The sequence below is a fragment of the Triticum urartu genome, chromosome 2A, assembly GCF_056163025.1.
Source record: "Triticum urartu cultivar PI428250 chromosome 2A, HENAU_Tu73, whole genome shotgun sequence".
Lineage (NCBI taxonomy): Eukaryota > Viridiplantae > Streptophyta > Magnoliopsida > Poales > Poaceae > Triticum > Triticum urartu.
The window spans coordinates 80,544,839-80,616,418 of record NC_141874.1 but is presented as its reverse complement, the minus strand read 5'-3'; the positions used below and the strand labels follow the sequence as shown (position 1 = coordinate 80,616,418).

Genomic DNA, 71,580 nt, shown 5'->3' with positions numbered 1-71,580 from the left:
GGAGAGTGCATGATCTTGCAAGGGTCTGAGGCTAGACGTGAGGTTGAAGAAATCTGCTAGAACATGCCTGATCATCCAATGTTCTGGGCGTTCAAGTAAATTATTGGCTTCAACAGCCTCAACCAATGTCCTGCAAGGAAACCAAGCTCCAAATCAATGTTGTATGAATATTGAATGAGTAGTAAGGGACGGGAACATTTGGTTCCTGTGTATATACACCCTATATTTAAAAAATAGTAATTACAAAAAAGTCAAGAAAAATAAACTTGACATTCTATTGTATTCATATAATTTTTTTGGGCAAGTAAAAAAATTCAGGGTATTGTTGGTGGAAAAGGCCGAAATCAACACTATACAGAGGTTACTGTTTACACTTTCTGTCCTTGAAATTTTGTTTTTTGACCTGAAGTTGATAAAAACTTGTTTCTTCAGGAAAACTTTTAATACGAGCACAACAGAAAGTCAAGTTTATTTCAAAAAGGTTTTCAGATTTTTTGACTTTTTTTTATTACTAGAAATAATTGTAGTTGGCGATCATCATGAACCAAGGCGTACTTCCCAACTAGTAAGATCATTTTCATTATAATACTCCGTAAGAAGCTTTGTCTGCGGAATCTGAGTTGAATAATACCTCACGCAGCCTCCGCCTCCCGTCCCAGAAAATGCTCACTGTTGCTTGCCGACCGTCAGCGTCGCTGCCAGCACGCCTCGTCGTCTCCGATGGCTTAGGGCCATGGGGCGCACTGGATTCCGGCCCTTGCGGGCCGAAGGGATTCGTTTTTAGATGTTTTTTTAAATTTTAGTAAGATTTTTGTCCTGCTTAGAAGGATGAGTCGACGGCGGCTCCTGAAGATGGAACAAGGTTCTTCCCGCTTATCCCTCGTTCCAATGATGTGTTTAGCATCGTCGGTGGGTGTGTAGAGGTATATCTCCGGTGGATGTATCTCTGGTGGATCTACTCTTCGATCGTCTATGTTTGTGTGTCTTTCGGTTGGATCTTTCCGATCTAATCTACTCTTCATCGGCGGCGATTGTCGTTCTGGTGCGCTGCTCTCATGAGGCCTTAGCACTATTACAATAAGGTTTGCCTGGCTCCGACGAGGGAGGGGCGATGACGACGGCGTGCCTTCAGTCCGCTTTAATGCTTGTAGTCGTCATCTGGATGTAATTTATATTATTTTTTGTGTTCAATGTACTATCATGATTAAAGATGAATACTACTTCTCCCGTTTCTAAATATAAGTCTTTGAAGAGATTCACAATGGACTACATACGAAGCAAAATGAGTGAATCATACTCTAAAATGCATCTATTTACATTCGTATGTGGTTCATAGTGAAATCTCTATAAAGACTTATAATTAGGAACGGAGGGAGTAGATTGTATGTTTCACGCAAAAAAAAATCCGCAGTATGCATTGCTTTCGTGGCATGGATTAGCAAAAAAAATCCGTTTTCTCTTTCTGCAAAAGAGATCATTTCCACGTCCAAATCACGCACGGCACGGCACGGCACGGGCACGACGGCAGTTGCAAACGGGGAGCGACGACGGAGCATGAGCATGCTCCCGTCATCCACACGTCTCGTGCGTCGATCCCCTTTGACTTAAGCCCACTCCACGATGATGGCGACGTGTAGGTCGATTTGTCCGATCGAGCTCGCCTCACTGACCAGTGATAAGCCCGCGATTTACTCCATTCTTCATTGACGACGATTGTTGTTCTGGTGTACTACTTTTATGGGGTCATAGCACGACGACTTTTTAATTGTCTACTACAATAAGGTTTGCCAGCTCCGGTAAGGATGGGAGGATGATGGTGACATGTCTTTGGCTCGCTTCAATGTTTATAGTCGTCGCTACGTAATTTTTATTATTTCTGTTTTTTGTTGTACCGACGTGATTGAAAATGAATAGATTAGAAGTTTTTTTTGAAAAAAAAACATTATCTGATGCGATGCTAGGGTTGAATGCCGCATCGAGATAGGCTCAAAAACCTGCAGACTGTATAGTCAAATTCGTAGTTGGGAAAGAATTTGAATAAGTACCGGCACGGAGCTTGCTGTCTTGTGCATTTTTTCCCCGTTATAAACCTGCATGAAGCATCGCCTTCGTGGCATGGATTACCCGCATTGGATTTGGACTCCAATTCTTCTTTCTGAAATAAGGAGATCATTTCCACGTCCAAATCACGCACGGCACGGCACGGTCGCTACGGCGGTCTCAAATGGCGAGCGGCCGAGCATGAGCACGCACCCGTCAGCCACACGTCCCGTGCGATGATGCCCTTTGACTTGAGTCCACTCCACGACGACGGCGACGTGTAGGTCGATTTGTCCGATCGATCGAGCTCGCCTCGCTGGCACGCCTCGTCGGGATCCTCCTCCCGTCGTGAGAGGCAGCGAGAGATCCATGGCTAGTTGGCCACCGATGCCGATGCCGATGCCGATGCCGTATACGGCACGTGCATGCACTGCACGGGGAAACAACCAACAGAGCCGACCAGGTCATGCATGTTCGTCGGGCTGGGACGGCGCGGAGGACCATGCGATGCGTGCCTAGTGTGGTGCCGGCGTCCGGCGAGGTGTGTGTGATAACTAAGCCGAGCTGGGCACACGACGCCGTGCACTGATCATCCAGCGATAAGCCAACGGCCGTGAACCATCCACCCTCTACTTTTTGCTTGAACGTTTCTCCAATAATCGGGGCATTATTTCCCATCTTTTCTACTACTGAACGAACGCAGGGTGACCAAAAAAAAAACGCAACAGCTGCCGACTAGAGCATTTTTGTCGCCTGTGTTGCCGAGTGTGAAACGTCGCCGAGGACCACACCGGTCCCAGGCCGTTCGATGGAGAAGCGTCAACGCCGGCCAAAACGTACGTCGTCCGATGGCTCCTTTCCCTGCGGCTACTGTATCTTCCTGTCGTCGACGACACACGCTCGAACAACAACACAGGCCGGGCCGGCGTCTCGTGCCATCGTCTCAGGTCCTGATGACTGCTGCTGGCACCGGCACCGGCACTGCACCCCGCCGAACGAATCGCCGATGCACGCGGCACACGCTGCTTTCTCCTCACTCACTCACTCACGCACGCACGCGCGCCAATGTGTACGCAGCCACAGTGGCACGCACCCGTGGTCGGTCTCGATCGATCATGGGTTGAACTGTCACCATAATGCATTGTATTATTATCTTGTGTAACCACGTAGTCCTAGTCTTCAAGGGGCGATCCTTGCCCATCGCCCCACAACGGTACGTGTCCTGCATGTAGGGATTACCCCTTGTATATATACTGGACTGTTTCTGAATCAATATACACACTTCTTAGTATTCATCTTGGTAATCAGAGCTTGGTTTCTCCCACCCTCCTCTCCCATGGCGTCCTCCGGCGCTGCTGCTGTCTCCTCTCCCACTCCATCCCTCACCAGCGAAGACCTGGCCGCCGACCGAGCTGCTGAGCAAGACAACTCCGGGGGGGTTGCACCGGTGGCCTCTCCCCCCCCCCCCCCGCCCTCGCGCCCACGTCACGGAGGATGCTCCCCGTGGCGACTCTCTGCCCCTCGCTGCCCACCCCGCCGCAGGTTCTCTGCCCCTTACGACCCTCCCTGCGGCCGGTGCTTATTCTTCTTCTGTTCCTTCCATCCACAACGTCAACATCGACAGCTACATCCAAACCAAAGTCGACCTCGGCGCCGTCAACTTCACCCGCTGGCGCAAGGTGATCAACTTCCTCCTCGCCCGTCACCATGCCCAGGACCACGTCCAGCGGGGGGGGGGGGGGGGGGGGGCGACCGTCTCGACGATCCTGACTGGCGCGATGTGGACAACACTATCGTGCTGTGGTTCCTCGCCACGATCGAGGGCGACCTCTCGACGTCGTCGCCCCGCCAGACTCCTCGGCGTACCTGATCTGGTCGCGCCTCCACGCCTACTTCTTCGACAACCAGGCCGGGCGTCGTCTCCATCTCGGGCAGGAGTTCCGCGCGTGCGTGCGCGGCGACCTCTCCATCCACGACTACTGCCATCAGCTCCAGCAACTCGCATCTGCCCTCGCCGACGTCGGTGGCCTCGTCGACGACAGCACCCTGACGCTCCAGATGATCGACGGGCTCGGTGACAAGTTCGCCATGCAGGCAGCCATCCTGCAGGCTACTGTGCCGCTGGCTTCGTTCGTCCAGGCGCGCTCTCGCCTGGTCCTTGCCGAGATCGCGCTCGACAAGCGCGCCCGCACGGCAGGCTCTCAGGTGCTCGCTGTCAACGTCACCGGCGGCGGCGGCGGCGCTGGTGGCGGTGACGACCGCGGTGGTGACCGCGGCGGCGATCGTGGAGACCGCCAGGACCGCGACGGCGACCGTGGTGGCCGTGGTGGCGGCCAACTCAACGCCGCCCGCGGCCGTGGAGGTCGTGGACGTGGCGGCCGTGGCCGCAACGGTGGGGGACGCGGCGACTCGTCCGGCGGTCGTGGCCAGCAGCCTTGGCTCGGCTATTTCGCTCCCCTAGGGGCGCCATTCCCGCCGCCTCGCGCCCCGTGGGTCCCTCCCAACTCTGCCGGCATCTTGGGGCCGCGGCCGGGTGTGCCGACGCAGGTCTACCCCGTGATGTACTCCTCCGCCCCTGCTGCACCTCCTGCTCCGTACGCCGTGCCGCCCTACGCGTGGGACGCCAACGCCATGTTTCACGCCGCACCCAGCTATGGCGTTGCGTTCACGTCGGCACCGGAGTGGATAATGGACTCTGGCGCCGCCTCCCACGTCACCGGGGATCCAGGTAACCTTACCATGTCTCATTCTTCATTAGCGCCTAATTCTCGCCACATAATAGTCGGCAACGGGGCTCGCCTTCCTGTTATTGTCACCGGTAGCACTCTTCTTCCCCCACGTCCGTTCCATCTTACCAAAATTCTGCTTTCTCCCAATGTTGTTAAAAATCTTATTTCTGTCCGACAATTTACTCGTGATAATCTTGTATCTGTGGAATTTGACCCTGCTGGTTTCTCCGTGAAGGATCTGGCCAGCCAAGTTCTTCTTTTGAGGTGCAATAGTGGAGGCGATCTCTACTCGTTTTCAAGCAATAATGGTGGCTCCTCCGCGCTGATCCTCGCCGTCCAGCCCTCCGAGTTGTGGCATCGCCGCCTTGGCCACCCCAGTTCCTCCACTTTAGCGCGTTTTTCTCTTGATTTCTTAGACTCATTAATAAGAATGCTCATGATCCCATGCTTTGTACTGCCTGCCAGCTTGGCAAACACACACGTCTACCCTTCCCCACCTCTACCTCCTATACCACCGCCCCTTTTCAGTTAGTGCATTGCGATCTATGGACATCACCGGTTGTTAGCTTCTCTGGTTATAATTATTACCTTGTCATTTTGGATGATTATTCTCACTATTACCTTTGCGAGCTAAATCTGATACATGTGTCACTCTCCAACGGTTCTTTTCCTTTATCCTAACTCAATTTGGTGTGATGATTCGTTGTTTGCAGTGCGATAATGGAGGTGAATTCCTCACCGCCTCTCTTCGCGAATTCTTTTCCTTGCGTGGTGTCTCGTTCCGTCTTTCGTGTCCCTATACCTCTCCACAAAATGGAAAAGCGGAGCGCTTCCTCCGTACCACTAACGATGTCGTCTGCACGCTGCTCCTCCAAGCACACTTGCCACACCCCTTCTGGGTTGAAGCCCTGCACACCGCCACCACTCTCCTTAACATCCGCCCATCCCGTGCCATCCACCATTTACTCCTCACTTTCTCCTCTACGGCTCCCATCCTACATACGACCATCTTCGCACGTTTGGGTGTCTATGTTTCCCCAACCTCGCTGCCACGGTTCCCCACAAGCTTTCGCCGCGCTCGACCCGCTGCATCTTCCTCGGATATCCCCGTGAACAGAAAGGCTACAGGTGTTTCGATCTGTCTACTCGCAAGGTCATTATCTCTCGACATGTTGTTTTTGACGAAACAACCTTTCCATACACACCGTCCACGGATCGCCCGGCCACACCAGATCCCCACCTTCCACCCGCACCACCTGACCCAATCTTTCCCGGGTCTCGCGCCCATACCTCGTCCACCACCCGCACACCGCCAGCTCAGCCGACCCACGCGCCGCACCCGCCCCTCGCGCCGCACCCGCCTACTAGCCCCACCCACCCATCCACTCCTAACTCTCCTCGGGATCGCAACCACCCATGCACGTCCCCCCCGCCCGAATCTCGCTCGGGATTGCACCCCGCTGACTCCGCCCGCTACGCCCCGTTCGCCCTCGATCCCCTCGCCTGATCCCGCTTCGGCCACACGTTCCTCGACCCGTCCTGCGTTGCCCCCACCAAACCACCCTTGCCACAGAAGTCTATCCCGGTTCCACCCCCCGTTAACCCACATAAAATGTTAACTCGTGCCAAAACCAGATTTTTCATGCCAAAACAACACTATAAATTAACTGTTTCTACCGATATTTCCCCCCTCCCTTCCTCTTACCGTGCGGCCCTTAAGGATCCCCATTGGCGTGCTGCTATGCTTGACGAGTTTAATGCGCTAATGCAGAATGACACTTGGTCTTTGGTGCCTTGTCCTGCAGGTGTCAACGTGGTGACCAGCAAGTGGATCTATCGCCACAAACTCCATCCCGACGGCACGCTTGCCCGGTACAAAGCTCGCTGGGTTGTGCGTGGCTTCACTCAACAACCCGGCGTCGACTACGGCGAGACCTTCAGCCCCGTCGTGAAGCCAGCTACCATCCGTGTGGTCCTCAACATCGCTACCGCCAACTCTTGGCCCATTCGCCAGTTGGACGTCAAGAATGCGTTCCTTCATGGTGATCTCGCCGAGACGGTCTATTGTCAACAACCCTCCGGTTTTGTCGACCCCTCTTATCCCACTCACGTGTGTCGCCTTCGCAAATCCCTTTATGGTTTGAAACAAGCCCCTCGCACATGGTTTCTCCGGTTCACTGGGTTTCTCCGCACCATTGGCTTTTCCCCTTCTAAGTGTGATAGCTTTCTGTTCATTCTTCACCGTGGGACCACAATGCCTATCTCTTGTTGTATGTCGATGACATCATCTTGACTGCTAGCACCACATCCCTACTCAACACCCTCGTTACATCCCTTGCCCGAGAGTTTTCCATGAGCGATCTCGGTGACATCCACCACTTCCTCGGCGTGAACGTTCACCGCAACGCCCATGGGCTTTTTCTCTCTCAGGAACAATATTTACTTGAGATCTTGGATCGGGCCCATATGCTACACTGCAACCCCATCTCCACCCCTGCCGACGCTCGTTCCAAGGCGTCGGGCTCTGGCGGCTCGCCCTATCCCGACCCCTCTCACTACAGATCGATTGTTGGCGCCCTCCAGTACCTCTGTCTCACCCGCCCTGACATCACCTATGTTGTGCAGCAGATCTGCCTCTTCATGCACGCTCCCATGGATCACCACTTCCAGCTCGTGAAGCGCGTCTTGCGCTATCTCCGCGGCACATCTCACCATGGCCTGCAGCTCTATCGATCCTCCTCTCACGATCTGATCGCCTACAGTGATGCTGATTGGGCTGGGTGCCCGGATACACGGCGGTCCACATCTGGCTTCTGCGTGTTCTTGGGCGCAAACTTGGTGTCCTGGTCTTCCAAACGCCAGCACACCGTTTCGCGGTCCAGTGCAGAAGCTGAGTACCGTGCGGTCGCAAACTGCATCGCCGAGTCGTGCTGGCTTCGTCAACTCCTCGCCGAGCTTCGTTGTCCGCCCCACCGGGCGACCGTCATTTACTGTGACAATGTCAGTGCTATGTATCTCTCTACTAATCCCGTCCAACATCAGCGGACGAAGCACGTCGAGATTGATCTTCACTTCGTGCGTGATCGCGTCGCTCTCGGTGAAGCCAAGGTGCTCCATGTTCCCACATCATCGCAGTACGCCGACATTTTCACCAAGGGGTTGCCGTCCTCGCTCTTCTGTGAGTTTCGGTCCAGTTTGAACGTCTTGTCAGGAGCCGTTCCAACTGCGGGGGGGGGGGGGGTGTTGAACTGTCACGATAATGCATTGTATCGTTATCTTGTGTAACCACGTAGTCCTAGTCTTCAGGGGGGCGATCCTTGCCCATCGCCCCACAACGGTACGTGCCCTGCATGTAGGGACTACCCCTTGTATATATACTGGACTGTTTCTGAATCAATATACACACTTCTCAGTATTCATCTCATGGGGCGGCGGGCGCGAGACATGAGCCGCGCCCGATGACATGATGCGGCCCGGTAGCTATCTGCCGGCCGGTTTGCCCCTGTGCGGCCCTGCTTTGAGGCTTTGAGCGTTTCCCTCCCTCTGTCCGGTGCAGGAGTTGATACCATTGGCCGAGCGCTTGTAGTCGAGATTGCCCCGGCCTGCACGCAGCATGCAAGCTAGCGCCTGCCTTGCCCTTCATGGGAACACCATGCTCTGCTCTGCTCGCCACACCACAACGGGCCGAATGGAGTTGAGACATATTTTGAGACACAAGTGGTGGCCTGGTTAGTTACAATCTCTTTCTCTTCCCTGGCCGGCCATCATCATATGCTCGCGGGCCATTCCGGGGGACGAACGAGAGGCGGCGGCCGCCGGCCGGGAGAAAAGAGAGTCATCGGCCATGGAAAGCGAAGTCATGCACCGATTCTCCGATGGCGACGGATGGAGGCGATAATGATAAGATCGGGCACGTATCACGCCATCGCAGCAGCCAGCCAGCTAGCGAGAGCAACATCATTGACTGACACGTAGTACGCCGGGTCAATTCTCGGACCGGGAAACAGCTAAGCCGACACTCATGATGCTTGCTTCTCATGATCAACCAGCCTTCTGATCAGAGTTCCTAGGAGTACAGTGTGTTTGAGACTTAACAGATTTGAGTTAGGCCAACTCCACCGCGCGACCCTATCCTGTCCGGCCCCGTCCGTTTGGGGTAAAACGGACAAAGGAGGCGGCCCAGCACGCGACGACCCGGACCCATCTTGTCCGTTTTGTGTCCGGGCCAACCCATTTCGAGCGCAAACTTGCGCCGGGTTTGGGTCGCGGCGGACACCAAACGGACGCGCGTTCGTCCTCGTTGGGGCCGCGTGGCAGGCGGCCGCCCACCTCCCACCCACCCACATCAATGCGCACGAGCGGGAGGCCCCACCTGTCATCCGCACGTCGAGCGGTCGCCGTCCTTCTTTAAGTGGGAAGCGTGGACGGGTCGTCGTCCACACTGCCCCACGCCACCCAGCGGCCTCCTCGAACCCCGACAGCGTAGAAACCCTAGCCCGACTCCTCCTCGAGCTCGCCGGCCGCCCACCTCGCCATGGGCTTCTGGAACGGCAAGGGGAAGCACGACCGCGAGGCCGGCTCCTCCTCGGGGCGCCGCCGTGGCTCCGTGAAGAAGGAGCCCGCGTCTCCGCTGCGCTCCTCCCGTCGGGCCCCCGCGTCTCCGCCGCGCTCCTCCCGTCGGGCCCCCGCGCCACCGCCGCACTCCTCCCGTCGAGCCCCCGCGCCGGCCCTCTTCACCATTGCCCCTAGGCCCTCCGGCGAGCGTGACCGGCAGTACATCTGCGCGGATGTGTGCCGGAGGTACTGGGAGACGAGGACACCGGTCCCGTGGAGCGACGCCCACCTCCCCAACGGGTGGCATCTCTCCGCGGACCGGGTGCCCATCCCGCCAGTGCCGGCGACCGGCCGTGCACGGCGCGATGAGATCAACCGTCGCCGCCGCCTCCTCCCCGACGACATGTACTACGACCACAGGTATGCCCCGACTCGCCGCTCTGGGACACATGGCTCCAGGACGAGCACGACGTGCGGCGCGCGTCCTACTTCGCCGGCACCGTGTCGGGGCCGCGGAGGCCACGTGCAGAGCCGCGCGGGCGTACGCGGGTGCGTGGCCTGACGCCCACGCCGTCGCCATCCCCGTCTCCGTCGCCCCCTCCCCTTCCTCGCATGACAGCGGAGGAGGAGGCCCGTCTCCTGCAGCGTGTCATGGACGACTCCATGAACACACACGACGAGCGGCAGTGGGACGGCCTGGAGGAGGCCATGGCCCTCTCTGCCGCCGGGGACGTGGCCTTCCCGGAGCTGCAGCTGGCGGCCGTCACGGCGGCGGCCAAGGAGGAGCCAATGGAGGAGGACTCGCCCGCGTTCGAGAAGCTCCTGGGCCAGGGGTGGGGCTGGTCGTGCACTGCGCCGGAGATGGCCGCCGACCTGGGCGTGAACTGGTGCCCCACTCCGGAGCGGGAGGCGTCGCCGCGGGAGGAGGTGGTGCAGGCACCTCCGGCCGTCCAGCCCGCCCCCGTCCACCACGCACCGCCGGCCCACCTCTGGACGCTGCCGGAGTACGTCGACCTCGTCAGCGATGACGACGACACCGGCGGCCAGTGAAGACGGCGACGGCCAGGGAACCGACGGGCGCGGCAGGAGCGCGCGGGAGTTTTTTTTTTATTTTCTTATTATGTTAATTATGAATCTGGGCCTTTTAAGTGGCCGTTGAAACTAGGCCGTTTTGTGGCCAACCCATATATATGTTTTATATTTTTTTTTAATGCGTTTATTTGCCTTTTTAGTTATTTAATTATTATTTTTAATCCCGTTCGCCCCGGACATGATTTGGGGTGCGGCCGCGCGGTGGGCGCACGCACGACCCAATGGACACAGCCGGACACGGGCGTATCCATCGGCGCTCCAAAGGGACAGATTCGGGCCAATCCGGACGTCCGTTTGGGATCGCGCGGTGGAGTTGGCCTTACTTGCATACGGATGCACGTTATCTCGGCCTAGCCATAGCATGTGGCTGATCTGCATCGTTGCATGTGTTGCTGTCATATCTGGCCGTACGTATTAGCCAGCTAGGCCTGGCCCCACCGTGATAAGGCGGCCTGATTATTGAGCAGAGGAGGTCGACCGGCCGATCTGGCAAATGAGAGGCAAGGTATGTGGCAATCTCCTTCCATGTCATTCTAGAACCAGCTGGTATGCGTTCTCGCTCCTACGATTGCCTAATTCGCCACGTAATCATGCACACGTGCCGCCTGCTCCATGGCTGTAGTGTAGACGCTGGTTACCACTACAAATTTTCTGGCCCGGGATGATGCATGCACCATGCACGACTGGCTCACTTCACCTTAAACAACAAGCCACGAACAATAATTTAATCAGGATTACGTCCGTATGCATGCACCGTAATTTATTTGGTGCCATTAGCTATGTGGACTAGTGGAGGAGCTCCGTGCTCAACTACTACGTGAAACTAGATGATCGTCAGGGGAGCTTTCTCGTGATCTCTGATCTGCAGCCGGGCATGATATATGCATCAATGATGCATCACTGCGTCACTTTGGCTTGAGCAACAAAGCGACAAGCAGCAATTGCACGTCGTCGACATAGTCTTTAATTCAGATTAAGTTCGAACCCAGCATTCAATAACGCCATGTAGCTACGTGGACGGATCCTGATCTTCAAGGCGCCCGGTGCGCAACCACTACATGATCTTCGAGGAAAAGATCATGCATCATGACAGGCACCCAGGATAAAAGAGAAATGGTAAGGGAGAACACAACAGGCCAGTAGTTTTTGTTGCCTGAAAGAAACTCCATCCATCAACTTTCTTGTGATTTGCAGCTGGCTAGCGCTGTCGTCATCACAGTTCACGCACACCACTGACTGATTATTAATTATTTTGGTCGTCGATAGGTCGAACACGAGCTAGCAGCTATCGAGTGGTAGCACGAAAGGTTTCGCAGCGCTTGAGAGTTCTTATTTGCGGCGCGGAGGTACATGTGGAACCATCGAGGGTTTTTTTTTTTTTTTTTTTTGCGAGGGTGGAACCATCGAGTTTCGAGTGCTTCCTCTGTTTTCCTTTTTACCAGCACTGCACATATAGTACATGTGGAGCCATCAAGTTTCCAGTACTGACTCAGTTTCCTTTTACTAATATACACATATAGTAAAAAAATGTCAAAAGTAAAACTTTATACTGTTTGACCAAATTTATATTAAAAATATCAATACACATATATATATATATAATATTTAAACAAATATTTATTTTATGATAAATCCTTTTACTTGCGAGAAAAAACTTCCAATTTATTCATTAACTTTCAAGGCATTACAAGGAACACTAGAAACCATTTAATAAAATATAGATTTAGGTCCGTAGACCACATAGCGACGACTATAAGCACGAGAACAAGTGGAAGGTGTGTTGCTGTCGTTACCTCATCCTCATCGGAGTCGGGCAAAACTCATTGTAATAGACTGTCAGAAAATCATCATGCTAAGGCCTCACAGAATCAACGCAACATAATAACAACAACAACCGACGTCGATGAAGAAAAGCGTAGATTAAAAGAATTCAATATATGAACACACGAACGTATACTGAATTCATGGAGATCCATCGGAGAATAACACCGACCGAATCCTACACAGACCTCATACACCCTCTAACGATGCCAGATGCACCGTACGGCACGGCCGCGGCGGCGGTCTCGAACGGGGGGCGGCCGAGCATGAGCATGCACCCGTCAGCCACACGTCCCGTGCGTTCATCTCCTCTATCGAAGCCCGCTCGCCGCCGACGGTGGCGCGTAGGTCGGCTTGTCCGATCGATCGAGCGCGCATCGCTGGCGGATCAGTCCGCGCACCCCCGCCTCGCTGGCACGCCTCGTCGGTATCCTCGTCTCACGTCGTGAGAGGTGGACGCACCGGCAACGAGAGATGAGATCCATGGCTACCGATCGACGGTGGCGTAGGTGACTAGGGCGGCACATGCCGATGCCGTACGTATACGGCACATGCATGCACTGCACGGGAAAACAACCAACAGAGTCGATCAGGATCAGGTCATGCATGTTCGTCGGACCTGGTCCGATACTACTCCGTGTTGTTAAGAATAGAATAGTTGCTTATTGATTAAGCTAATTAGGATTAAGTTAATTGTTAGATAGGTTGCTTGGTTCTCAAGCAACCATGTACTTTCTTGGCTCTCAAGGCAACTATGTAATTCCTTAGCTCTCAAGTAACTATGTGTTTACTTGACCGCCAAGCACCATGTGTACTTTCGCCTGGGTATAAATACCCCACTTCTATCATCAATAAAAACCGATGGATCATCTTTCATTCGAACTCTCTCGTTCTTTACTTTTCATTTAAAACACGTTATCATACACTTTGCTCTCCTATCGAGCGATTTGGCCAGACATAAGAAATGTAGAACAACGTTACAGAGGATGAAGAACAGATCTTGTCGATCCTCAACGATCCAAGGATTAAATGCCTTGATCAGGAAAACTACTACCTCTCTTTCAGTTTACAAGGCGTGCGCGTATTCTTAGGTTGTCAATTTGACCAAGCTAATACAAGTCATATATTATAAAAAATATACCAACATAAACTTCGGTGTTTCTACTTTCAAAAGGTATAGTTTTTGTGTTATATAGTTTATATTAGGGTGCTAAAATTGGCAACCTAGGTATACGCGCAGGACTTGTAAACTGAAACGGAGGTAGTAATAGTGTTTCCCTATTTTATTATTTGATCATGTTTTCTTGTGGTCAACCAGTAATCTAACAATGGATTGTTTATCCTGTATGCATACACTCACGAGAAACACATGAAGAGGAAGAAAAAGCAATCAGCCGAAGAAACAGATTCGGCAGAAGCAGAAAATAGAGCATCGAAGAATTTTATTAGCACATGGAAAGACACTGAAGCAGATTGGAAATCTTGATCTAATTGCCACGCAATCAGGTGCTATTATGTAATTTTCTTTCAGTTTGTCTAATTCACATCTAAAGGTTTTTTAAAGATGTCACATCTAACCTCCCACAAGTATATAATGCATCAACAAAAAACAAAAAAAACTAGGACAAAAAAAAATAGACCACAAACAGAGTGAAAATCAGTTTAGATGTGACATAACTGTGTCACATCTAGATGTGTTCTAGACAGACCCATTTTCTTTTTACTGATTCCTGCACACAATCAATTCTACTGGGAGTAGTTGGCTTGGAGCATGGCAGCTTTGTCCTCGCCGTACACAGGAGAATCACCACGGCGCGGCTCGCAGCCGGCGGCACTCCTCCTCACGCGGCTATAGCCTCCGGCTGACTGCTGCCAATGGGCGTACGTGGAGGCGCGGTCTCAGACTCCGACAGCGGCGGCGCCATCCGGCGAAGCAGCCCACGATGCAGCAATGGCCTTCGGCCTCGGCGCGGTGCGGAAACGACACGACCACGATGCCCTCCAGTGGAGCGATGTCCATGGCCTTCGGCCCGGCGGCGGTTCGCACCTCCCGGCATCCAGCACGCCATGACATCCTTTTCAAAGCGACGCTACGACGATGGCGACGGCAAATTCCTAAACGCACGGGAGAAGAAATTGGGAAATCTTATCCCTTTGGCTCTGTTTTCAATTTAGTCCTTTCTCTCAACGACTAATAAATCCCTGTAAATTATTGTACAACCATTAGGCTTACTATTTTCAGGATTTTAACCTTCAGGTTACTATTATTCACTTTTAAGTCTCAGTTTTCTACACACGTTTGGACTATACCATAAGTTCTTTCCAAATGGCATAAAAATATAATTATGCATCATTTACATCAAGTAAATATCATTTGAAGCCTCATGTCTTCATATATTACATAAATATGTAAATTATTAAGTCTTGCATGTATATGTCTTACCACAGTAATAATAATGCAAAAGAATGTTTTGCGTATATTTAAGGCATCATCTATGTTTTCACCGCAAACATTCCCTATGACATGCGATCTTAGGACAACAACTGTTTGCACAGAAATATTTTTCCTTGCAAATCTTAAGAATTATTGTGTCATACTTAATATGACTAGCCCAAATTTTGTTTGTGAATCACAAGGTATTGGTGGCATCTACTGTATCTTTTGCAGACTATCCACTATTATTGCAAGGTCTACATCATGTCACTTTGATAGATGATTACCTGCAAAGTGATTTCATAAATTTAGCATAACATAAGGTAATAGAATTATGAATATCTACTGACAAAAGTCAGATTATGTTTTCTATTACTGTGAGATCTACACCATATTGGTGATTATCTTCAAAGTGTTATGCTATATAAATTGAGGTCTACACATATGGTTATAAAAGCATCAGTTTTCTAAAAAAATGCTCCTCTGAAGCATTTGTTGTTGTTCACTAAAATATTTTACTTTCATAGTAAATATTGTTCTTGCACACTCGCTATACGCCGAAATGGTATTGTGTGCTAATATCAACTATTTAAGCCTCATTTTGCTTGAATATGTCATAGGAAACTACATAAATATTTGCATATAATTGCGATTGACTTCTATTACATTGGTAAAATACATGGCAGTGAAGCCTATGTCACTATCTATAATTATAGTGTTGTCCATCTATCAAGATGGATCCCATAATTATGGCAACGATTGAGTGTCTCAACACTTTTGCAATGTCCATCACATTGTGGTTATGCTTTCACAGTGACTAACCAAGGTCAAACATGCAACATCTATGTTTTTGGCGATGACTCTAAAGTTGCAATGCTAATATGCATTTTATGTGTCCCAACTTCACTTAGTTCTCAAACTAAATACATAATGGATGAATTTAGATTCACCCTGAATATTTCCCTTAATATAAACATGATGCCTTGAGCACATCACGAATGATTACCCATTCATTTTTCAATACCTCAAGTCTATCGTAGCTCACAATTATGTCACTTAATCAACTTCAAGTTGAGATCTCTTGATCAAATATTTTCATATGCCCTTAACACACTTTACATCCTCTTATGATGGTACTACAATTTTCCATGATGAAGAAACATAGAATTTCTTAAAATCATCAGATTCACCCAACAGGTGATATACCATTATTTGAAATATTTGTGGGTACTGAAAATACTATGCAATACAGTGGTCACAAAATAGAACCATGAGGAATACAAAGTAACATGGAGGCTAATAGACAACCAAAGACAAAATTACCTCTTAAATAGGGAATATATCGTTTTCAAACGATCACAAAGACAACTCTCAAGTTTGTCAAATGTGTGGTTAGACAAAGATTATACCTATGATTACCAAACCCTCAAATACATAGTCAAACCACACCACATATTTGGGATAAAATTTTAAAATTTGCAAACTTACAACCAGAAAATATTCTGGTAAATGATTGTTCTCAATTCTTTATCAGAAGGTGAGAACCAAAAATCTAGGTCAATAAAAGGATGGTGAATCCCATTGCAACGACGATATGTTTGCATAATAAATTTTTCAATAATATTGGAGACCTCATGTAATCTCGTAATTATCCCAAAATATTATTAGCCTATACTTGTTGTACTACAAGTATTGCGATGTCCAATATCTTATTTCTCGGACATGATATTCGATAAATTTTGAATGTATGAATCAAGTCATACTCAATATTGTTGCGTACACAATAATTTTATAGATCTTAATAAATTAAATATTTGGCTTGGTAGCCTTAACCATCCTGGTTTGGGGATGATTAGAAAATTATTGACAATCCTGTTGGTCACAACTTATCAAGTCACAAATTTTCCCAAATCATCAGATTTTATGTGCACCGCATGTGCTATAGGGGAAATAAGTTTTAAAGGCACTCTCACCTTAAAATTCTAATCAGGACACTTATTCTTCCTTGAACACATTCAAAAGATATGTCTGGATTGCTTAACCATTATCTGGGGTAATTTAGATAATTCATGGTACTCATATACACATTCATAAAATGTTTTAAGTGTGTCTCTTATCACACACAACCATGCATGATCTTACTAAATTTTTTTTTTGCTCAACTTATCAAAGTAAGAGCAAAGTTTCCTGAAAACATGATCTATAAACCCATTCAAATGAACAATGTTGTTGAACTCATTCAATGAGCATTTTTTTGCATTAAGTACTTTATGTACATACCCAGAATGGTTTAGCTAAATTTCTTATCAAAGAGAGTTAAATGAATTACATGATCATTTTTAAAGAATTGTAAATTTACCAACCTCTTGTTGGACACATACGGCCTTACACACCGTAAGTATGATCTAAATCATACCAACTGCATATCATACTACTTTCCCCTTGTAGTAATCACGTGGAAATCTACAAAGTATTTCCCATCTGCGATAATTCGGTTACATATCGATATCACCACTCCGGCATACATCAATGGGCCCTCACAGGAAATTAGGGATCTATGTGAGGAATAACAATTTATCCATCAATCAAAATTATTCATAGCCCGTATGCTGATTGCATCAGCAATAAGGATATTTTTCGACATTAGGGGGAGATAAGTACCACAAAAAATGTCGAAAAATAAATTAGAAATGTTATTGACATTCAATCCTTATATCCACGTACTCAAAGAATCTAAACTAGAAGTTTAGAGAATCATATATTTGCAACACATTGCAAATCTGCCACATACATTTACTGATAACAAGGTGTTACTAAATTCTATATTCCTTCAGTAAAGTGTTAGAAAGAGTGGAGGTACCTGATAAACCACTCTTCTCCCCAAATGAGAGCAAGAGGGGGAGAAAATCTGACAAGACGAGATACAATTTCTCATATGCTTCCGCCGAAACAGAGGAAATCAAATCCTCAACCAGTAAATGTAGTTCAGCATCAAGTTGAAAGACACCTCACTGGATGCTCATCGTCCAAAGCCCGACATAAATGTGCACAAATGTTTTGATGTCGGGGCATCGAAACACCTTGACCCCATTTGTTATAGGAAATCACAAGGAGTTAAAAAGGTATAAATATTTTATCCACAAACTTCAATGATTCCATCAGAATCATATAAACTAAAGACTACTTTGTCGACATGTATTTCTTCTCAAATTGCTAAAATCTTTTGGGCCCTGAACCAAAATCCATGGTAGATTGCCTCTTGCACTCATATTGGTTCACATAAAAGGAAGTAAGTACGAAGAATAGCACTCGCTCAACAAATGAGTGGTATTTACCGCAGTAATACCTACTCCTCATAAGTATCTTCCATATGGAATACTAAAAACTTCTCATTCATAGACAAAGTCAACGAGGTGGTGAGAAAGCGAGGCTTGTAGCAAAAGGGTTCACGCAGAGACCCGACATCGATTACGATGTAACATACCCGCTTGGTATGAGTGGAATAATGTTTCGATACTAAATATCATTGGCAATAAAAATAATAATATTATCCATGCAGTTGATGGATGGAGTGGCTACATACTCATACGAGTCTCTATTGAAGTCTCTAAAGGGCTTATACTTCCGAATCCAAAAGCAAATCGCAACAAGTTTTGTATAAAACTTCATAAGTCGCTCCATGACTTGAAATAGTCGGAAATCATATGGCTCTACTGACTAAATGAGTTCCTTCTTCAAAATGATTACTCGAATAATGATGATTATTTACATGTTTAATTAAGGAATCCCAAATTTAATTTCCTTTCATCACCTCAGTGTATATTGATGACCTCATCATCAATGTCTATACAAGACCTAAACATACACATAATCATCTCCAGACGGAAATTTGGATTTAACCAAATTTAGCTTACAACTTGAGCATTCTCTCAAGAATACGTACCAGTCTACATATATCCAAGACATGTACGAGAAGTTCAATGTGGATATATCATACCAATAAAAGACATGTAATATGGCCATACTACCCCTGATAGGGTACAAATCCATTCATACCTAGGCGTGTTAATGAAGTGATATCAGGACCTGAAGTTCTATATCTCACTAATGTCAAAGAACTCATATAATTGCAAACTATGTCAGGCCTGACACTATATTTGCTATCTATGTTCGGAGTGCAACCCCCAACAAAAGGTATATGGTCGATATAAGAAATATCAGCTTATATCTCAAGCTCACAATAAATCTTGGATATTTCCATCAGGAAATACAAGATATGGCCATGATATGATATAATTATATTGGCTCTTTCTTTGATCCCAACAATGCCATATCAATGACTGAATTTGCTGGAATAGCCTTCGTATGGAAATCATCTAAATGGGCTTTAATGGCTATTTCCAGTTATCATCCTGACGTAATTGCTTTATCTAAAATCATTGCAAAGTATGTATGGCTTAGCAGAATGATTAACCACACTAAAAATCATGTGGTTGAGATTCATCAGAATTACATAACTTGATTTATCAAGATGCTACCACTTGTGTTACTCAAAAACTACAGGTTATATGAAGAGCAATATCATAAAGTACATTGCTCGAAAATTACTTATCCTCAAGAATTATAGAAAGTGAGGAAACAATATGCAAACAACATACTTTGAAAATCCTACAGATTATCCATAATGTCATGATCATATCAATGGAATTTATATTACACATTCTCCAGGTTTGCAAAGTTCAGGGGGAGTAATTTCCCAAACCTATAACCTATCAACAATCCTAAGATTGTATATATTGTACTCTTTTTCCCTTCATGAGTTTTCCCTAATGGTTTCTCATAAAGGTTTTTAACGAGACAATATAAACACAAGTGCCCATATATGTCATACACTTTCTCCTTATATTTTTCCCACTGGGTTTTAAAGGAGTTTTCAATGGCATATCATATCGCACTCTTTTCCCTTATGAGTTTTCTATCAAAGTTTCTCATAATGGTTTTTAATGAGGCAATATCTTATCAAAGATCATACGTCATACTTTCTATTTTCCCTATCGAGGTTTTTAAAGAAAGTACTCAAGACATATTATTTGTTCTCTAAACTCATCAATGATTTTTCTCCTTCTTCAAAGGTTTTTCTCATATGAGTTATCAAGAGACAATAATCATTATATGTTGCATCATTTTCTCCTTATTATTTTTCCCACTGGGTTTAAAGGAGTTTTAGCAACATATCTGCATTATTCTCCTCATATTTTGCCCACAGGGTTTTTGAAGAAGACATTCAAGATTATTCAAAGAATTTGTCAAGATGATGGATGTACCAAAGAAGAGGCGTTGTACAAGGGGGAGTGTTAAGAATAGAATAGTTGCTTATTGATTAAGCTAATTAGGATTAAGTTAATTGTTAGATAGGTTGCTTGGTTCTCAAGCAGCCATGTACTTTCTTGGCTCTCAAGACAACTATGTAATTCCTTGGCTCTCAAGTAACTATGTGTTTACTTGACCGCCAAGCACCATGTGTACTTTCGCCTGGGTATAAATACCCCACTTCTATCATCAATAAAGATCGATGGATCATCTTTCATTCAAACTGTCTCGTTCTTTACTTTTCACTTAAAACACGTGTGATGCCAAAGACGACTCAAAGAGACGGCACCGAGGACCAGGCGATACGTGCGTAGTGGGGTGCCGGCTAGGTGCGTGTGATGAGCCGAGCTGGTCACACGAAGGCGTGCACTGATCATCCAGTGATAAGCCCACGACCGTGAAACAGTATGAGCTATCTACCCTGGTGTTTTTGCTTGAATATTTTTTCAATAATTAGGGCATTATTGTTGATCTTAGAGCATCTACAGCCGGACGCCTCAAACCCGTCTCATACGTCCAGGCGGCCTGGTCACTGATCGGTCACATTTTTTCGATCCAGACGGACGTCTCAAACGGGTTTTCAAACGCCAGGGCTGACCGGCACCATCATGTCTATTATAAATAAGGGGCAGTTGTAGAGACGCCCGGACACATCCCCCACGTCGGACTGACGAAGGGTCCCACGCGGAAACACATACAAACCCGGCGGTCCGAAACACATCTCCTCTGTTGGACCGGTGGCGCCGCATGGCACAGCTCCGGCGGGCTGCGTAGTGCATTGCCCAGCTATTTAAGTTGACTGGCGGCACCGAAAGCCTACCATCCATCCACATTTTCCTCTTACTGTCCGCCGCCGCCGCTACTTTCCACTTCACCTGTCCGCCTAGTAGCCATGCCCCCCCCCCCCCCCCCCGCCGCTGGGTGAGGAACGAGTCATTTCTGATGCCGGAGCGACGTCTCAAAGCTCCTTGAGCAGACCCGGGCTAGGCGCGAAGCCCGGATCGCCGCGGGGCTACCTCCAGATGCAGTTGATCTGGGAATGGGAGGAGGAAGAGGACTTTGAGGAGGAGGGGGTGAGCTGGAGGAGGAGGATGTGGGGAACGCTGGCGACTGGGATCAGCAGACGGAGCAGAAGGCCATCCTCGATTCCCATCGGTCGGAGTCGGCTGTTGAGGCAAGACGCCGTCGCCGGCGGGAGATGGAGGCGCAAGAGGCCGCGGAGGAGGCAGAGATGTTCGCTTACATGGATGAGGTCGAGCAGGAGGAGGATGAGCCGGAGCCCTCCTACCTGCCCGTTCAGCCGGCGCCCGACACCATCATCGTGGACATCTTCGACGACGAAGAGTAGCTAGTGTAGTATGTAGGATTTCTTTTGCATGTTTTATATGAATTTAGGAGATGAAATATGAGAAAAGTGGATGCAAAATGGCTAATCTAAGGGTGTGTCCGATCAGTGCCCGCGGACGTGCCTTTGAGCAGCGGGATTTGCAAAGTCCACTATATAGATGCTCTTACGTAGTTAGCGACCGTTTGTTCCGAGAAATAAACGCAACAGTTGCCGACTAAAGCATTTTCGTCGCTAGCCGAGGACCACACGGCGGTCCCAGGTCGTCCGACGCGGGAGCGTCAAGACAGCTAGCACCGCACGGCCAAAACGGTACTACGTCGTCCGATGGCCCCTTTCCATGCGGCCACTGTGTGTGTTCCGTCGTCGACGATACACGCTCGAACAACACAGGCCGGGCGGGCGTCTCCTCCCATCGTCTCAGACTCTCAGTCTCATGTCCTGATGACTGCTGCTGCCTGCACTGCACTGCGCTGCACCCCGCCGATGCACGCGGAACAATGGTCTCGATCATGATGCCGCCCGGTTTGCCTATGTGAATGTGCCCTGCTTTTGCGCTGATGCGCTCCGATTCCCTCTGTCCGGTGAGTTTAGACGAGTGACCTCCACGCATCATGCATGCACCAGCTGCGCTTAAAAAGGGCAGCTAGCACCGGCCTTGCGCGGGTGCCTGCCGGCCGCACCAGGCCGTGTTCACGGGAGCACCAATGCTCTGCTGCTCTGCTCACCGTGTATCTCAACACGGCAGGCCACACCACAATCGAGTGCAGGTGAATTGATCTTTTGAGAGAGAATAAAGTGGTTAATCAGTTGCAGTCTTTTCCTTTCCATGGCGGGCCATCACCATAGGTATGCTCGCGGGTCATTCCGGGGGACGGGCGAGCGACGGCGGCCGGAGAACCATCAGCGGCGTGTCCAAGGTGGAATTGTGCACTCATTCTCCGACGGCGATGGATGGCGATGATGATAAGGTAAGAACCGTATCACACCATCGCAGCAGCCAGCCAGCCAGCCAGCTAGCAAGACCAAAATTGACACGTTGATACCGTCCGTCCTCGGACACGAAAACGGCTAAGCCGCCACTCATGATGCCTGACCAATCAAGAATCAACCATCTGATCAGAATTCCTACAAGGGAGTTGAGCCTTCCCGTATGTACGCACTCCACATGTATAGTGTACTCATCAGTATGAAATAATGCAGAGCACTGTAGCACAGTACTCCATCCGTTCGGAATTACTTGTCGCGAAAATGAATGTATCTAGACGTATTTTAATTTTAAATACATTTATTTTCGAGACAAGTAATTTCGAGCGAAGGAAGTACTATGTATAATACGGACCACCGACTTTTTGTTTTGTGCTGCGCGCTACTCGATCGGCCTAGCCACAGCTACTCATGTGCAGTGCACATGTGGCTCATCTGCACGTCGCATGTGGAGTGCGTACTGTAGTAGTATCAGCCAGCTAGGCACGGCCCCCACGTGATAAGGGGGCCTGGTTATTACGGGGGACGATGTCGACGGATGATCCCGTTCCACCTCATTCTAGAACCAGCTGGTACTCCCTCCGTTTTTATGTACTTCACATATTAGAGTTAACTGAAGTCAAACTTTGTAAAGTTTGATCAAATTTATAAAAAATAATATAAATATTGCCATAATAAATTTATACTATGTGAAAGTACATTCAATAATAAATCTAATGATGTTGATTTGTTATCGTATATGTTAATATTTTTGTTTATAAAATTGATCAAAGTTTACAAAGTTTGACTTTGACCAAAGTTAATATGCGAACTAAATAAAAACGAAGGGAGTACATTGTACGTGCTCGCGCTGATAATAATCAATTGATGCTCCTGCGATCGCCTGTAAGCTGCTCTCAGCCGGTTCCTAATCACGCACACGTGCCGCGTGCCCCATGGCCGTGGCCGGAGATGATGCGTCACTCTAGCTTAAACAACAAGCGGCAAGCAGTGATTTACGGTAATTATCAGTTAGATCACGTCTGTGCCGTATGCATGCACCGTAGTTTGGTGCCATTAGCTACGTGGACCGGATGGGGGGCTCCGCGTTCAACTACTACGTGGCTGCTGTGGTAATTTGTCCCTTGATGCAAAAAACTGGATTTTCACTATGCATGACTCGCTGTCACATGCGGAGTTCACACGGATGGTGGTAACCTATGGGCAATCTGGCGAACAAGAATGAGAGCTATCCACAAAGAGATTTTTGACAGCCCATTTTTTCTACTAATTCTTTTGTTACCTGTCATCTAAGGGGCCTGGAGATCTTAGACAAAGGAGTTAGGGGAGCACCGAAGCGAGCCTGCACCAGACGATTTGTATGGTTGGCCCCGCCTGAGGGGTATGCAAAGATTAATGTGGACGCGGCTGTTTCCATGGAAGGGGAGTGCGGTGCAGTGGGAGTGGTTTGTCGAGACCAGGACGGAAGATTCTTGGGAGCTTCGTCTCTCAAGCTTGAGTTCATCACAGATGCATGCACATTGGAAGCGATAGCTGTATGGGAAGGTCAAGCATTGGCAGAGGATCTATATGTAAACACAATTCAGATTGCATCGGACTGCAGAAGAATGGTAGATGATGTCCAGAAGAACTCAGCGGCAGAGTATGGAGCTATAGCGCATGGAATAATACATCATGTAATTCATTTCTTTCATGTAAAGTAGTTCATGAGTTTAAGAGCCTGAACTTCGAGGCTCACAATCTCCCTAAGTATGCTTTGACACTGGTAGAAAAAGGGCCTATAGTCCCGGTTCGTAAGGGCCTTTAGTCCCGGTTCTGGAACCGGGACTAAAGTGTCGGTACTAATACCTCCACCCTTTAGTCCCGGTTCAATCCAGAACCGGGACTAAAGGCCCTCCACGTGGGCAGTGCGCAGAGCCCAGTCAGGAGACCCTTTGGTCCCGGTTGGTCCACCAACCGGGACCAAAGGGTCTCCTGACTGGGCTCTGCGCACTGCCCACGTGGAGACCCTTTGGTCCCGGTTGGTGGCACCAACCGAGACCAATAGGCATCCACGCGTCAGCACTTCTGTGGCTGGGGTTTTTGTTTTTTTTTGAAAGGGGGGGGGGGTTGGGGGTTTTAGGGGGTTAATTTAGGTGTTTCATATATTGTGTTAGCTAGTTATAATTAATAGAGAGAAGTGTCCTCTGTTATGTCTGTGCTTGGTCGACGCTACGTACTATACATACGTATATAGAGAGGACTAGACACGCTAGCTAGCTAGTAAGCAAACGAAGGAAACAGAAAATCGTCATGAACATATATGCATATATACAGAGAGAAGTGATATCGACCACCTCTCCTTCTCCGAGAGATTGGTCGAACAACAAGTTCTCGTATATCTATCTGACACTACTGGCTACATATATACAGTAATTATCTCTTACAAATATAATCATACGGACTCAGGTTTAACATAGAATTCTCCGTCTTCAGGGATCACGTGACCTTCATACTGAGCAGGCATTCAAAGAAGATTTCTTTCTCTTCTTTCGTAAGAGCGTAGCTGGCAGGACCTTTATACTGCTTCGAAGGCATGCCGTCTTTTTCGTGCAAACGTTGCAGGTCCTCTCGTGTCTCGGGTGTATCTTTTGTCTTCCCATACACGCCCAAGAAGCCTAGCAGGTTCACGCAAAGGTTCTTCGTCACATGCATCACGTCGATTGAGGAGCGGACCTCTAGGTCTTTCCAGTAGGGTAGGTCCCAAAATATAGATTTCTTCTTCCACATGGGTGCGTGTCCCTCAGCGTCATTCGGAACAGCTAGTCCACCGGGACCCTTTCCAAAGATTACGTAGTGTAAATCATTGACCATAGCAAGCACGTGAACACCGGTGCGCATGGCGGGCTTCTTCCGGTGATCTGCCTCGCCTTTGAAATGCTTGCCTTTCTTTCGACATTGATGGTTGGTCGGAAGAAATCGACGATGGCCCAGGTACACATTCTTCCTGCATTTGTCCAGGTATATACTTTCAGTGTCATCTAAACAGTGCGTGCATGCGTGGTATCCTTTGTTTGTCTGTCCTGAAAGGTTACTGAGAGCGGGCCAATCGTTGATGGTCACGAACAGCAACGCCTTAAGGTTAAATTCCTCCTGTCTGTGCTCATCCCACGTACGTACACCGTTTCCATTCCACAGCTGTAAAAGTTCTTCAACTAATGGCCTTAGGTACACATCAATTTCGTTGCCGGGTTGCTTAGGGCCTTGGATGAGAACTGGCATCATAATGAACTTCCGCTTCATGCACATCCAAGGAGGAAGGTTATACATACATAGAGTCACGGGCCAGGTGTTGTGATTGCTGCTCTGCTCCCCGAAAGGATTAATGCCATCCGCGCTTAAAGCAAACCATACATTCCTTGGGTCCTTTGCAAACTCATCCCAATACTTTCTCTCGATTTTTCTCCACTGCGACCCGTCAGCGGGTGCTCTCAACTTCCCATCTTTCTTTCGGTTCTCACTGTGCCATCGCATCAACTTGGCATGCTCTTCGTTTCTGAACAGACGTTTCAACCGTGGTATTATAGGAGCATACCACATCACCTTCGCAGGAACCCTCTTCCTGAGGGGCTTGCCGTCAACATCACCAGGGTCATCTCGTCTGATCTTATACCGCAACGCACCGCATACCGGGCATGCGTTCAGATCCTTGTATGCACCGTGGTAGAGGATGCAGTCATTAGGGCATGCATGTATCTTCTCCACCTCCAATCCTAGAGGGCATACGACCTTCTTTGCTGCGTATGTACTGTCGGGCAATTCGTTATCGTTTGGAAGCTTCTTCTTCAATATTTTCAGTAGCTTCTCAAATCCTTTGTCAGCCACAGCATTCTCTGCCTTCCACTGCAGCAATTCCAGTACGGTACCGAGCTTTGTGTTGCCATCTTCGCAATTGGGGTATAACCCTTTTTTGTGATCCTCTAACATGCGATCGAACTTCAGCTTCTCCTTTTGACTAATGCATTGCGTCCTTGCATCGACAATGACCCGGCGGAGATCATCATCATCGGGCACATCGTCTGGTTCCTCTTGATCTTCAACAGCTTCACCCGTGGCAGCATCATTGGGCACATCGTCTGGTTCCTCTTGATCTTCACCAGCTCCCCCCGTTGCAGCATCACCGTATTCAGGGGGCACATAGTTGTCATCGTACTCTTCTTCTTCGCCGTCTTCCATCATAACCCCTATTTCTCCGTGCCTCGTCCAAACATTATAGTGTGGCATGAAACCCTTGTAAAGCAGGTGGGAGTGAAGGATTTTCCGGTTAGAGTAAGACCTCGTATTCCCACATTCAGTGCATGGACAACACATAAAACCATTCTGCTTGTTTGCCTCAGCCGCATCGAGAAACTCATGCACGCCCTTAATGTACTCGCGGGTGTGTCTGTCACCGTACATCCATTGCCGGTTCATCTGCGTGCATTATATACAATTAAGTGTCCAAATTAATAGAAGTTCATCATCACATTAAAACCAAAGTGCATACATAGTTCTCATCTAACAACATATAGCTCTCCAGAGCATCTAATTAATTAAACCATACATTGAAACTATGTAAAACATTTCAATGCGAAAACAAATGCGATCATAATCGCAACCAAGGTAACAATTGATCCAACGGCATAATGATACCAAGCCTCGGTATGAAAGGCATATTTTTAATCTTTCTAATCTTCAAGCGCATTGCATCCATCTTGATCTTGTGATCATCGACGACATCCGCAACATGCAACTCCAATATCATCTTCTCCTCCTCAATTTTTTTTATTTTTTCCTTCAACAAATTGTTTTCTTCTTCAACTAAATTTAACCTCTCGACAATAGGGTCGGTTGGCATTTCCGATTCACATACATCCTAGATAAAAAAAATCTATGTCACGTTGGTCGGCATAATTTTCATAAACAATAAATGAACCAATAGTTATGAAGATAATATACATACCAAATCCGAATCATAGACAGGACGAGGGCCGACGGGGGCGGATACCAAAACCATCGCACTATATAAGATGCAATAATAAATGTAAGAAAATGATACAAGTATCTATCTAAACAGACAAGTAAGAATATTTTTCCTTTCAGAAAGAATATAAGAACAAGAGGCTCACCACGGTGGTGTCGGTGATGAGATCAGCGCGGGTGATCGACGGCGGTGAAGACGGGGACGGGGCGTGACGGACCGCTAAATCTAGACAAATCTCGAGGAAAATGGAGCTTGGAGGTCGAGCTTCGATAGGAGAAAGTTTAAGTAGTGTGGCTCGGGCATTCCATCGAACACCTCATGTGCATAGGAGGTGAGCTAGAGCACCACAAACCCCTCCCCTCGCCGGCCAGAGAAAAACAGAGCACTGGAGTGCTCTGCTCGCGGGCGAGGGTATATATAGGCACCTCATTGGTCCCGGTTTGTGGCAAGAACCGGGACTAAAGGGTAGCCTTTGGTCCCGGTTCAGGCCACCAACCAGGACCAATGGTGGTGGGCCAGGAGCGAGGTCCATTGGTCCCGGTTCGTCCCACCAACCGGGACCAAAAGGTCTAGACGAACCGGGACCAATGGCCCACGTGGCCCGGCCGGCCCCCTGGGCTCACGAACCGGGACCAATGCCCACATTAGTCCCGGTTCTACACTGAACCGGGACTAATGGGCTGAGCCGGCCTGGACCATAGCCCTGTTTTCTACTAGTGTGACATTAGGATTTGGCCGGCATGTGTGGTTGGGCCAGCCAGGAAATCTTGAATTTTTGCGTGTAAACATTATGGAGAATGAATAAAGCATGCGAGGTTGTCTCAAAAAAAAAGTGACTATTGTGGTGGCGCCGGAGATAGACGACGGATATTGGTGTCAAGCTTTCTGTTATCTTTTCAGTTTTGTCATATCAGTTTTTGCGTGACTTGTATTTTAATCTTTATGATACGTGACGCTAGATAGAAACTTCCGCTAGATGATATACATGCATGATGCATCAGTGCGTCACTTTAGCTTGAACAACAAAGCGACAGATCGTCGACATAATTTTTAATCCAGATCACTACGTTTGAGCCCATGCAACGCCGTGTAGCTAGCTACGTGGATGGATCGAGGGCGCCCGGTGCTCAACCACTGCATGATCTCCGAGGAAAAGATCGTCCATCACGACACGTATGCATGATGTGGCCGTGCTCAGGACAAATAAAACCGATAAAAGTAAGAGCGAACATAACAAAACCAGTTGTTAGTTTTTGTTGCCGGAGACTCCATCCATCAACTTTCTTGTGATTTGCAGGTAGCTAGCGCTATCGTAATCACACACAGCATTGGGTCATGGATAGTTCCACGCACCAAAAGCTTGGCTTCGCTAGAGAGTTCTACTAATTTGCGGCGCGGGGGTACAAGGAAACCCCACAAGTTTCCAGGACTTTGCTAGCGCCAGCGCTCCTTTTCTTTTGGCATACTACTCCATGGTCTGTATGCACCTACAATGCACGTTTTAACATTATGGGGTGATGGATTCAAGTCCCGATGCCGTATTATTTCTGAATTTATTTTAGAATTACTGTTGATGCGTTTTCAATGAAAGGAGATATTCCCGTCGATGACGTGGCGTCTACGATGACTTCGTAAATCTCAAGATGATATGCCTCTGTGCCCATCATGATGGACGAACATTTGTCCTGGGATGACGCTGCAAAGGCGCATTTCCTAGCCATCCATTCTACGTTGGCGGTGGCTGTGGCGACTGAAACAAAATCGAACTGATATGGAATCATATGTGTTCTGGATTTTCGATTTTGGGGAAGAACAATTGTAGTCAATAACAAGTGGGGTGCACACGTATGAAAAGTATGAAGGTTGCCTTCTTTGTGCATCTATGTTTTGCGCAAAGCCGCCGCGGGCTTCATATCCATATGGCGGATGACGATCGCCTATACGGCGAACAGCAAACTACTAGAGTTGCTTAAGAAGGCAAGCTGCCTATAGTAGCAAGCATTTGATGACAAATGAACATATGTGCTGAATACAACATTTGCATTTCATACAAGGTGAAAAAAGAAAGAAAGAGAAAACCTTTTTCCAAAACAACTGATTAATCGAGCAAATAATATCAGCTGGGCCGCTTGTTCTGCCAGGAGCCTCTCATGGCCACACACACCCCACTCCCTTCTCTGTTGCATCATGAATGCATCCCATGTGTTTGTTCTCTTCTCGAGCATCCCCTCGCTTTACTCCTCCCCCCTTCCTCCTTCTAGACGCCCTACCGTCTGCCCTAGATGCCCCCGCAGAAGTTTGGCCCCAGATGTCCCAACAAAAGCTTAGCGCCATCGACGTGGTGACTCCATGGTGCGGCTCGAGCTCACGCCAGCGAGCTCCGACGAGGCACCATGACTACAAGGGAATTGGTTCGATGTAGCTAGATCCAATACCGACAAGGCTTTGACGATGTCGGTGCTTCAATAACGAAGGTAAGTGATTTGGAGATCGCAAACGAACAGACACCATGTCGCGGTGACTCGGGGGGTCTGCTTCGAGCTGCAGACTGCACAGGTCCCACTTTTCTCACTCGACCATTTTGCCACGACCGACAATGAACGGGTGCACACACAAACGTTTCCTACATGGGTGTTTTTGAAAACGCAGCAACGTTTTTTCTTCATGTTATTGACACGGCCCAACGAGAAATGCTGATTTTCATAGGCCTCCGTTCCAAAATAAATGACTCAACGTTGCACTAACCCGGGTAGTAGGTCTAGGTCTATTTCGGCTATAGGAAAAGAAGTTGAACACAACAATAACGAACCCCACCGCTGGCCATGGATAGGGGGAGAGGGAAACACCCGAAACCGGAACTGACCACCCTGTCACGACGGGAACACGGGTGGACGCCGGCGACCCACCTGGGCGCTCCAGATCGGCACGAGGCCGCCGGACACGTCAGCCCCCCATCCGCCGCTCCGCCCCCGAACCCCAACCACCGTCGCGCGCCCCTGGCCACCCACCACGCGTCCCCCCGCCCAAACGATCCAGCCCAGCCTGCCCCCTCCTCCTTCCTCCCTCCTCCGGCGGCTTTAAATACCAGCCGAGCCACCCAAATTACGACGGAACCTTTTCCGATACCGCCCGCGCGAAGCCAAAAGCCAGCCCGAGAAAAGAATCCCGGCCTCCCCGTCGCGGAATCCGCCGGCTCGCCCCCGCCCGCGGCTGCGCATCTTCTGCTTCTTCTTCTTCTTCCCCCGAGTTTCCCGTGCGCTATTCTTTTCTTCCCTCCCTCCCCACCCCCCGGACCTGGGGAAGAAGAAGCAGCGGCGGAGACGGGGCAGGAGGAGCCGGCGGGGGAAGACAAGGAGGAGCTTCGTTGTTCGTCTCCCCGCCGATTCGTTTCGGGATTAGCCGCCTCCCGCCGGAGCCAGCCATTGATTTGACCCAAAGCTCGCGTATTTCCCCGGAATCCCTCTCTGTGACGGAAGAGCAGCAGGCGGCGGCGGGATGGGGTACCAAGTGGTGGCGGCGCAGCTGGCGCGGCTGAGCGGCGCGCTGGGCACCTCGGACCACGCCTCCGTGGTCTCCATCACCCTCTTCGTCGCGCTGCTCTGCGCCTGCATCGTCCTCGGCCACCTGCTCGAGGAGAACCGCTGGCTCAACGAGTCCATCACCGCCCTCATCATCGTAAGCTCCCTCCCATTAACGATTCACCTTCCAATTTCTTTCTGCTCGGCCGGCCGCCGTCGCTAATGCTTGTCCCCCTTCCTCTTCATCCTGGACCGACGGACGAACAGGGGCTGTGCACCGGCGTGGTGATCCTGATGACCACCAAGGGGAAGAGCTCGCACGTGCTCGTCTTCAGCGAGGACCTCTTCTTCATCTACCTCCTGCCTCCCATCATCTTCAACGCCGGGTAAGCGTACCAAGGATTCATTCCTCTGAGCTCACTGAACTTTTCCGTCGAATCTCGATCGATTCTCGCGTGTGCTTCGATCTCGTTCCTTCCCGTTCCCGGCCCAGCCTAGCTGTCCACCGTATCAGAAATGGCCTGTGCATGTGGTGTGCGTTCTTTATTAAACGAATTTATGTTCTTTATTTAATTATACTCCTACCAAACATGGATGTTTCTACCGTCCCTCTCGCTGTCATATCTGGATCTGCCAGCAGCAGCTGCTGGAGCTGTATATTATTATTTTATCTTTTCTTAGGATCCAGCAGCTGCTGATTGGCAATATTGACTGTTGTTCCATCCTGGAACAATGATAAATAAACAATCTGCAGTTCTTACTGGTGTTATTTCCATAGGATTGTCTTTTTTACTGTGAGTAGGACCACCCATTTGTTCATGGCATTTAATACTTGTATGTACTACTGGGTGCCAGTAATCCTGTCCCATTAAGCAATTGACTGTATCTAGAAGAATCTGCCCCATCAATAATAGGCTGAATTTTGGTTCAGCATTTGGATCTCTTCTGAATGTTAGTACAAATTTGAATGTTCTCAGTTTCTCATAACTATTTCTCATCAGTTTCCAGGTGAAGAAGAAGCAGTTCTTCCGGAATTTCATGACAATCACACTATTTGGTGCCGTTGGGACGATGATGTCGTTTTTCACAATATCTCTTGGTATGCTACTTTCATCCTCCACAAAATCTGCTCGCTGTTTGCTTCGCGAGAATTTGTAGGCAGAGTAGATGAGTAGATGTCTGTTCTGCGGGGTTATCTCGGACTTCTCTGACGACGTCGATTACTACGTTTCAGCTGCCATTGCGATATTCAGCAGGATGAACATTGGGACACTGGATGTATCAGATTTTCTTGGTAAGCCGTCATTGCATTTCCACATAACCTGCACCCTGCAGCTGAGGCTATTAGCATGTGAACCTCATCTCTTTCTGATGTTTCCCATATGCAGCAATTGGAGCTATCTTTTCCGCCACAGATTCTGTCTGCACTCTACAGGTTTGTTGACAAAATTTCCTCACGATTCTCCTTTTTTTTCACAGTAATTGCCATGATTATTATCTGAATTAGCAGCTCATGTAAAACCATGACTCAATCCACTGTTTACCCATATTTTTTCTGGAAAACAGGTTCTCAATCAGGACGAGACGCCCTTTTTGTACAGTCTGGTGTTCGGGGAAGGTGTTGTGAACGATGCCACATCGGTCGTGCTTTTCAACGCGCTCCAGAACTTCGATCCTAACCAGATCGACGCGATCGTCATTCTGAAGTTCTTGGGGAACTTCTGCTACTTATTTGTGTCAAGCACCTTCCTTGGAGTGTTTGTAAGTTTATTATTCTGGAGTCTCACCTTTGCACTCCTTTGCTTAGCTAAATGATCGCCGGCCACATGGATTTAACATTTCTTCCACAATTGGCAGACTGGATTGCTTAGTGCATACGTCATCAAGAAGTTATACATAGGAAGGTTTGTTCAACCCTTGAGTTCTTTCTTATTAAGCATCAAATTCGTGCGCGATACTGACTTGGTGCGTTGCTCAACTTATTTCAGGCATTCTACTGACCGTGAGGTTGCACTTGTGATGCTCATGGCCTACCTCTCATATATGCTAGCTGAGGTGTGCTTCTGGTTGGATACAACATAGAAACTTACACTACCAGTAGTAGTCTGAATCTAAGAACTCTCCCCCGTTTATCTGATCTTTGCAGCTGCTAGATTTGAGTGGTATCCTCACTGTATTCTTCTGTGGTATTGTGATGTCACATTACACTTGGCACAACGTGACAGAGAGCTCAAGAGTTACAACAAAGTAATCATAGTTCTTAGTCTGTTATTTCAATATAAGTAATCTTCTGTTCAGTCAAAAACTGCCGGCTAATTTTTTTGCCTTTTCTTCTCTTTAGGCATGCATTTGCAACCTTGTCCTTCATCGCTGAGACTTTTCTCTTCCTTTATGTTGGGATGGATGCACTGGATATTGAGAAGTGGAAATTTGCTAGTGACAGGTCAGAGATTTGTACTTGTCACCTCTAAACTGCATTGCCTAATTTTCATTTATGGCCTTCCCCCCCCCCAAAGATTCGGTCCTAAGTCTTTCTTCTTGCAGCCCCGGCAAATCCATTGGAATAAGCTCAATTTTGCTCGGGTTGGTTCTGGTTGGAAGAGCTGCTTTCGTCTTCCCGCTCTCGTTCTTATCCAACCTGACAAAGAAGACGGAGCTCGAAAAAATAAGCTGGAGGCAGCAAGTGAGTATTTTGTTGCATTAGACTATCTGGCAGTTGGATCGAGTTAACATCTGATAACTGAATTTCTTTTGATAGATCGTAATATGGTGGGCTGGGCTGATGAGAGGAGCTGTGTCGATCGCTCTTGCTTACAATAAGGTTGGTTCTAAACCCTTTCTCACATTATCTCTAATTCTTTTTCCCCCTCTTGACCACGGATTAGATACGGGAGACCTTTTTCGCATATTAGAGGCCATGAATAGTATTTGAAACTTAACACTTTGCCTTGGAATTGCAGTTTACAAGATCTGGTCACACACAGCTGCACGGCAACGCGATAATGATCACCAGCACCATCACTGTCGTTCTGTTTAGCACTATGGTGAGCCATCTCATGTTGCAATCCCTATCCAATGCAGTGTATCAGCTTATCACCTGAGGCCATTCTGAACGTGCCGACTGTTCTGAAACCATCTGACATCATGTATGTATCGTGTTTACCAGCTGTTTGGCATTTTGACAAAGCCTCTGATCCGGTTCCTACTGCCCGCGTCGAGCAATGGCGCCGCCTCAGATCCCGCGTCACCGAAGTCCCTGCACTCTCCTCTCCTCACAAGCCAGCTAGGCTCGGACCTGGAGGCGCCTCTCCCCATCGTGAGGCCCTCCAGCCTCCGGATGCTCATCACCAAGCCGACCCACACCATCCACTACTACTGGCGCAAGTTTGACGACGCGCTGATGCGCCCGATGTTCGGAGGGCGCGGGTTCGTGCCCTACTCCCCAGGATCACCCACCGATCCGAACGTACTCGTGGAATGAACGTCGCGAAGAAGCAACGGAGAAGCCATTACAGCTTCAGGAGACACTCTGAACTGTAACAGGAAGAGAAGGAAGTGTCACAGCTTCAGAAGAACGCGAAGTCTCCGGTAATATTATAGCGTTTGGCAGACTCGGAAGGCTGAAGAAGGCGGCCCTCCGATGATGGTTCAGATGAACGGTTGGTTGCGGCACCGACAGGAAGATGAACCCTAGTAACGGTGATGCGAGTATCATCATCGCCTTATCGGTTACGACAAAGCCTGTACAGTTTTGTATGTAGATTAACAAGCCAATTGTATCCTATGAGATCTCCGTTGGCAGGCAGGCGTCTGACCTCCTGCATCTACCCTTAACTATAATCTCCTAATGGATTGGTGTGTACCCTGCCAAGTTGTGCCAGATGAGTGATGATCTTGTGGCCTGGTTGCTACAAAGAACTCATCTCAGACAAGTTATCTATCTATCTATCTTGCACTGAATTTGCTTCTTGTCGTTATGCTGCCGAAAAATTTGTTATCTCCGAGTTGCAATTGCCTGTTTAATCTGTCAAAACATAAATCTGCTTTTGTGAGGAGCTCGATATGTGTCCGTGTTAGCCTGCTGCTGCAGCATATTTAGGCCCATTTAACATTGCTTTTGTAGCAACATACTACTAGGAGCAGCCAAATTGAGCAAGATTTAGTTAATGTACAGTACATTGCAAGATTTATTGTCTGCTTACCCTCTTGAGCTCGGTGGTTTGGTCCGTTGCCCAGAGTGGCATGTTTCAGATTCAGTTCCCATACCGGGAAAGCCCAAAGGGTTTGGCTGGTTAGGCCGGTGCTGTGAGCATTCAGAAGAGGCAGCATTATAAATGTGGATATGGTTACTGGTTGCATGTCCATGCTTTTTGGGACAATGGGATGGTGACACTACCCTCACCGGGAGGCTAATCATTCCTCATCACGAATTCATGGACGGGTGGCCGGTTGCTGCTAGTGCAAGTAGAGTAGAGTCTCTCAAAATAGGAAAAATGAGAGATCACCTTCTAGGTGGCAACTCCGAAATGGCCACTACCTTGTTTTTTTTTTTTGACTGCCAAAACATCCTACGTTAGTGAACAGAGGTAGTACTTAATAATCGTATCATGTGCACATCGGATTGAAGATAAAGTAATACTCCCCGTCCCACAATTTAAGATGTTTTTGTAAGCTAGCATACCTTACAAAAACGTTTTACGAAGGGGTAAGTATGAACAACAAAGGTTGTCGGTAAGACCAAAAGTTTACATCATGGTCATCCGAAATGGTCCCTCATAGCTCCACCTTTTGTGTCTCGACGTTTCTCCGTGCCTATTGTAGAAGAAAAACGTAAAAACTGAACTAACATTAACGGTTTCGTGTCGTGGACCCCGATAGGTGACAAGTATATACATCATTGGATGCGCTCTGACCAGGACACCCTCTCTTGCAACATAGGTTGCCAAACCGTAATATACTCTGACCACGACACTTCCCTTGCAACATAGGTTGCCGAACCCATGTACCAAAACAAACTTGACACCACTTTTTTGTCATAGTACAACAAAGACGCGGATGGAGCCATGAGGATTGTATTACTCTTGTGTGACAGCACCTCCAACGCAAAGAGGTAATAAAAATCAACAATACACACGGTCCTAAAACGAAAGAAACGTAATCCTCCCAACGCGTGATGTATGGAAAGGATGGTGGAGACGATGAGAGATCGAAATCTGGATGCTGGATGGTTAGGAGGGTGGATGTATCCACTAGCCCACCAGAAATTAAACACCGTGTTTTTCGACACATGCACGTCTCATAAAGTCAAGATATTTTTTTAGTACGAGGTGACGAGACGTTTGTGGTGACTTTGTCAATATCAAGATCCGTTGACCCAGTCTCTCAAAGATGCTCATACAGGGTAGGCTGCACGTGTGTGCATTCACATGAAAGTGTATATGTGCGTGTATGTGAACGTTTGCCTCCCTCTTCTCTCACATTTTTTCAGCAAAGGAAAATGATCTCATCTATTCATAAAGAAACGGAAATTTCCAACAACAAAAAAGAAAAAAAAAAGAAAAGGAAGATGTCTTACCTATTTTTTTTTTTGACATGAAAATGGGCTTATCTTTTCCCGCAAAAAAGAAAGAAATAAGAAATGGTCTTATCTTACAGAACCTTGGCAGTACTATATTTGACCAGGTAAGCCATGGGAAGAAACTGCCATAAACAACTTTCTCCTACCAGAATCTCCCAGTTTGTCCTCACAGACATGCTGGAGTAGTATATTAGCACCAGCACAATTTTGGTGCCACCTGGGCACACCACAAATTTGTTTGTAGAGCATTCTTGTTCCTTCCCTCACTGCTCCACATCCCTTGTCCCCGTCTCCCTCCACGCATATCACCAAGCCGCTACCCAAAGGCAGCACCACCGTCTCCCACCCACATCCGTCCATATCACACTGATGCCGCCGCTGCAGAGAATTGCGATCCGTTGACATCCCAGCGGCACCTTTTCTGCGCCGGCCTTGGTTGTTTTGTTTGGAGCCGCGGTTTCTTGGCAGGATTCGGCGGGGGATCGGGCGGATTTGGCCGCCGGGGGGCGGGCGGAGAAGGCGATGCCTTTCAGGAGCATGGTCCGGGAGATGAGGGGCGAGGTGGACGCCATCGCCCGGCGCCGCCCGCTGCCGTCGTCGGCGCGCGGCGTCCGGCGGGTGGCGGCGGTGGCGCCGCCGGGGGAGGAGGCCGCGCGGCAGGGCTGCTGCTGGGCGGAGCTGCCGCCGGAGCTCCTGCGGGAGGTGCTGGCGCGGGTCGAGGCGTCGGAGCCGCGCTGGCCGCGCCGCCGCGACGTGGTGGCGTGCGCCGGCGTCTGCCGGACCTGGCGGGGCGTCGTCCGGGAGATCGTCCGCGTCCCCGAGGTGTCCGGCAGGCTCACCTTCCCCATCTCTCTCAAGCAGGTAGCCGCTCCCCGCAACTCTGAATCCCTCTCTCCCCCTCATCGCCATCCCTGCTGTTCATTCAGCTGCTACTCCATGGCAGCCTGGTGTTCATATCAAGTTCTCAGATTAGTCACCAAAGTTTTTCTCTGTTGATGAGATTGTCTATTGTCTAGTAGCAATTCAAGAGCAATTAGTCGATGAAACGTCTATTTTTGGCAAACTTCAATAATGGCGATTGTGTTCACTTTTTCTTTCTTAGAATTGTGTGAGTGCCTTTTGATGTCCACCATTTCACGCAACGTAGCGACCCTTCTTTTTTCCTGATTGGAAGGCGTCAAAGAAAGGTCTGTGTGCAAAAGAGTTCTCAGGCTGGGTAGCATCTACTCTGTCATGTTTGTTCTATTTTCTATTTTTAATCCTGAAAGTAGTTGAGACCGAGAAATACGTCCGTATTTGGAACAAGCTTGAAAAGTCAGATTAGTAAATAATGACTGGTTGTTTGGCTGGGTCAATCAGGAGTTGGTTTAGTAGTATGAAACTTCGAATGTCAACTGTTATTCAGTTCGAACGGTCATTGTCAAACGGGTTTAATAGGAAAGCTATGTTGTCAGATGTAGTTGACTGTCATTTTTAGAACAGTGGTGTCTAATTCAAGTTTTATAAACCATGTGCCTTTGTTTGTAGATTTGTTTGCTTTGAACTTACCTTTACCCTCTCTAACATGTAGCCTGGACCAAGAGATGCTCCCATCAAATGTTTCATTCGGAGGCACCGAGCTACTCAGACATATTTCCTCTACATTGAACTGACCGATGGTATGCGTTTCTCATTGGGCATATGCAGTCTGGATTTTACTTAACTAGTTCATGAACGGTTTTTCTTTTCCTTTGTGCAGCACTAGCTGATGCTGGGAAGTTCCTACTTGCTGCACGCAAATACCATAGGCCAACATGCACCGAATATCTAATTTCACTTGACAAGACTGATATGTCAAAGGGGAGTCAAACCTGCGTTGGCAAGTTAAGGTGATCCTTTGACATTTATATCTGAAAATTACGAGTTTCCTTAGTTCCTTCAGCGACATACATAAGATCAAAATCGCATGTTGAAGCACAGAAACCTATTTAGTAACATTTCCTCTTTACTGGACAGATCGAATTTCTTGAGAACGAAGTTTACTGTCTATGATGCGCATCCACCTCATGCTGGACCTGTGGTTCCAAAGAGATGGCCTGCTGGCGACTATCCAGTTATACAAATTAATTATGAAGTGAATGTTTTGGGATCTAGGTATGCAATCTTATGCGGTAACCCTTCCATTACGTAAATTATATGTGCGCACATATTTTTGTATATTTTCTGGAGACCATATGCCATTATTTGCATACAAATCCATTTACTGACCAAAAATGTTGAGAACACCGTAACCCCTGACCATAACTACTATTTGCAGTGCTGATAACAACCTTACTTTTTACAAACTTTAAATGAATTTCCATTTCTGAAAACCAGCAGTTCCAAAGCCACAGTGGATAACGATGTTATCCAAATGCATTATATTTTTTTATGAAGAGAAATAGCGATGTTATTTAAGTGCACTATAATTTCTGAAAATCAGCAGATCCAAAACCACAGTGGAATAATGATGTTTTCTGGATTACCATAGGAGGGAGGGCTGCTTTAGTGTGATTTCACCTGAAATATACAAAATCTTGCAAAATCTGGTTTAGACTTCATGTCTTGGTAGTGGGTAAGCAAAATTATCATGTAGGAAGCCGCACTAACTAATTTGATCATGTATAAGTAGTGTAATTATGTCACATATGAAGCAACACTAACTAACTTAATCACTGTAGTAGTGTAATTACATCAGGTATGAAGCACCACTAACTATTTATTTCTGATCAACAGGGGCCTCGCCCCTGGTTCCATTTCAAAGAAACGAAACCACATGACACTAGCTAATTTTGTCATGTAAGTAGTGTAAATTTCGTCATGTAAGAAGCATCACTAAGAGACTAATTATGTTGAGGCATATTTGCTTGTTGTAGGGGCCCAAGAAGGATGAACTGTATCATGGATTCTATCCCTGTATCAGCAATTGAACATGGAGGCACAGCTCCAACGCAGACTGCGTTTCCTTTCTTCAATCCCAAATCATCTCGAATGGATAGCTCAATTACCCCATTATCCAGTCAAGTGGAAAGTAAGCTGGTGCTTAAGAACAAGTCCCCCAGGTGGCACGAACATCTGCGGTGCTGGTGCCTCAACTTCCACGGACGGGTGACGGTTGCATCAGTGAAGAACTTTCAGCTGGTGGCTTCAGATGAGAGTGCTCCAGCTAACGAGGAGAATGACGACACCACCCTCCAGTTTGGTAAGATTGGGAAGGACTTGTTCACACTCGACTACCGTTACCCGGTATCGGCGTTTCAGGCATTTGCGATCTGCCTCAGCAGCTTCGACACCAAATTAGCGCGCGAATGAAGAGGTGCGTCTCTTAGTTTCTTGTTTGTGTCATGTTTACTGACATGCCGATCAAACGAACAATTTGATGATGAATCATATGTGAATGGTACATCTGGAAGTTGGTCACACTCTTATCCGAGCTGCTTCGAACTTCTGGAGACCTTCAGACGCAAGAAGAGTTAGCTTCAATCCAGCATTTTTGCTGGGTGTTAAGCATACCCGACCTGCAGATTGTGTCACCTACCTGACAAATACATTATATTAAACCTGACTTTGAAGCATCATTTTACCTGCAGGTGTCGAACAACCAATAGAATGTAGAAGGGAGTTGCTGGCATAATCCAGAATTTGATGCTCGATATGAGAAGCCGGAGGAGGAGAGGTTGTTGTAGAGCTTGATATCCTGTCAAATGATATCATAATGTAAATATCAGTCTAGCTGGGTGTGGTTAAATTTGTTCCTGATAAAGTCAATTTTCTTTGCTCCAGTTGTATGTGTATTGGAAATACCCTGGTAGAAGCATGATTTTCTACCTGGTTCGTCGCAGATGACAAAACAAGTTATTTTTGTGTTTCGTGTTTGCGGTTACCCAGCAACCTCATTGAGTTGTCGATTATAGAAATATTTGTAATGTTTTATGGCTATCTGGAAACAGTTTTTTAACAGCAAGGTTAGAGAATTTTGTCAAACCGGGATGCAGTTCGGTTCACTGTAAATTCAGTGGCGGTAATTACAATTTTGAATGATATGGATGCCGGGAAAACTGGGAACTGAATTAACACGACCCATGACAATTCCAACATCAGTTGACAAATTTGCATTTGCATTTGCAGTGACCTATATCTTGTTAGTTATCATGAAAAAAGTCCATCTTGAGACAGTATAACCATAATACAGCAGCCTCATCAAATGAAGAAAAATATGAAATTCATATACACTTGAACTCTCGATCCAATTATTAATAATTGGATCGGATCATATATTCATATCTCATATCTCATCTCATCTGGGCTGATGGATGATCAAGGTAACCATGAACCAATCAAACGAAAAAGGCGTCAAACTGGCTGCGGCAGCTCGTCGTAGGTGGAGACGGAGGCGGCCATCTCGTCGTCCTCGTCCCACTCGCCGCAGACGACGGTGCGCACGAACTCCATGAAGGGCGGCCAGTGCTCCGGCGAGAAGAACTCGGCCCCCATCCGCCTGTAGGTGAAGAAGGACGGCCGCATCCGCTCCACGGTGACGATGTTGCTCTTGATCCGCGAGAAGCTGCTGGTGTGCGTCATCACCAGCGACGCGTTCTCGCCGGCGATGCGCGCGCCGTGCCGCCGGCAGGCGTTCTTGATCTGCACCAGCAGCTTGTCCGGGCTGGACCCCGTGTTCCGCTGCTGCTTGTTCATGCACACGTCCATGCCGGGCACCACCATGGTGCACCCGTGCTGCGCGAACACCTTGGCCACCGGGCTGTACCCGTTCTTCTTGTTGCTCTTGTAGAACCCCGCCACCGCCTCCGCCGGCCGCGACGCCGCGCCGTGCCACCAGTGCATGAACGGCACCTTGGCCGACAGCTCCACCGGCTTGCTGCCGAAGACGCGGCTCGCCATGCCGAGCACGCGGTCGCCGTGGCTGAGGAGCTTCCCGGCGTACCAGGAGAGGAAGAAGTCGCCGTAGGGGCTGTCCCACGAGCCGTGGTCGCGGAAGAACTCGCTCGAGTCCGGCGACTCGTTGTACCCCGGCGCGTCGTGCGGGCCGGAGAGGCCCCACAGCGGGTTGCCCAGCGCCTCCGCGTGCTGCTTCAGCTGCGCCAGCATGTACTTGTCGTAGCACTGGAACTCGCCCACGCCGATGAACTGCGTCACGTCGCTCCCCGGCGGGTACGACGGGTACCGGAGCTCGCCGTTCGGCCCCAGCCCCACCGTCACGTCCTGAGCACCATCGATCGTCTTTAACAGTTCAAAATGCATGACAAAACGGAGGCATTGGCATGACATCTTGAGATACGCACCGTGATGGTGGACTCGAAGAGGTCGTCGAAGGCGTCGACGAAGCTGCGGAAGAAGGCCTCGTAGCGCTGGAGGGGGGACATGCCGGCGAGCACGGGGAGCTCGTCGACGGCGAAGGAGAGGCAGTCCTCGTGGCGGCCGCCGGCGCCGTCGGTGAAGAGGATGTCGCGGTCCTTGGCGGCGGCGGCGCCGACCCAGGACGGGAGCTTGGGGACGCTGCCGCCCGGCGAGCCGTGGATGCGGAGGGAGACGCGGAGGCTGAGGCCCTCGTCGCGGGCCATGTCGGCCACGGCGCGGTACCCGGCCCACGAGAACTTGTCCGGCGACTCCGGCTGCACCACGGACCAGAACACCTGCAGCTCCACGCCGTCCACGCCCAGCAGCTTCACGGCGCGCATCCCGGCCTCGATGCCCCTGGCGCTGTTCACCGTCGCGCCGTCCGTCACCGAGTTGATCGGCAGGCCCACGAACAGCCGCACCGCGCCCACGTCCTCCACCTGACACCATGCACGCAGCGTTCCAACCGTCAAAATAATTCGCGCCTTAATTAGTTGAAGCACATTCTGCAATTAAGCACCACCACCACCTCGAGGCTGTTCTTGCTGCCGCCGCCGCCGACGGCGCCGGCGGCCTGGCCGGAGAAGCGGCCGGGCCCGGCGACGCTCAGGACGTCCCTCGCGCTGCCGCGGCGCCGCGGCCGTCCGAACTCCACCCTCCCCGGCGCAGCTCCTCCTCCTCGGAGGCGCCTCGCCGCCGGCGACGCTGCCGCGGCGGCGTGTTGCGTCTGCAGGGCATCCATGGATGGCAACCAATCCCGGTTGGGGAACTCGATCGGGGGCGCTTTCCTCGGCGTGTTGAGCCTAGCATCCGTTGGTCGGCGGGGAGTATTTATGGGGATTGCTGGCGGGAAAGGGCAAAGAAAAGGGGTGGACAGAACGTGGGGACTATGTTTAACTTTAGGAAATCTACTAGGGAAATGGGGTGCCGTGCTATTATTAGTGCCACTAATCCAAAAAAATTACCTTCCAAAGAGTCTCAAAGGGAGCATCAACGTCCATTTAGTATGAACAATCTGTGGTGGTTAAATGACAAACATGACTATGGGTGATCTGTTGCATAAATAAGGTGTTTTCTTGATGAACGAGTCCTGGTCTCTAAAGTGGTGATTATATTTTCTGTCTCTAGCTATTTCAAGTCATCAGATGATGGACTTCTAGCTTATCAATTTTGTTGAACAGATTTGTCATGAAAATTACTTTGACTATTGATTAGCTCATCTAAATTATTAGAAACTAGCCTATCTGACATGGACTGTAGTGAAGAAAATAGGCCAAGGTCTAGAGCGTTCATATCCTGTGAGTTCACAGGCTGTTGCATGAGGTGAATATCAAGCCCAGTTTGGGCAACAACATTAAGAAAACCCGGATCATTACTTGGGACATGTGAGGGTGCATTGTCTTGCTGGATCCATATAGTCTCACCAGCGAGCTCTTGAGGCCAAACTGCTTGAATAGCTGGTAGTACCTTTTGAATGAAAACCTCCCTTGATGCATGAAAGGATCGATATAGTTGACTAGAGGGGGGGGGGGGGTGAATAGGCAACCAACAATTTTTAGCTTTTCTTTACCAAATTAAACTTTGCATCAAAGTAGGTTGTCTAGATATGCAACTAGGTGAGCAACCTATATGATGCAACAACAACAAGCACACAAGCAAGCAAGGGATACAACACAATATAAGTTTGCACAAGTAAAGGTAAGAGATAACCAAGAGTGGAGCCGGTAGAGACGAGGGTGTGTTACCGAAGTTCCTTCCATTTGAGAGGAAGCACGTCTCCGTTGAAGCGGTGTGGAGGCACAATGCTCCACAAGAAGCCACTAGGGCCACCCTATTCTCCTCACGCCCTCACACAATGCGAGATGCCGTGATTCCACTATTGATGCCCTTAAAGGCGGCGACCGAATCTTTACAAACAAGGTTGGGGCAATCTCCACAACTTAATCGGAGGCCCCCAACGGCATCACGAAGCTTCACCACAATGGAATATGGCTCCGCAGTGACCTCAACCGTTTAGGGTGCTCAAACACCCAAGAGTAACAAGATCCGCAAGGGATTAGTGGGGGGAATCAAATTTATCTTGATGGAAGTGTAGATCGGGGCCTTCTCAACCAATCCCTAGAAAATCAACAAGTTTGATTGGCTAGGGAGAGAGATCGGACGAAAATGGAGCTTGGGGAGGGAAGAGGTAGTCTTCTTGGGGAAGAAGACCCCCTTTATATAGTGGGGGACAAGATCCAACCATTACCTACCCACTCAGCCCGCGAGACGTGGTACTACCGCAAGGCTCTGCGGTACTACCGCTCCCTAGTGCGGTACTACCGCTCATGCGGTAGAAGCCAGGTGAGGTCCTGTTGCACTAGGTAACGAGCGGTAGAACCGCACGCCCCTGTGGTACTACCGCAGGGCAGGGCTCAACTGGGCTGGGAAAGGGCACGGACTAAATAAATTTCGTCCGTGACTACTTCCGCTGAGTTTGGGACGTGCGAAAATCTAGCACAGTACTACCGCTCACAGGGAGTGGTACTACCGCGTAGGGGCGGAAGTAAAAAATTACTTCTGCACCTACTTCCGCGTGCGCCAGCGTTTTGGGCTAGAGGCAGCGGTACTACCGGTCGCGAGGAGCGGTACTATTGCATGGCGCGGTACTATCGCGGGCCCCTGCGGTACTACTGCTCCCTTGAGCAGTACTACCGCACGCCACAGAACCTAGTGCACTTGGAGGCCTTCATCTCGCAGCGACAAGGATAAACGAATGGTGCTCCAAAGAAGTGAAGGAAACGTGGTGCAAAGGAACAGATGTGTACGTGTTGATTTCACCCCAACCTTTCTGAAGCAGACCCTCTCTTAATAGTACGGCTTTCCTACGACTCAAATCCACCGAAAAAAAACGTAGAAAACCACCGTCTTTGATAGGCTCCGAGGGGCACCGAATCGTTTTGTGCCTAGACATGAGATATCTGAAATGCTCAATGCACACGATTAGTCCGCAAATGTATTGTCATCAATCACCAAAACCACATAGGGAGATATGCCCTTACAATCTCCCCCTTTTTGGTGGAGTGATGACAATACGAGATTTGCACGTAAGGATATAAAATGAACATAAGCAAACCCAACATCTATAAAATATAGATAGCCCCCCATAGATGTGTGCATTCTATAGATATGCTTTGGACTGCACGACACACATACTAGGATCAACACTCCCCCTATATTTTATAGACAAGGCAAAACTTGCAACAATATAAGTGACACTAAGCATGAAGGCAAGGTAAAGTAAGTGAGCATGAAGTAAGGGGTACAAGATAACATAAGCTCACAATCTACTAAACATACTAGACAATAAGATAAGCTTGAGGGCATATGTCTCACACCATATGATAGTCTCCTGGTCTCACACAAACACAACCACAAACCAACAAACTAAAGAAACGAAGGTTCAACAGAACGAAAGCAAAGAGACACAAGCCTCGCAAATCCTACACCTCTCTCCCTCTTTGGCATCGAGACACCAAAAAGGCAGAGAGGACACCTACGACACATGCGGTGGTAGAACTCCAAGGCATCACCAGTCATGTTCCTCCTCCTCAGACTCCTCCGCAACACAGGATGAAGAGCGAACTCCAGTATCCTCCTCAGACTCACTCCACTGGCAATGCTGTCTGGTCCATGGTTCCTCATCCGTGATCCTCTCCTCGAAGCCACTCTCAACCTCAAGACCAACCTGCCTCATAATAGCCTTGTCGCGACGACGAGCCATCTTGGCGTTCACATGAGCTTTATACTGTCTCTTGTCCTACATGCAGAACAAAGCCTTCATCTTGGCCTTGAGCTTCTTAGCCCAAGATGGCTCAGAAGAGGGAGGTACATACCCCTCAGAACTGTCCTCGGCCTCCTCCTCAAACTCATCCTCATCCACATCCATACGAGCAGCCTCGGCCTCAACCTGGGTGGTGGTGTTAGCCCACTTGTTCTTCTGGGTTGGCATTGGGGACGGGCACTGAGGGAGTCCTGGATTAGGGGGTATCCGGACAGCCGGATTATATCCTTTGGCCGGACTGTTGGACTATGAAGATACAAGATTGAAGACCTCGTCCCGTGTCCGGATGGGACTCTCCTTGGCGTGGAAGGCAAGCTTGGCAATACAGATATGTAGATCTCCTTCCTTGTAACCGACTCTGTGTAACCCTAGCCCCCTCCGGTGTCTATATAAACCGGAGGGTTTAGTCCGTAGGACCAACAACAACAATCATACCATAGGCTAGCTTCTAGGGTTTAGCCTCTTCGATCTCGTGGTAGATCAACTCTTGTACTACTCATATTATCAAGAACAATCAAGCAGGACGTAGGGTATTACCTCCATCAAGAGGGCCCGAACCTGGGTAAACATCGTGTCACCCGCCTCCTGTTACCATCCGCCTAGACGCACAGTTCGGGACCCCCTACCCGAGATCCGCCGGTTTTGACACCGACATTGGTGCTTTCATTGAGAATTCCTCTGTGTCGTCATCGTTAGGCTTGATGGCTCCTTCGATCATCAATAGCGATGCAGTCCAAGGTGAGACTTTTTTCCCCGGGCATATCTTTGTATTCGGCGGCTTCGCACCGCGGGCCAACTCACTTGGCCATCTGGAGCAGATCGAGAGTTACGCCCCTGGCCACCACGTCAGGTTTGGAAGCTTAAACTACACGGCCGACATCCGCGGAGACTTGATCTTCGACGGATTCGAGCCCCTGCCGAGTGCGCCACACGATCACGATGAGCATGATTTAGCTCTACCATCGGACAGTGTTCAGGAGACTGCACCGGCAACCGCTCCGACCCTCAATTCGGAGCCAATTGCGCCATCCATGGATGGGTGGATAGACCCTGCCACGGAGGCCGCATTCTCAGCGGCGATCGAGCCAAGTATCGACCTTACCCTTCACGAGAGCCGTGACACCGAACTGCCGGATTCTTCCCCGTCCACGGACTACGAACCGCCTGCGCCCGTGCCTATCGAATCCAATTGGGCGCCGATCATGGAGTTCACCTCCGCGGATATCTTTCAGCACTCGCCCTTTGGCAACATACTGAACTCATTAAGGTCTCTCTCCTTGTCAGGAGAGTCCTGGCCGAACTATGGCCGGCCAAATTGGGATGCGGACGACGAAGAAATTCGCCGCCCACCCACCACCCACTTAGTAGCCACTGTCGACGATTTGACCAACATGCTCGCCTTCGACTCCGAAGACATCGACAGTATGGACGACGATGCAGGAGACGAACAGGAGCCACTGCCCACAGGGCACTGGACGCCCACTTCATCATATGATGTATACATGGTGGACATACCCAAAGAAAACGACGACGAGGAACGAAAGGATGCAACGAAGGATCGTTCCCTCGAGAAGCAGTCAAAGCGGCGGCGTAAGCGCCGCTCCAAATCCTGCCTCAGCAGAAACAATGATCATATAGACCCAACGATAGAGCAGGGTGAGCCAGCGGACAACAAACATGGCATTGAACCACCGTCCGACCACGGCAACACGGAGAATCAAACCGAACAACCCGACTCCGGCGAAGATAACAGTCCGGATGACATCACACCGGACAGGCACCCGGAGCAACAAAATACCCATCAAAGGCTTGTTGCCACTACGAGGAGTCTGAAAAAGCAGAAGCAAAGGCTCGGGGCTGCACAAGACACACTCATAATTAGATGGAGTGAAGTACTCAACACTGCAGCAAAGTATGGCGGTAGTCGCCACACAAAGAGCTACCCGAAGCGAAAGCTGCTACCTGAATTCGATGAGGAGGCCTTAGATCCCCCGCAATCAAAAAACAAAACAGCCATCCGGTCGGATAGACGACCTCGTGGCCAACATAGAGCGGCAGACGACGCCGCACACAAGCTAGTACGCGATCCACGTGAGGGCTCGCGTCAAAAGGACGGCGCAACCAGATCCATCTACAGGCCAAGCAAGCGCGCTCCAGCACGTAATGCAACACAACAAAAATCCGAACACCACGGTACACCCAAATACAGGGGTGCCGCACACCCCCTATGTTTCACCGATGAGGTGCTGGACCATGAATTTCCAGAGGGATTCAAACCCGTAAACATAGAGGCGTACGACGGAACGACAGACCCTGGGGTCTGGATTGAGGACTACATCCTCCATATCCACATGGCTCGAGGAGATGATCTCCACGCCATCAAGTACTTACCCCTCAAGCTCAAAGGGCCAGCTCGGCACTGGCTTAAAAGCCTCCCCGAAAACTCCATTGGAAGCTGGGAAGAGCTCGAGGACGCTTTTCGGGCAAATTTTCAAGGGACCTATGTCCGACCACCGGATGCAGACAATTTAAGTCATATAACTCAACAGCCCGGAGAGTCAGCCCGAAAGCTTTGGAACATGTTTCTCACTAAAAAGAACCAAATAGTCGACTGTCCGGACGCCGAAGCCTTAGCAGCTTTCAAGCACAGCGTTCGAGACGAATGGCTTGCCAGACACCTCGGCCAAGAAAAGCCGAGAACAATGGCAGCATTAACAAGCCTCATGACCCGCTTTTGCGCGGGCGAGGACAACTGGTTAGCTCGATGTAGCACCAACAACCCAAGTACATCCGTGTTGGGGAACGTAGCAGAAATTCAAAATTTTCCTACGTATCACCAAGATCTATCTATGGAGAAACCAGCAACGAGGGGAAGGAGAGTGCATCTACATACCCTTGTAGGTCGCTAAGCGGAAGCGTTCAAGTGAACGGGGTTGATGGAGTCGTACTCGTCATGATTCAAATCACCGATGATCAAGTGCCGAACGCACGGCACCTCCGCGTTCAACACACGTACAGCCCGATGACGTCTCCCATGCCTTGATCCAGAAAGGAGAGAGGGAGAGGTTGATGAAGATCCAGCAGCACGACGGCGTGGTGGTGGATGCAGGGCGTCACAGTAGCAGGGCTTCGCCTATACTACGAGAGAGAGACGTAACGGGGAGAGAGGGAGGCGCCAGGGGCTTAGATTGGTTTGCTCCTCCTTTTTCCCCACTATATATAGGGCCAAGGGAGAGGGGGAGGCGCAGCCCTTGCCCCTTCCTCCAAGGAAGGGTGCGGCCAAGGGTGGGGAGGAGTCCATCCTCCCCAAGGCACCTCGGAGGTGCCTTCCCCTTTTAGGACTCTCCTCTTTTTCCCATCTCTTGGCGCATGGGCCTCTTGGGGCTGGTGCCCTTGGCCCATATAGGCCAAGGCACACCCCCTACAGCCCATGTGGCCCCCCGGGGCAGGTGGCCCCACCCGGTGGACCCCCGGGACCCTTCCGGTGGTCCTGGTACAATACCGATAACCCCGAAACTTGTCTCGATGGCCGAAACAACACTTCCTATATATAATTCTTTACCTCCGGACCATTCCGGAACTCCTCGTGACGTCCGGGATCTCATCCGGGACTCCGAACAACATTCGGTTTACTGCATACACATATCTTCATAACCCTAGCGTCACCGAACCTTAAGTGTGTAGACCCTACGGGTTCGGGAGACATGCAGACATGACCGAGATGACTCTCCGGTCAATAACCAACAGCGGGATCTGGATACCCATGATGGCTCCCACATGTTCCACGATGTTCTCATCGGATGAACCACGATGTCAAGGACTTAATCAATCCCGTATACAATTCCCTTTGTCTATCGGTATGTTACTTGCCCGAGATTCGATCGTCGGTATCCAATACCTAGTTCAATCTCGTTACCGGCAAGTCTCTTTACTCGTTCCGTAATACATCATCCCGTGATCAACTCCTTGGTCACATTGCGCATATGATGATGTCCTACCGAGTGGGCCCAGAGATACCTCTCCGCTTACACGGAGTGACAAATCCCAGTCTCGATTCGTGCCAACCCAACAGACACTTTCGGAGATACCTGTAATGCACCTTTATAGTCACCCAGTTACGTTGTGACGTTTGATACACCCAAAGCACTCCTACGGTATCCGGGAGTTGCACAATCTCATGGTCTAAGGAAATGATACTTGACATTAGAAAAGCTTTAGCATACGAACTGTACGATCTTTGTGCTAGGCTTAGGATTGGGTCTTGTCCATCACATCATTCTCCTAATGATGTGATCCCGTTATCAACGACATCCAATGTCCATGGTTAGGAAACCGTAACCATCTATTGATCAACGAGCTAGTCAACTAGAGGCTTACTAGGGACATATTATGGTCTATGTATTCACACGTGTATTACGATTTCCGGATAATACAGTTATAGCATGAATAAAGACAATTATCATGAACAAGGAAATATAATAATAACTAATTTATTATTGCCTCTAGGGCATATTTCCAACAGTCTCCCACTTGCACTAGAGTCAATAGTCTAGTTCACATCGCCATGTGATTAACACTCACAGGTCACATCGCCATGTGACTAACACCCAAGAGTTTACTAGAGTTAGTAGTCTAGTTCACATCACTATGTGATTAACACTCAATGAGTTTTAGGTTTGATCATGTTGCTTGTGAGAGAGGTTTTAGTCAACGGGTCCGAACCTTTCAGATCCGTGTGTGCTTTACAAATCTCTATGTCATCTCCTAGATGTAGCTACCATGCTCTATTTGGAGCTATTCCAAATAACTGTTCTACTTGGAGCTATTCTAAATTGTTGCTCCATTACATGCATCCGGTATCTCTACTCAGAGCTATCCGGATAGGTGTTAAGCTTGCATCGACGTAACCCTTTACGACGAACTCTTTTACCACCTCCATAATCGAGAAAAATTCCTTAGTCCACTAGTTACTAAGGATAACTTTGACCGCTGTACTGTGATCCATTCTTGGATCACTCTTGTACCCCTTGACTGACTCATGGCAAGGCACACTTCAGGTGCTGTACACAGCATAGCATACTGTAGAGCCTATGTCTTAAGCATAGGGGACGACCTTCGTCCTTTCTCTCCATTCTGCCGTGGTCGAGCTTTAAGTCTTAACTTCATACCTTACAACTCAGGCAAGAACTCCTTCTTTGACTGATCCATCTTGAACATCTTCAAGATCATGTCAAGGTATGTGCTCATTTGAAAGTACTTTTAAGCGTTTTGATCTATCCTTATAGATCTTGATGCTCAATGTTCAAGTAGCTTAATCCAGGCTTTCCATTGAAAAACACTTTCCAAATAACCCTATATGCTTTCCAGAAATTCTATGTCATTTCTGATCAAAAATATGTCAACAACATATACTAATCAGAAATTCTACAGTGCTCCCACTCACTTCTTTGGAAATACAAGTTTCTCATAAACTTTATATATACCCAAAATCTTTGATCATCTCATCAAAGCGTACATTCCAACTCCGAGATGCTTACTCCAGTCCTCAGAAGGATTGCTGGAGCTTTGCATACTTATTATCATCTTTCAGGATTGACAAAACCTTCCGGTTGTATCACATACAACCTTTCCTCAAGAAAATCGTCGAGGAAACAATGTTTTGACATCCTATCTGCAAGATTTCATAAATAATGCAGTAATCGCTAATATAATTCCAACAGACTCTTAGCATCGCTACGAGTGAGAAAGTCTCACCGTAGTCAACTCCTTGAACTTGTCGGAAAACATCTTAACGACAAGTCGAGCTTTCTTAACGGTGATACTTACCATCATTGTCTGTCTTCCTTTTAAAATCCATCTGTACTCAACAGCCTTACGACCATCAAGTAGTTCTTCCAAAGTCTACACTTTGTTTTCATATATGGATCCTCTCTCGGATTATATGGCCTCGAGCCATTTATCGGAATCCAGGCCCACCATCGCTTCTCCATAGCTCATAGGTTCATTGTTGTCTAGCAACATGACTTCCAAGACAGGATTACGTACCACTCTGAAGTAGTACGCATCCTTGTCATCCCACGAGGTTTGGTAGTGACTTGATCTGAAGTCTCATGATCACTATCATAAGCTTCGACTTCAATTGGTGTAGGTGCCACAGGAACGACTCCCTGTGCCCTGCCACACGCTAGTTGAAGAGATGATTCAATAACCTCATCAAGTCTCCACCATCCTCCCACTCAATTCTTTCGAGAGAAACTTTTCCTCGAGAAAGGACCCGATTCTAGAAACAATCCCTTATTGCTTTCGAATCTGAGACAGGAGGTATACCCAACTGTTTTGGGTGTCCTACGAAGATGCATTTATCCGCTTTGGGTTCGAGCTTATTAGCCTGAAACTTTTTCACATAAGCATCGCAGCCCCAAACTTCTAAGAAATGACAGCTTAGGTTTCTCTAAACCATAGTTCATACGGTGTCATCTCATCGGAATTACGTGGTGCCCTATTTAAAGTGAATGTGGTTGTCTCTAATGCCTAACCCATAAACTATTGTGGTAATTCGATAAGAGACATCATGGTATGCATCATATCCAATAGGGTGCAGTTATGATGTTCGGACACACCATCACACTATGGTGTTCCAGGCTGTATTAGTTGTGAAACGATTTCCACAATGTCTTAATTTTGTGCCAAACTCGTAATTCAGATATTCATCTCTATGATCATATCATAGATCTTTTATCCTCTTGTCACGACGATCTTTCAACTTCACACTGAAATTATTTGAACCTTTCAATAATTCAGACTCATGATTCATCAAGTAAATATACTCAACATCTACTCAGATCATCTGTGAAGTAAGAACATAACGATATCCACTACATGCCTCAGCACTCATTGGACTGCACACATCAAAAATGTATTACTTCCAACAAGTTGCTTTCTTTTTCCATTTTACTGAAACCGAGGCTTTCAGTCATCTTGCCCATGTGGCATGATTTGCATGTCTCAAGTGATTCAAAATCAAGTGAGTACAAAATGGTCCATTTGCATGGAGTTTCTTCATGCATATATACCAATAGACATGGTTCGCATGTCCCAAACTTTTCAAAAATGAGTGAGCCCAAAGATCCATCAACATGGAGCTTCTTCATGCGTTTTATACCGATATGACTTACGTGGCAGTGCCACAAGTAGGTGGTACTATCATTACTATCTTTTGGCATGAACATGTGTATCACTACGATCGAGATTCAATAAACCATTCATTTTAGGCGTAAGACCATTGAGGGTATTATTCAAATAAACAGAGTAACCATTATTCTCCTTAAATGAATAACCGTATTGCGATAGACATAATCCAATCATGTCTATGCTCAACGCAAACACCAATCTCGATGGTAGAGGGAGCGTGCGATGCTTGATCATATCAACATTGGAAATATTTCCAACACATATCGTCAGCTCACCTTTAGCTAGTCTCCGTTTATTCCGTAGCTTTTATTTCGAGTTACTAACACTTAGTAACCGAACCGGTATCTAATACCCTGGTGCTACTAGGAGTACTAGTAAAAGGACACATTAACATAATGTATATCCAATATACTTCTATCGACCTTGCCAGCCTTCTAATCTACCAAGTATCTAGGGTAATTCTGCTCCAGTGGCTGTTCCCTTTATCACAGAAGCACTTAGTCTCGGGTTTGGGTTCAACCTTGGGTTTCTTCTCTAGAGCAGCAGCTGAATTGCCGTTTCACGAAGTATCCCTTCTTGCCCTTTCCCTTCTTGAAACTAGAGGTTTCACAAACCATCAACAATTGATGCTCCTTCTTGATTTCTACTTTTGTGGTGTCTAACATCGCGAATATCTCAAGGATCATCATATATGTCCCTGATATATCATAGTTCATCACGAAGCTCAAGCAGCTTGGTGGTAATGACTTCGGAGAAACATCACTATCTCATCTGGAAGATTAACTCCCACTTGATTCAAGTGATTGTTGTACTCAGACAATCTGAGCACAAGCTCAACAATTGAGTTTTTCTCCCTTAGTTCGCAGGCTAAGAAAATCGTCGGAGGTCTTATACCTCTTGACATGGGCACGAGCCTGAAATTCCAATTTCAGCCCTCAAAACATCTCATATGTTTCATGACGTTTCAAAACGTCTTTGGTGCCTCAACTCTAAACCGTTTAACTGAACTATCACGTAGTTATCAAAACGTGTATGTCAGATGTTCGCAACATCCACAGACAACGTTCGAGGTTCAGCACACTAAGCGGTGCATTAAGGACATAAGCCTTCTATGAAGCAATGAGGACAATCCTCAGTTTACGGACCTAGTCCGCATAATTGCTACTATCAACTTTCAACTAATTTTTCTCTAGGAACATATCTAAACAGTAGAACTAAAGCGTGAGATACGACATAATTTGCAAAATCCTTTTTGACTATGTTCAGGATAATTAAGTTCATCTTATGAACTCCCACTTAGATAGACATCCCTCTAGTCATCTAAGTGATTACATGACCCGAGTGAACTAGGCCGTGTCCGATTAACACGTGAGACGGACTAGTCAACGTCGGTGAACATCTTCATGTTGATCGTATCTTCTATACGACTCATGCTCGACCTTTCGGTCTCTGTGTTCCGAGGCCATGTCTTCACATGCTAGGCTCGTCAAGTTAACCCTAAGTGTTTTTGCATGTGTAAAACTTCTTACACCCGTTGTATGTGAACGAAAGGATCTATCACACCCGATTAACACGTGATGCTTCGAAGCGACGAACTGTAGCAATGGTGCACAGTTAGGGGAGAACACTTCTTGAAATTTTAATGAGGGATCATCTTATTTACTACCGTCGTACTAAGTAAACAAGATGCATAACATGATAAACATCATATGTAATCAAATAGTGACATGATATGGCCAATATCATGTAGCTCCTTTGATCTCCATCTTGGGGCTCCATGATCATCTATTACAAGAACATGATCAATCTCATACATTACATATATCATTCATCACATCCTTTTGGCCACATCACATCACATAGCATACCTTGCAAAAACAAGTTAGACGTCCTCTAATTGTTGTTTGCATGTTTTACGTGGCTGCTATGGGTTTCTAGCAAGAACGTTTCTTACCTACGCAAAGACCACAACATGATATGCCAATTGCTATTTACCCTTCATAAGGACCCTGTTCATCGAATCCGATCCGACTAAAGTAGGAGAGACAGACACCTGCCAGCCACCTTATGCATCTAGTGCATGTTTGTCGGTGGAACCGGTCTCACGTAAGAGTACGTGTAAGGTTGGTCTAGGCCGCTTCATCCCACGATGCCGCCGAATCAAGATAAGACTAGTAACGGCAAGCATATTGAACAAAATCAACGCCCACAACTACTTTGTGTTCTACTCGTGCATAGAATCTACGCAATAGACTAGCTCATGATGCCACTGTTGGGGAACGTAGCAGAAATTCAAAATTTTCCTACGTATCACCAAGATCTATCTATGGAGAAACCAGCAACGAGGGGAAGGAGAGTGCATCTACATACCCTTGTAGATCGCTAAGCGGAAGCGTTCAAGTGAACGGGGTTGATGGAGTCGTACTCGTCATGATTCAAATCACCGATGATCAAGTGCCGAACGCACGGCACCTCCGCGTTCAACACACGTACAGCCCGATGACGTCTCCCATGCCTTGATCCAGAAAGGAGAGAGGGAGAGGTTGATGAAGATCCAGCAGCACGACGGCGTGGTGGTGGATGCAGGGCGTCACAGTAGCAGGGCTTCGCCTATACTACGAGAGAGAGACGTAACGGGGAGAGAGGGAGGCGCCAGGGGCTTAGATTGGTTTGCTCCTCCTTTTTCCCCACTATATATAGGGCCAAGGGAGAGGGGGAGGCGCAGCCCTTGCCCCTTCCTCCAAGGAAGGGTGCGGCCAAGGGTGGGGAGGAGTCCATCCTCCCCAAGGCACCTCGGAGGTGCCTTCCCCTTTTAGGACTCTCCTCTTTTTCCCATCTCTTGGCGCATGGGCCTCTTGGGGCTGGTGCCCTTGGCCCATATAGGCCAAGGCACACCCCCTACAGCCCATGTGGCCCCCCGGGGCAGGTGGCCCCACCCGGTGGACCCCCGGGACCCTTCCGGTGGTCCCGGTACAATACCGATAACCCCGAAACTTGTCTCGATGGCCGAAACAGCACTTCCTATATATAATTCTTTACCTCCGGACCATTCCGGAACTCCTCGTGACGTCCGGGATCTCATCCGGGACTCCGAACAACATTCGGTTTACTGCATACACATATCTTCATAACCCTAGCGTCACCGAACCTTAAGTGTGTAGACCCTACGGGTTCGGGAGACATGCAGACATGACCGAGATGACTCTCCGGTCAATAACCAACAGCGGGATCTGGATACCCATGATGGCTCCCACATGTTCCACGATGTTCTCATCGGATGAACCACGATGTCAAGGACTTAATCAATCCCGTATACAATTCCCTTTGTCTATCGGTATGTTACTTGCCCGAGATTCGATCGTCGGTATCCAATACCTAGTTCAATCTCGTTACCGGCAAGTCTCTTTACTCGTTCCGTAATACATCATCCCGTGATCAACTCCTTGGTCACATTGCGCATATGATGATGTCCTACCGAGTGGGCCCAGAGATACCTCTCCGCTTACACGGAGTGACAAATCCCAGTCTCGATTCGTGCCAACCCAACAGACACTTTCGGAGATACCTGTAATGCACCTTTATAGTCACCCAGTTACGTTGTGACGTTTGATACACCCAAAGCACTCCTACGGTATCCGGGAGTTGCACAATCTCATGGTCTAAGGAAATGATACTTGACATTAGAAAAGCTTTAGCATACGAACTGTACGATCTTTGTGCTAGGCTTAGGATTGGGTCTTGTCCATCACATCATTCTCCTAATGATGTGATCCCGTTATCAACGACATCCAATGTCCATGGTTAGGAAACCGTAACCATCTATTGATCAATGAGCTAGTCAACTAGAGGCTTACTAGGGACATATTATGGTCTATGTATTCACACGTGTATTACGATTTCCGGATAATACAGTTATAGCATGAATAAAGACAATTATCATGAACAAGGAAATATAATAATAACTAATTTATTATTGCCTCCAGGGCATATTTCCAACAATCCGAAGTCAGGGACGGAAATGGGAAGCCACGACGCAGCAAAAACAAGCGCCGGAATAAAGAAGACAGCCCGAAGAGCACGGCGGTAAACGCCGGATTCAGAAGCTCTCGGCCAGATCAGCAAAAGTTGCCCTCCAAAGGCAATAGAGACGAACTGTCCAGCCTAAACAAGATTCTGGACAAAGTATGTCAGATCCACAGCACCCCCGATAAACCTGCAAATCATACCCATAGAGAATGTTGGGTCTTCAAGCAGTCCGGCAAGCTCAACGCCGAACACAAGGGGCAGGATACACCAAGCGAAGACGAGGACGAGCCTCGCAAGCAAAGCACCGGGGAACAGAAGAAATTCCCACCAGAAGTGAAAATAGTAAACGTGTTACACGTGATAAAGGGGAGAAACAAAGCAGCACTCCTAGAGACACATGCCCCAGGGCCTATCACCGTGGAGTTCTGCCACTGGTCGTCCCAATCGATCACCTTTGACCATCGGGATTACTCGGCAAGTATCCAGCATGCAGGATGGGATGCCTTGGTGTTAGACCCGATAATTGACGGATACCACTTCACACGAGTCCTGATGGACGGCGGTAGTAGTTTAAACCTGATATATCAAGACACAGTCCGCAAAATGGGGATAGACCCAACAAAAATCAGCCATAGCAATACTACCTTTAAAGGAGTAACGCCAGGCCCAGAAGCCCATTGCACGGGCTCCCTGCTACTAGAGGTTATATTCGGCTTTCCCGACAACTTCCGCAGCGAAAATTTAACCTTCCACATCGCTCCGTTCCAAAGTGGCTATCAAGCACTACTCGGACGCGAAGCTTTTGCTCGCTTTAACACAATACCGCATTACGCTTCTCTTATGCTTAAGATGTCCGGTCCACGTGGCATCATTACAGTAAATGGAAATATTGAGCGCTCCTTGCGCGTGGAAGACCGTGCGGCCGCCTTGGCAGCCGCACACTAGACGGCCTCACCAACTAGAGCATCTGACAGGTCGTTAAGACCACGGACATGGTTAGACGAGTCCGGTGCAACTATATACAATTGATACAGGTTTGATGGCTATACCCCTATAACAATACAAGGGGCTCAACGCGTGTAAACAAGTGACAATTAGGCTCAACTTTACTCATCTTGAACTGTACATGGTTTATTTAGTATAACCTACCTTTTTGCACGACAACTTTTCAACTAAGTTCCTCTCTTTTACAGATGACCATCGTGCTACACCCGTCTAGGATACGACACAAAGGAGACACAAGCGCAGACGTGCAGCAGGGACCCATTCCAAGGATTCTTTTTAGATTAAGACCCTGCGTAAACCTTTTTTACTGTCTCTTGTTGATACACATCCCCCGAATTCTCAGTACAATTGAGAAGGATGCTGACGTATTGGCATGTGGCCACGTCAGAATATTGCACGTATCTGGATACCAGGGGCTTATTACAAAGGGCACTGTTTAAGCCCGGTTTACATCATAAAGACCGAATACCTTAGGGAGTGTTTGGCGTCGCGAGTTTGGCCTTATATGCATCAGCTCCGTATCATGTCTTTGGTCAAATGTTGGGTTTGCCCGGCTCCTGTGTTTTGCTGCCTTATGTTCCGCTCTATCGGCTAAGGCGGCACCAGGAGAACTACTGCGATTGTGCCCTGGTTCATCCGGATGAGCACCTCAGTAGAGAAAGCCGAAAACTGACTGTCATGATATAGCGTGAGACTGGTCAACCACTCGATGACCTAGCGGAATCTTCGGGATTCCTCCACCTTAACGAAGGGACGTTTCCCGGCCAGGCATGTACGCGCCCCGAATTCGGATGAGCGCGGAGCCACCAGGGGCTATATAGTAGCCCCACTGTCAAACTCCTCTGGCTAAGTGAAAGTGTTAAAGCATTATAGTCCGATTGCCTAGTTCGCTGCGCTATCACCTTCTTAATGGACCAAGACGTTGGATCAAATGTGAACATGCGTCTTCTTCGAACACCCCCGCATTATATGCGTGGGGGCTGAAGCCGACGACTGCCATCTTTCAGGTTATATACATATATACATAAATGGCCGCACATGAGGCATCATAGTACTATCGGGAAAAAGTATAAATATAGCCTTGATAAACTCAATAAAACATTGTTTTTACAATGGGAATACATGTCACTTAAACATAATATTCTTTGAGCACCGAGCCTCTATCAAACGAGCGCCTTCAAGAACTTCTTCAAAGTAGTGTTCGGCAGCCACTCGGCCTATGGCTGAGCCCTGTGTCGCAACGGTGGTGGCATCCATCTCCGTCCAGTATGTTTTGACACGGGAAAGGGCCATCCGCGAGCCTTCTATGCACGCCGACCTCTTTACAACATCGATGCGTGGCACAACACCAAGGAACTGTTGCACTAAGCTAAAGTAGCTATTCGGCCTTGGCCCTCCCGGCCACAGATGATCCACAACAGACCTCATGGCAAGTCCGGATAATCTATGGAGCTCGGCCCACTCGGCCATTTGCTCATTCAATAGTAGCGGATGGGCTGTAGCATGAAATTTGACCAAAACAGTTTTTCCACTTCGTGATCTTTCCGATCCTTGAAGTACTCGGCCGCATCAGCAGCACTTGCAGCCAAATCCACGTAGGCGTCCGCAGAACTCCATAGCCGGTCCAGAGGTGCATACTTTGGATCCCCGAACTTAGTCTGCAACAAGAAGGGCTTCCCTGATACAATATCCGTAGCTTGATGCAGCTCCTCCTTCGTCGCTCTAATTTTGGAGCGGGCTTCCTTGGCAGCCACCCTGGCCTTTTCCAGGTCCGTCGCCTTCGCCCGGTTTTCTTCTTCAAGAAGCTGGTAACGGTCGGCATCATCTTTTAACTCTACAGCCATCTTGGCTATTTTTCTTTGCTCTCGCAATGCGCAGCCTATTCGGCCCTTAACTCTTCGGCCGCGTTTGAAGCGGCCACATTTCTACTCCTTGCTTGCTCCCTGGCTCGGGCAAGCTCCGCCCGAAGGGTCTCCACGGTGGCAGCTCCATCTATAGTCACAACATATTAAAGATACTGGCATCATGCTGCTCTTATTATGTGACAATCACCAGAAAAATCACTTCCCCTATGCCTCGTCAAGCCGCTTGTTAACAAGCACGATGTCGGCGTCTGCCGCATCCAGTTGCCGCCTTAGTTCGGCAAACCCATCAGTCCGGCTAGCCACTGGAGCTTCAACCACCTGCACATAAAGGCGGTCTGGTTATTACCTGGGACTACGATCCTCTGTTTGCCGCCGTTTTCAACGACAACCAGAGTCTCAGGGGCTACTATCTACACAGGGCACATTTAAAAATGTGCGGTACTGTAAAAAATGTACATCATTTCACGTACCTCAAAATCCGTTAGTAGACTCATAAAGGCTTCATGCAACCCGCTTTCGGCGGACGAAATCCTTTCAATCACCGTACCCATCAACGTGCGGTGCTCTTCTGAGATAGCCGCTTGCTCTAGCAGATCCCTCAGTACGTCCGACCGTACACCAGACGATGCCAGACTCTTTCGATTGCCCTCTTCAAGAGCCAGATACTGAGAACTTCGGGTGGCCATAGGATTACCTTCTGGCCTTGCCAGACCAGGAGAAACCCTCCGCGACGACACCTCGGGGTCGCCCGACTCATGAGGCGGTATGGCAGGGGGAGGCGTTTCGCTCTCCATCATCTCTGGAAGAAGATCCCCTGAAGACGAGCTCTGCTGAGAAGGGCTAAGATCCGAACTACAAGATAAATGCCTCGGTTATTTTCATCAGAAGAAAAGCAAGATATTTTCATTATTAAGTACCCTTTTACTTACAGCTCGGTGGAGGGCTGATCCCCTTGAGGGCATAGTGCGGCCGGGGTAGCCCCCGAGGCAGGACCCTCCGGCAAAGATTTCTTCCCCCGTTTAGAGACCATTGTCTTCGGGTCCTCGGAGGCGGTCCTCTTCCTTCCCTGGGGAGAGGAAGTTTCAGTCCCTCCTCCCCGGCTAACCTCCTTCGCGGAGGCGCTAGCCTCCTTGTTCCCCCTTTATCTTCTCCCAAGGGCACTTGATAAGGCGTGATCTCCAGCATCCTGGTTAGCACGGGATTTGGTGAGGTCTCAGGGAGGGGGGCTGGACAGCTGATCAACTTTGCCTTCGCTATCCAATCCTGGTCAAAAAGCGGCTTTTTTAGGGCGACGTTGCGATAAATAAATAGACAGTGTGTTCGGATGCGGGGCTACTTACTTGGGTATCCGGGCGATTGCAGCTTAGGCCTGCATCCTCAGTGATGTCCGGACACATTATTTGTGGTCCGAAGAACAATTTGTACATCTCCTCAGGCGTCATGCCGAGGAAATGTTGAATAGCTCGTGGTCCTTCCGGGTTGAATTCCCACATGCGAAGGGGCCGGCGTTTGCAAGGCTGGATTCGACGGACTAGCATAACTTGCACTACCATAACCAAACTGAAATCTCTCTCGAAGAGATCTCGGATATGGCTTTGCAGTATTGGCACGTCCTTGGCTGGACCCCAGCTTAGCCCCCTGCCGATCCATGACATCAATTGTGGTGGGGGGCCTGAGCGAAAGGTGGGGGCAGCTACCCACTTGGCACTTTGGGGAGCTGTGATGTAGAACCACTCCCGCTACCACAATCTGGACACCTCTGGGAAGCAACCCTCAGGCCATGGAGCGTCAGTGATTTTGCTTATTAAAGCGCCTCCGTACGCTGCGTGCTGCCCCTCGATCATCTTCGGCCTCACATCGAAGGTCTTGAGCCACAGGCCGAAGTGAGGGGTAATGCGGAGGAAGGCCTCACATACGACAATAAATGACGAGATGTGAAGAAGGGAATCCGGGGCCAGATCGTGAAAATCTAGCCCATAATAGAACATAAGACCCCTAACAAAGGGATCCAGAGCGTGGCCTAGTCCTCGGAGGAAGTGGGAGATGAACACGGCGCTCTCGTTGGGTTCGGGAGTAGGGACGACCTGCCCTCGGGCGGGCAGCCGATGCGAAATTTCGGCGGTCAGATATCTGGCCTCTCTCAACTTCTTGATGTCCTCCTCTGTGACGGAGGAAGGCATCCACCGACCTTGAAGGTTGGATCCGGACATAGTTGAAGGTCTGAAGCACCTGAACTGAGTTTTGGGTGTTAGAACTCAAGGCGGGGGAAGGATTTGATTGAGCATGAGAGGGAAAAAAGAAAAAGCCTTGTCCCCTTTATAAAGAGGGTGAATATCAAGGGTCCTCCTCGTGGCCGTTTGGGACTTGCCTAAGGTCTAGGAGTCCTACCAATAGGCACGGTTGGGTTACCCACGTCCGTATTGATGAGAATCCCGTAATAAAGGGGACACGATCTCTGCTTCGACAAGACGTGTCAAGAAAACCGCCTCGCGTTACGCGCGGAGCTGACTGAGAAAAACGGTTCGAATAATGGCCAGGCCATGGCATGATGTCATGCTGTCAAAACATGTCAGCAGATTGGATTTGTGGAAATATTATTCTCTCTACGGTTGTATGTGGAACTTGTTTTGCAGAGCCGGACACGATCCTCGTGTTCAAAATCTTCTATGAAGTATTCGGAGGAGGAACCCGCCTTGTAATGCCGAAGACAATCTGCGCACCGGACTTATCGTCATTGAAGCCTGGTTCAGGGGCTACTGAGGGAGTCCTGGATTAGGGGGTATCCGGACAGCCGGATTATATCCTTTGGCCGGACTGTTGGACTATGAAGATACAAGATTGAAGGCCTCGTCCTGTGTCCGGATGGGACTCTCCTTGGCGTGGAAGGCAAGCTTGGCAATACGGATATGTAGATCTCCTTCCTTGTAACCGACTCTGTAACCCTAGCCCCCTCCGGTGTCTATATAAACCGGAGGGTTTAGTCCGTAGGACCAACAACAACAAACATACCATAGGCTAGCTTCTAGGGTTTAGCCTCTTCGATCTCGTGGTAGATCAACTCTTGTACTACTCATATTATCAAGAACAATCAAGTAGGACGTAGGGTATTACCTCCATCAAGAGGGCCCGAACCTGGGTAAACATCGTGTTACCCGCCTCCTGTTACCATCCGCCTAGACGCACAGTTCGGGACCCCCTACCCGAGATCCGCTGGTTTTTACACCGACAGGCACCAACGGGCTTATCAAGCCCCTCATCACGAATGTTCAACAAACCCATGAACTCCTTACACTCAGCAGCCATCCTCTTGCCATTTTTCATCCAAGTCATGGTCCGCTTCTCATCCGTGTGGAAATGGACCGAAGCAAAGAACTGAGCCACCAGCTCCGGGTCAAAGTCAAGGTGGAAAGTGATGAGCTCCTCAATACCAAACTGCTCCACCAAATCCAAAGGCTCACCAAAATATGCCCGGTTCTTCTTCAGATGGTCCATGTCAATCCATTGAACTAGCACATAGGTGTTCTGCTTGGCCTTGATCACATCTAAGAAGATGAGATTCTGTTGCTTGGTCCAGAACAAGTCATTTCCCCTTGTGAGCTCTCTAGGCTTGACATAAGGGTTGAGATTCCTTCGAATCAAAAACTCCGCTTGAGGCATTTCATCCATGCCGATGGTTGGCTCCTTGATCTTTGTAGCTGTGGACTTGACGTTGCGTTGTGGGGCACTGGAGCCCTTGGGAGCTTCTTGGTTGCGAAGGCGCTTGGAGCTCATGTCACGGCTGTGATTTGAGCGCCTTGCATTGAAATCGGAGCCACCACCTATGACACACAACACAAACACACGAGAAAAGCGAGAAGGATTATTGAAAGACCAAGGCCAAAACCAAACGAAACAAGTAGAAATTAAATTGGGTGGACAAAACAGAGTAATTTTTAACTCAACGGTAGTACCGGGCCAGGATGCAGACGTAAAATTTTACATCCGCTCTAGACGCGGTAGTACAGTGCCGGGTTGGCACGGTAGTACCGCGCCTGGAGCAGAAGTAAAATTTTACTTCCGCGCACCAGGTGGTAGTACCGCTCCAGCGGAGCGGTAGTACTGCACGGGGCGATTCTCGCACGAGCAAGCGGTAGTGCCGCTCCAGGAGGAGCGGTAGTACCACATGGAACAACATCTCGCAAGAACGAATCTAGGAACATCCGTAAAAGTAGATCGGTACTACCGTTGATCAAAACTACACTGTTGCATCACACCAAATAGCATATCTACTGCACTAGCACTCTCCAACAATCTCCTCTTGCAAATATTTAGCCAAAAATCACACAAACTACACATCCATCTCCCAAAACCTAGAAGCATAAAAATGGGGCAAAGAGAGAGGGACTAAGGGAGATATCGGGTTCCATGGCAAGAGGGCGAGGTGGGGATCGATCCCACCGGTCGGAATGCGAGGAGAGCGGCCGGAGATGGAGATCCGGCGAGGTCCTCCGGCATCATTCTTGCGCAGGAGAGAGAGAGAGACGAAGTGAGGGGAAGCGATTAATGGGTATGGGGGAGTTGGAACTCCCCCTGTCCGCTCTTAACCCCCACGCGCTCTCGACAGCGGGTCATCGCGGTAGTACCGCCCGGGCGGAAGTACCACACACAGGGCGGTAGTACCACTCTTCCAGCGGCAGTAAAAAGTTACTGCCATGCTGGAAGCGGTAGTACCGTGCCGGGGTTGCAGCTACAAGCACAGATGCCACCCACCTCCTGCGGTAGTACCATGGCTAGCCACGCTAGTACCGTATACCCAAGAAAATGCAAGTTCGACAAAAACAGAAAAACACGACCTTTGCAATGCAAACTTCAAGCAACCGAACACACACACGAGCACTCATGTGGCAACTCAAACACAAACACGACTCAGAGAATGGCAAAAGATAACGAGGACCAAACACGAACCAAAGCCTCTCAAAGAGAGAGGGCGGTGGCCGGAGCCACCTATATTTGAGTCAATTGGCATGGCACCGCGAAGAATTATCCTTGGGCCCATGACCAAAACTCGTCTTTGAAGGACAAATACCATAAAAATGGCTAATGTGAAAGAGTTGATCAGTTTATGCATAATGGGGGGAGGGAGAGTTCATTGAGAGAACAACACTCCCCCTATGTCCATGCCTACACCTAAACAAGATATCAAGATGAGTATGGTGGGGTGTGCAAAGGTTCAAACCACATTGCTTGAATCAATGATATTAAGCTCATGCCTTAACTCGCGAAATCTTGCTTCATCCAAGGGCTTTGTGAAAATATCTGCAAGGTTATCATGAGTGTTGACATAGTTGAGCTTGATCTTCCCTCGCCTAATGTGATCCCGAATGAAGTGATATCGATTCTCAATATGCTTCGTCTTGAAGTGTTGCACCGGGTTGAGAGAAATCTTTGATGGCACTTTCATTGTCACACCAAAAGAGGCACTTTGTCACAAATGACTCTGTAATCCTTTAAAGTTTGCCTTATCCATAGAAGTTGAGCACAACAACTACTGGCGGCCACATACTCCGCTTCGGTGGACGAGAGAGACACACAACTTTGCTTCTTGGAAGACCAACTCACCAAAGAGCAACCAAGAAATTGGCACCTTCCAGAAGTTGACTTCCTATCCACTTTTTCTCCCGCCCAATCCGAGTCCGAAAAGCCCACAAGGTTGAAGTTAGCTCCTCTTGGGTACCATAAGCCAAAGTTTGCGGTATGAGCCAAATATCGAAAGATTCTCTTGACCGCCACATAGTGGATTTCCTTAGGTGCGGCTTGAAACCGTGCACAAATTCCCACACTCAACATGATATCCGGTCTAGATGCACAAAGGTAAATCAAGGATCCAATCATGGAACAATATACCTTTTGATCCACTGCTTTACCATTGGGATGTATGCCAAGTTGGCATTTGATGGGCATTGGAGTGGAAGACGGCTTGACATCACTTAGCTTGAACCTCTTGAGCATGTCTTGAGTGTATTTGGCTTGGTTGATGAACGTTCCTTCTCTTCTTTGTTTGATTTCGAACCCGAGAAAGAACTTAAACTCTCCCATCATGGACATCTTGAACTTCGAGGTCATGAGAGTAGCAAACTCCTCATTGAAAGCTTTCTTAGGAGAACCAAAGATAATATCATCAACATATAGTTGGCATACAAACAACTCCCCTTTGACCTCCTTAGTAAAAAGAGTGGGGTCGATTTTCCCAATTTCAAACCCACGATCTTGCAACAACTCGGTAAGGTGCTCATACCACACACATGGGGCTTGTTTAAGGCCATAGAGTGCCTTATCGAGTTGGTACACATGATTAGGGAACTCGGGATCCTCAAACCTGGGGGGTTGTTTGACATACACCAACTCATTAATAGGACCGTTAAGAAAAGCACTCTTCACATGCATTTGTTGCAACTTGAAGTTATGATGAGAAGCATAAGCAATCAACAAACAAATAGATTGAAGGTGAGCAACGGGAGCAAAGGTTTCACCGTAGTCGATACCCTCGACTTGGGGGTAGCCTTGTGCTACCAAATGAGCCTTGTTGCGAATGATAATCCCATGAGCATCTTGCTTGTTCTTGAATATCCACTTGGTTCCAATGACATTATGGTTCCCCTTTGGCATTGGCACCAATCTCCGCACCTTGTTGTGCTCGAAATTGTTGAGTTCTTCATGCATGGCATTAAGCCAATCCGGATCCTCGAGTGCCTCATATACCTTTTGGGGTTAAACACAAGAAACAAATGCGTGATGTTCACAATAGTTTGCTAATTCTCTATGAGTGCTTACCCCCTTTCTTAATCTTCCAAGCACATTCACCATGAGATGATCTTTGGTAGAGAGTTTGGATGCAATTTTGGCGGCACGACGCTCCAATTCCTCCTCGGGAGAGAGTTGAGGAGCAGTAACTTGACCATTTTGCGCGTCCTCTTAGCTTGTTCTTGACCTTGAGCTTGCTCTTGATCTTGAACTTGCTCGGTGGTGAGAACTTGACCTTGGGCATCACTTGGTGGTTCACCACCATCTTGATGTTGATCTTGTTCATTTGGTTGAGGGCCTTCACTTTGTTTTTCGGAAGCGTGTGGGTCTTGATTCAGTGATGGTTCCACTTGAGTGGAACATTGTCCTTATCCTTCGGCCGCAAGGGGTTCCTTAATGGGTAGGATAAGACCAACACCCATTCTTCTTATGGCTTGGGGAGGAATTTCATCACCTACATCACAAGTACCACTTTGCTCCACTTGGGAGCCGTTATTCTCATCAAACTCCACGTTACATGTCTCCTCAATGAGTCTGGTGGACTTGTTGAGGACACGGTAAGAATGAGAGTTTGTAGCATAACCAACAAATATGCCCTCATGAGCTCTAGCCTTAAATTTAGACAAACGAACACCTTTCTTGAGAATGAAACACTTACACCCGAACACCCGGAAGTACTTGAGGTTGGGCTTGTTGCCGGTGAGTATCTCATATGGAGTCTTTTTCAAGACTTTGCAAATATAGAGCCGATTGGATGCATGACTAGCGGTGTTGGTAGCTTCGGCCCAAAAGTTGTATGGAGACTTGAATTCTGCCATCATGGTCCTTGCCGCATCCATCAACGTTCGGTTCTTCCTCTCTACTACACCATTTTGTTGAGGGGTGTAAGGTGCGAAATATTGATGCTTGATCCCCTCATCACTAAGAAACTCATCCAAGGTGTAGTTCTTGAACTCGGTTTAGTTGTCACTTCTTATCGTCAAGATCTTTGCATTGTGTTGACGTTGAGCTTCACTTGCAAAGTTGATGACGGTTTGTTGGGTCTCACTCTTCCTCTTGAAGAAATATACCCAAGTGTATCTTGAATAATCATCCACAAAATCACCAAGCAATACTTTCTACCCCCAAGACTATCAAAGGATGGAGGCCCAAAGAGATCCATGTGAAGGAGCTCCAAGGCCCTCTTCGAGTAGATGATAGTCGTGGGAGGGTGAGCCTTCTCATGAAGCTTTCCTTCAATACAAGCAGTGCAAGCACGATTTTGGCAAAACTAACATTTGTTAGTCCACAGACATGGTCCCCCTTGAGAAGACTTTGCAAAGATCTCATATTGACGTGGGCTCAACGGCGATGCCAAAGCCATGCCACGTCAACTTTAGCCATTAGGCATGTCATAGTCTTAGTGGGTCGCTCCAAAAAGTTAATCACATAAAGACCATTCTCGACATGCCCAACAAAGGCTACTTTAAGAGTCTTGCTCCACAAGAGGGCCACGGTATCAATATCAAAGAAAGTGGCAAAGCCCGTAAGTGCAAGTTGACAAACGGAAAGTAAGTTGTATGCAAGGGACTCAACAAGCATGACTTTCTCGATCATGCGATCATGAGAAATGACAACCTTGCCAAGACCCAATACCTTAGAAGATGAGGCATCACCCCACTCGACATTGGTGGGCATAGATGAAACCTTGTGCACGTCGACCACCAAGTCCTTACTTCCGGTCATATGATTTGTGGCTCCACTATCGAGCAACCATGACCCCCACTGGAAGAAAATACCTACAAGAGATCAATGCTAGGTTTTAGGTACCCATTTTGTAGTGGGTCCTTTGATGTTAGTAACAAGGGTCTTACGAACCCAAATAGACCATTCAATGTACTCATAAGGAGAACCAACAAATTTTGCATAAACATGCCAATCACTAGCACGACATAACACATAAGAAGAGTCAAAGTCACCGGCTTTGTTGGAAGGGGTGGCATTGCCCTTATAGACACCACCACCCTTCACATTGTTCTTCTTCTCCTTAGAAGCGCCCTCTCCCTCCTTCACAAAAGTTTGCTTGAGAAGAGGAGGTTGTTTGGCCTTGTCATTCTTCTTCTTATTCTTGGACTTGGGTGCAAATCCAATTCCCTCCTTGCCCACAACTTCCTTTTGATTGCTCAAAAGGTTGTTGAAGTTCTTCTCACCTTGTATGCAAGACACAAGGCCTTTCTCAAGTTGCTCCTTCAACTTGGCATTCTCCTCCACAAGATGCACATACTCACAACATGGGTTAGTAGCATTTGCATTATCAATTAAAACCATATGAGGAAATGTGGCTTTCTCCTTGGTTAGCTTCACTTGGAGTTGATCATGATACTCCTTGAGGCTAGCATGAGCACCCTTCAAGGCCTTGTGAGCCTTGTCAAGTATATCAAACTCCTCCTTGAGTCTATCATGGTCAACCCCAAGTTTGGCCTTCTCAGAATTGAGCACACGAGATACAACAAGAGCATGATCAAGATCTTTCTTTAATTTAGCATGATCATCGTTGTGTGACTCCTCAAGAGCCAAACGATGACCACACTCTTCCTCAAGCGCATTAGAGAGATCTGATATCTCATTGGCATAGTCACGACTATGCCCTTCCATCTTAGAGATGGTTTCTTCGTGAGCCTCGATCATGTCATTGGCTTCACCAAGTTGCTCCAAGAGAGCAACAAAGTGCTTCTTGGATTTACCCTTGAGCTTACTCATAAAAGACTCAAATTCATTTTCTTCCTCCTTCGACCCCTCACTTTCATCAATGCAATACGTTAAGGAAGGATTAGTAGTGATGGTAGTTTTGATGTTGGGGGTTACCTTGTTGGTGGCTTTAGCCATGAGGCACTTGGCAGTGATGTTCTCCTTGGGTGAATCGAAGAGGGACACCCGTGGAGTTGTTGCAATGGCAACGGAGGCCATGGCAACCGTCTCACCATCTTCTTCATCATCATCATCCTCATTGTACTCTTCTTGTTCCACCAACCCCTTGGGAGGAGTCTTCTTGGTGAAGTTGTTCTTGTTGGGGAAGGACTTGGCCTTGTCTTTTCGAATAAGCTTACCACCATTGTCTTCCCTCTTCTCGTATGGGCAATCCGCAACAAAGTGGCTCACATTGCCACAATTATACCATGTCCTCACATGCTGCTTGCCCTTGGCGCCACTTGAGTTGTTCTTGTTGAAGTTGGGCCTTGAGTTCTTCTTGCTCCAAAATTGCCGTGAAGCGAGAGCCATGTGCTCATGATATGCATACTTGGTGTCTTCGGGGCAACACTCCTCTTCTCCCTCTTCTTCCACACTAGCCTTGGCCTTAAAAGCAAGGTTGGGCTTCTTTGCTCGTTGAGAACGCAACACCGCATTGTCGGCGGTCTTGTCCAAGATCCTCACCGCAACAAACTCATCCAACACTTCACTTGATGACAAGGCGTGAAAGTCAGGCCTTTGACGGATGATGGAGGACATGGCCTTATGGTAAGGCTGAAGGAAATATGCCCTAGAGGAAATAATAAAGTTGTTATTTATATTTCCTTATATCATGATAAATGTTTATTATTCATGCTAGAATTATATTAACCGGAAACTTAGTACATGTGTGAATACATAGACAAACAGAGTGTCCCTAGTACGCCTCTACTTGACTAGCTCGTTAATCAAAGATGGTTAAGTTTCCTGACCATAGACATGTGTTGTCATTTGATGAACGAGTGTCGGTGTCAAAACCGGCGGATCTCGGGTAGGGGGTCCCGAACTGTGCGTCTAAGGTTGATGGTAATAGGAGACATGGGACACAATGTTTACCCAGGTTCGGGCCCTCTCTATGGAGGTAATACCCTACTTCCTGCTTGATTGATCTTGATGAGTATGAGTATTACAAGAGTTGATCTACCACGAGATCGTAATGGCTAAACCCTAGAAGTCTAGCATGTATGACTATGATTATGATTGTATATCCCTATTCGGACTAAGCCCCCCGGTTTATATAGACACTGGAGAGGACTAGGGTTGTACAACGTCGGTTACAGAGAAAGGAATCTTCATATTCGGTCGCCAAGCTTGCCTTCCACGCCAAGGAGAGTCCTATCCGGACACGGGAGAGAGTCTTCGGTCTTGTATCTTCACAGCCCATTAGTCTAGCCTCTGTCCAACAGGTCGGACATCCGAGGACCCCTTAGTCCAGGACCCCCTCAGTAGCCCCTGAACCAGGCTTCAATGACGAGGTGTCTGGCGCGCAGAGTCTCTTCGGCATTGCAAGGCGGGTCCCCCCCATTCCGAATACTCCAAGATAGTCTTCCGATGAAACGAACGTGTCCGGATCTGCAACACAAGTACCACACACACAGCCGTAGAGAGTATAATATTTCACGAGTCCCATCTGCTGACAAGTTTTTGCAAGGTGACATCACGTCTGTCCGATCATTACATCGAACCGTTTTTGTCCACTGTTCCGCATTTCGAGATGTGGTTTCCATTGGCATGTCTTGTGAAAGCAGAGATCGTGTCCCCTTATTGCAGGATTCTCATCAATACGGGCGTGGGTAATCCAACGTGTCGTTTGCATAACCCTTGGGAATAGGCAAGTTTTAGGGCGAGTGGGTAGGCGTTCGATATTCATTGCCTTTATAAGGGGGTAATGACTCCCCTTCTTTTCCCACGCCTTCTCTCTTCCTCTGCCCCTCCATTCCTGAGCTCCAGCGCCCAAGTTCTCATCTATCCCAACTCGAGCAAGCACTCAACCATGTACGGATCTGGAGGTCAAGGCAAGTGGATGGCCTCCTCCGTCGAGGAGAAGGACATTATTGAGCTTCGGGCGGCCGGGTATTTGGCGAAGGAAATTGCCCACCGCCTTCCGGCCAAGGGGCAAGTCATCCCCACACCAAAGCCCAACGAGAGGGTGGTATTCCTCCCTCATTTCGTCCGCAGGCTAGGGTTTCCACTCGACCCCTTCGTCCGCAGGCTGATGTTCTATTACGGGCTAGACTTCCATGATCTAGCTCCGAACTCCTTCCTCAACATCTCGGCATTC

General features: G+C 48.3%; 3 protein-coding genes and 2 pseudogenes across 4 annotated transcripts; 4 read left to right on the top strand and 1 right to left on the bottom strand.

Annotated features, from left to right (window-relative positions):
* Positions 1–8,217, top strand: part of LOC147983917 (uncharacterized) — a 10,801-nt pseudogene extending 2,584 nt beyond the window's left edge.
* A 1,086-nt stretch (positions 8,218–9,303) lies between these two features.
* Positions 9,304–10,373, top strand: LOC147983916 (uncharacterized; annotated as a pseudogene).
* A 20,077-nt stretch (positions 10,374–30,450) lies between these two features.
* LOC125535777 (sodium/hydrogen exchanger 1) lies at positions 30,451–34,861 on the top strand. Of its 2 annotated transcripts, XM_048698850.2 has the most exons (14): positions 30,453–31,049; positions 31,160–31,278; positions 31,894–31,991; positions 32,127–32,186; positions 32,281–32,327; positions 32,459–32,653; positions 32,750–32,796; positions 32,881–32,947; positions 33,039–33,139; positions 33,234–33,335; positions 33,437–33,575; positions 33,651–33,713; positions 33,853–33,936; positions 34,059–34,861. In XM_048698850.2, exons 1-14 carry the CDS (start codon positions 30,870–30,872, stop codon positions 34,371–34,373), a joined length of 1,617 nt encoding a protein of 538 aa, XP_048554807.1. In that variant the 5' UTR covers positions 30,453–30,869; the 3' UTR covers positions 34,374–34,861. The 2 variants fall into 2 exon arrangements, with proteins under 2 accessions (XP_087399340.1, XP_048554807.1); XM_087543214.1 differs by having other exon boundaries at positions 30,451–31,049; positions 32,750–32,947.
* Positions 34,862–36,635: 1,774 nt separating this feature from the next.
* On the top strand, positions 36,636–40,357 carry LOC125535774 (tubby-like F-box protein 6). The gene is made up of 6 exons (XM_048698848.2): positions 36,636–37,331; positions 38,041–38,128; positions 38,209–38,338; positions 38,466–38,603; positions 39,365–39,804; positions 40,079–40,357. The coding sequence occupies exons 1-5, from the start codon at positions 36,993–36,995 to the stop codon at positions 39,798–39,800; spliced, it is 1,131 nt and encodes a 376-aa protein (XP_048554805.1). The 5' UTR covers positions 36,636–36,992; the 3' UTR covers positions 39,801–39,804; positions 40,079–40,357.
* A 228-nt stretch (positions 40,358–40,585) lies between these two features.
* On the bottom strand, positions 40,586–42,667 carry BMY3 (beta-amylase 3). Its single transcript, XM_048698849.2, has 3 exons — positions 42,373–42,667; positions 41,789–42,283; positions 40,586–41,708 (listed from the first exon to the last, which is right to left on the bottom strand). Exons 1-3 carry the CDS (start codon positions 42,583–42,585, stop codon positions 40,842–40,844), a joined length of 1,575 nt encoding a protein of 524 aa, XP_048554806.1. The 5' UTR covers positions 42,586–42,667; the 3' UTR covers positions 40,586–40,841.
* Positions 42,668–71,580: the final 28,913 nt, after the last annotated feature.

Excerpts from the sequence above, each read along its gene's own strand:
- BMY3 (XM_048698849.2), bottom strand. The coding sequence starts at position 42,585 with ATGGATGCCCTGCAGACGCAACACGCCGCCGCGGCAGCGTCGCCGGCG. Across the intron at positions 42,284-42,372 it reads GCAGCAAGAACAGCCTCGAG|GTGGAGGACGTGGGCGCGGT; the intron begins GTGGTGGTGGTG and ends GCATGGTGTCAG. Across the intron at positions 41,709-41,788 it reads TCTTCGAGTCCACCATCACG|GACGTGACGGTGGGGCTGGG; the intron begins GTGCGTATCTCA and ends GATGGTGCTCAG.
- LOC125535777 (XM_087543214.1), top strand. The coding sequence starts at position 30,870 with ATGGGGTACCAAGTGGTGGCGGCGCAGCTGGCGCGGCTGAGCGGCGCG. Across the intron at positions 33,140-33,233 it reads AGCTCAAGAGTTACAACAAA|GCATGCATTTGCAACCTTGT; the intron begins GTAATCATAGTT and ends TCTTCTCTTTAG. Across the intron at positions 33,937-34,058 it reads TCGTTCTGTTTAGCACTATG|CTGTTTGGCATTTTGACAAA; the intron begins GTGAGCCATCTC and ends CGTGTTTACCAG.
- LOC125535774 (XM_048698848.2), top strand. The coding sequence starts at position 36,993 with ATGCCTTTCAGGAGCATGGTCCGGGAGATGAGGGGCGAGGTGGACGCC. Across the intron at positions 38,129-38,208 it reads CTACATTGAACTGACCGATG|CACTAGCTGATGCTGGGAAG; the intron begins GTATGCGTTTCT and ends TCCTTTGTGCAG. Across the intron at positions 38,339-38,465 it reads ACCTGCGTTGGCAAGTTAAG|ATCGAATTTCTTGAGAACGA; the intron begins GTGATCCTTTGA and ends TTTACTGGACAG.